Source organism: Rhinoderma darwinii, chromosome 7 (genome assembly GCF_050947455.1).
Source record: "Rhinoderma darwinii isolate aRhiDar2 chromosome 7, aRhiDar2.hap1, whole genome shotgun sequence".
NCBI classification, from domain to species: Eukaryota; Metazoa; Chordata; class Amphibia; order Anura; family Rhinodermatidae; genus Rhinoderma; species Rhinoderma darwinii.
The window spans coordinates 89,739,917-89,812,005 of NC_134693.1; the positions used below are offsets into that span (position 1 = coordinate 89,739,917).

The 72,089-nt window shown below is 42.3% G+C and overlaps 2 protein-coding genes across 2 annotated transcripts; both read right to left on the reverse strand.

Annotated features, from left to right (window-relative positions):
- Positions 1–30,707: 30,707 nt before the first annotated feature.
- Positions 30,708–40,085, reverse strand: MIEF1 (mitochondrial elongation factor 1). Its single transcript, XM_075833656.1, has 4 exons — positions 39,942–40,085; positions 39,400–39,580; positions 37,716–37,969; positions 30,708–33,696 (listed from the first exon to the last, which is right to left on the reverse strand). The coding sequence occupies exons 1-4, from the start codon at positions 40,083–40,085 to the stop codon at positions 32,884–32,886; spliced, it is 1,392 nt and encodes a 463-aa protein (XP_075689771.1). The 3' UTR covers positions 30,708–32,883.
- Positions 40,086–40,417: 332 nt separating this feature from the next.
- Positions 40,418–49,533, reverse strand: MIURF (mitochondrial elongation factor 1 upstream open reading frame). Its single transcript, XM_075833657.1, has 2 exons — positions 49,463–49,533; positions 40,418–40,666 (listed from the first exon to the last, which is right to left on the reverse strand). Exon 2 carries the CDS (start codon positions 40,628–40,630, stop codon positions 40,418–40,420), a length of 213 nt encoding a protein of 70 aa, XP_075689772.1. The 5' UTR covers positions 40,631–40,666; positions 49,463–49,533.
- Positions 49,534–72,089: the final 22,556 nt, after the last annotated feature.

Genomic DNA, 72,089 nt, shown 5'->3' on the forward strand with positions numbered 1-72,089 from the left:
GAAAAGTCAAAATAAAACAAATGTGGTCGCTGTGTTTTCACAGCGACCACATGTTCAGGGACCATCAGATTGGTCCCTGATACTCTGCCCAGTGCCCAGAGCTGTTGGTAACAGCGTGGGCACAGGGCTGTGTGCACGCGATCGCGTGCACACTGTTTTCTATGCAGAAATGCATGTGATCGCTGTGATTGGTTGTCACAGCGATCACATGTTCAGGGGCCAAAAGATTGACCCCTGACATTCTGCCCAGTGCCCATGGCTGTTAGCAACAGCCAGGGCACAGAGCTGTGTGCACGCGATCGCGCGTGCACAGTCTCTGAAGTGCCGCCGTAAATAGTCTATACGGCGGACTTTAGAGACCCTGACCGCTGGCCGTATATTTACGGCCAGCGGTCGGGAACCTGTTAAAAAAAAATATTAGTATTTTAAAAATTATACCTTACCAAACATTCTCCGCTGCTTCCCAATCTTCCTCCTGTAGCACCATCACAACCTCTGTCCATGCTTGCTCCTTAAGGGTATGTTCACACGATGAGAGGCATTTACGTGTGAAAAGACAGACTGTTAACAGCTGCTTCGTTTCACACGTAAATGCTCCTCCTCGCATTTTGCGAGCCGTCTGAGACGCTCGTATATCTTGAGCTGCTCTTCATTGAGTTCAATGAACAACAGCTCAAATTACGTGGCAAAGAAGTGCCCTGCACTTCTTTGCCGAGGCAGTCCATTTACGCGTCGTCGTTTGACAGCTGTCAAACGACGACGCGTAAATTACAGGTCGTCTGCACAGTACGTCGGCAAACCCATTCAAATGAATGGGCAGATGTTTGCCGACGTATTGTAGCCCTATTTTCAGGCGTAAAACGAGGCATAATACGCCTCGTTTACGTCTGAAAATAGGTCGTGTGAACCCAGCCTTAGGATCGTGTCCTTTTAGTCCTCCCTTCGCTTGTCCCATATGGCTGGGTGGTCTTGGACACTTACCTGTACTCTCGTCAAAAACCTGGTTCCTACTGTCTGAATAATCTGACATCTGGCTTTGGCCTGTACCTTGGGGAATCCCCCGACGTCGCTTAACGCTTCCACAATTATGGAACGAGTACAGATGCACATCCGTAGCCATCTGTAATTTTTCACGCGCCCATAGAATTCTATGGGGAGTCCGTGCCGCAATTGGGGACAAAAATAGGACATGTTCTATATTTTGCAGATCATTTCTACAGCATGGACACATATACGTAAATATATGGAAAGGTGTCCGTGACCAATAGAAATGAATGGATCCGCAATTACGGATCCAAACGACGGTCGTGTTCATAGTGCCTAAAGGCCTGCTGTAGTTAAAGGGAGGAGACTCAACATTTGGTAATGTCCATGGGTTCCAGACTTCAGACAGTCACGGACTACAAATGATTTGTTTTTAAGTATTAAAAATAATCCTTATATTTAAAATGGTTTGTTTTTCCAATTACTTTTTAAGGCTTCGTTGCTATGGATCCCATCAAAATGACGGAACCATTGCACAATGGAGACAACCTAAGGTTTCAGTTTGTGTCAGTCAGGGCTCCGTTCTGACGGCAAGCTCCATCAGAACGGAGCCCTGACGCAGATGTGAACGAAGCCTACGCCTGAGGAACTATATAAAAAATGGCTGCAATTCCTAAATGGTTAATGCAATATTTTTGTTAAACCCTTTAGGCCAAGTTCACACAGAGTTTTTTGCAGGCAGAAAATTCTGCCTCAAAATTCCGTTTAAAATTTTGAGGCAGATTTTCATCTACCTGCACGCCGATTGCCGCGTTTTTTGCTCACGCCCATTGAGTGCCACAGGCAAAAACGCCGCAAAATATGCTTTCTCTGCCTCCCATTGATATCAATGGGAGGTCAGAGGCGTAAACGCCCGAAGATAGGGCATGTCGCTTCTTTTTACCGCGAGCGGTAAAAAAACGCATCCGTCTCCCATTGAAATCAATGGGAGCCATTTTCAGGCTGTTTTTTAGCGCGTCAGAAAGTCTCCACTTCAACCACATCTTCATTGCTTTGTTTCAAAACCACTGTGGTGATGTAGAATTGCACACAGCACATATCTGCATATTTATTGCAAAACAGGAAAAAGTAGGTGAATGTTTCTTAACCCCTTCAGGACCCAGCCTGTTTTGGCTTTCAGGACCCAGCCAATTTTTTAAAATCTGACATGTGTTACTTTATGTGGTAATAACGTTGGAATGCTTTTACCTATCCAAGCGATTCTGAGATTGTTTTCTCGTGACATGTTGTACTTTATGTTAGTGAAAAAATTTTGTCGATAATTTTGGTATTTATTTCTGAAAAACACCACAATTTAGAAAAAATTTGCATTTTTCTAAATTTAAACGTATCTGCTTGTAAAACAGATAGTAATACTACACAAAATAGTTACTAGTTAACATTTGCCATATGTCTACTTTATGTTTGCATCGTTTTTTGAACGTCCTTTTATTTTTCTAGGACGTTATAAGGCTTAGAACTTTAGCAGCAATTTCTCATATTTTCAAGAAAATTTCAAAAGGCTATTTTTTCAGGGACCAGTTCAGTCCTGAGGTGGCTTTGAGGGCATTATATATTAGAAAATCCCCAGAAGTCACCCCATTTTGAAAACTGCACCCCTCAAGGTATTCGAATCAGCATTCACAAAGTGTTTTAACCCTTTAGGCGTTTCACAGGAATTAAAGCAAAGTAGAGGTGAAATGTACACATTTTATTTTTTTTGCTGAAATTCATTTCTAATACATTTTTTTTTGTAACACAGAAGGTTTTACCAGAGAAATGCAACTCAATATTTATTGCCCAGATTCTGAAGTTTTTAGAAATATCCCACATGTGGCACTAGTGTGATAATGGACTGAAGCACTGGCCTCAGAAGCAAAGGAGCACCCAGTGGATTTTGGGCCTCCTTTTTTTTAGAATATATTTTAGGCACCTTGTTAGGTTTGAAGAGGTCTTGTGGTGCCAAAACAGTGGAAACACCCCAAAAGTGACCCCATTTTGGAAACTACACACCTCAAGGAATTTATCTAGTTAGCATTTTGACCGCACAGGTTTTTCGCTAAATTGATCAGAATTAGTCTGTAAAAATGAAAATCTACTTTTTTCTGAAAAAACATAGACATTTTTAATATTTACAAGAGATAATAAAGAAAATGCACCCCAACATATGTAAAGCAATGTCTCCCGATTACGGCAATATCCCATATGTGGTAATAAACTGCTGATTGGACCCACAGCAAGGCTCAGAAGGGAAGGAGCGCCATTTGGATTTTGCTGGATTGGCTTTCGGTTCCATGTCGCGTTTGCAACACCTTGGAAGGACCAAAACAGGGGAAACCTTCCAAAAGTGACCCCATTTTGGAAACTACACCTATCAAGAAATTTATCTAGGGGTATAGTTAGCATTTTGACCACACAGGTTTTTTTTGCAGAATTTAGTGGAATTAGGCAGTGAAAATGAAAATCAACTTTTTTTCAGAAAAAGCATAGAAATTGTAAATTTTTACAAGGAATAAAGGAAAAAAGAACCACAAGATTTGTAAAGCATTTTCTCCTGATTACGGCAATACCCCATATGTGGTAATAAACTGCTGATTGGACCCATGGCAGCGCTCAGAAGGGAAGTAGCGCCATTTGGATTTTGGAGAACAGATTTTGCTGGATTGTTTTTCGGTGCCATGCCGCCTTTGCAACGCCCTGGAGGGACCAAAACAGTGGAAGCCCCCCAAGTTACCCCATTTTGGAAAGACCCCTCAAGGAATTTTTCTAGGGGTATAATGAGCATTTAGACTCCACGGGTCTTTTGCAGAATTTATTAGAATTAGGCGGAGAAAATTAATATCACAATTTTTTTCCACTAAAATGTTGAATTTTCTCATTTTCCCCTTAGGATAAAGGAGAAATAAACAACCAATTTTTGTAAAGCTATTTCTCCCGGGCACGGAAATACCCCACATGTGGTCATACATTTTTTTCATTAGAAATGAATTAACCCTTTCAGGACTGATCCATTTTTTGCTTTCTTATATTCGTTTTCACTCCCCGCCTTCCAAGAGCCATAACTTTTTTCTTTTTCCGTCAGTAGAGTGATGTGAGAGCTTATTTCTTGCGGGAGGAATTGTAGTTTCTATTGATACCATTTAAGGTGCCATAAAAAGTACTGGGAAACTGGAAAAAAACAGGAAACTATAGGAGGTTTTCGTTTTTACAGCTTTCGCCGTGCGGTAAAAACGAAAACGACAGCGATTTTGGCGGTTTAAATTATTTAAGTTTTTTACGGTGTTCACCGTGCGAGTTAAATAATGGTATATTGTAATAGTTCGGCCTTTTACGGACGTAGCGGTATCAATTCTGTTTATTTTTTTACATTACTTTTGAAGAAAAATGGGAAAAGGTTTTTTTTTTTTTTACTTTAAACTTTTTTCTTTCTCACTGCTAATAACTTTAATTCTTCTACACATTTTATTAGTCCCCTTAGGGGACTTGTACCAGCGATCATTGGATCCGCGGGTACAATATGCTGCAATACTAATGTATTGCAGTATATTGTTATTTTTACAGACTCCTGTAACAGCGCCATCGCTGTTCCTGTCCGTTAGTCCCGGGTGTCAGCTGTAATACACAGCTGACACCTGCAGCGTATGGAGCGGGCTCAGCACGTGAGCCCGCTCCATACATCATCCCCGCACCATGATGTGCTATTAAGTCATAGTGCTCAAAGGGGTTAATGCACAGCGGATGGTGTGAATATTGCAATTTTCCACTGATATACCATTTTAGTGCATAATATGTCGTGCCCAGTTTGTGCCCCTGAAGACAAATACCTCAAAGCGTTAAGCGATGCCATATATGTGGGCACAAACTGCTGTTTGGGCACGCTGCAGGGCTGAGAAGGGAGGGACGCCATTTTGCTTTTGGTAGTTTTTCTGTTTGGGGTTTTGCTGATATTTCAGTTTATAATGTGGGGGCATATGTAATCTGTGCGGAGAACATCAGGGTATATGTAATCTGTGCGGAGAACATCAGGGCATAATAAGAGGGTATAAAAATGTGGTAAATAAATAATCATAGATATGTGGCCAGTGTCGCACTGATAAATGGTGTCGGATCTTATCCGCTTTTAGAAAACACTGAACATTTTGCATCGCCATATTCCTGGGAGCCAGTGCACTATAAATGACCATTATATTTTATTCTGCGGGTCGGTACGATTACGGCGATACCATATGTATATAGGGTTTTGTTTATGTTTTGCAGCGTTTGCGCAATAAAATCACTTTTTTATAAAATAATTTTTTTCTGTGTCACCATATTCTGAGAGTCGTAACTTTTTTATTTTTCAGTCAAAAAAGCTGTGTAAGAGCTTGTTTTTTGCGGGACAGTTTGTAGTTTCTATCTGTATTATTTTCAGGCACATTCGACTTTTTGATCACTTTTTATTCTCTATTTTGGGAGGGGTGGTGACCAAAAAAATAGCGATTCTGGTGTAGTTTTTTATTGATTTTTTTTGGGGTGTTCATCGTGCGGGAAAAATAACATTATAGTTTTATAGTTGGGGTCGTTACGAACGCGGTGATACCAGATATGTGAACTTTTTTTTTAACGTGTTCATTTTTTTCCTATAATGAAAGACTTATTATAGGAAAAAAATGCAGTGTTTGTTTATATAACTTATAACTTATTTTTACACTTTTTTTAAAACTTTATTATCTTTTTTTAACTTTTTTCACTTGTCCCACTAGGGGACACTTAGACTTGCAGCTTTGATCGCTGCTAAAGTACATTACACTACACACGTAGTGTAATGTACTCTGTCATTGTGACGTGACAGTCACACTGACAGGAAGCCACGGAGGACCGGCTGGAGGCTGCTCCTCCGAGGCTTCCATACATGGCAACCCGGAGGTCATTGTCTGACCTCCGATTGCCGTGACAAGCATCGGTAGCCCCCACGATCACTTCATAGGGGCTGCCGATGTGCTTCAAACCACTTAAATGCGGCGACGGCAATCCGTCGCCGCATTTATGGGGTTAATGGCCGAAATCAGCGGCGATGGTCCGCTGACCTGCAAGGCTGGAGAGTCAGCTGTCGGGGACAGCTGACCTCCCGGTTCCCGGACACTGTCCGTTAGGACAGTGTGCGCCGGGAACTACTCCGCAATAGTACGTCTGGATGCGGGAACTAACCCCTCTGCAGGACGTACTATTGCGGAGCAGCGCGTGAAGAGGTTAAAGAGGATCTGTCACTAGTTTATTAATGCCCTATTTCCTAACAAATCTAATAGGTGATATGATGCTGTAACGTCTATGGCCACGGCCCGTCGATCGGTCGTTAACCCCGACTGCCGTGGCCATGGACAGCTTACCTGCCTGCAGCGTCGTCCCCCAGTCAGGCGCCGGCACTCTCTTCCGGATTCCGAGTGTCTCCGGCAGGTGCGCGCGCCCGCGCGTGCACGGCCTTAAAGGGCCAGTGCGCGCGTTTTTGTAAAAACTGTAATCTGGCCCAGGATGCCCTGGGCTATAAAAAGGGCTCTGCCCTCTTGCCCTTTGCCAGAGCGTTGTTAGTTTTCCCGTTGTTCGTCTTGCTCATGGTCTCCCAGTGTCTTCCAGCATCCCAGTGTACCTTGCTCCTGTATTCCGTATCCCGTATCCTTTTTCTGTGCTACCTAGTGCTATTGCCGTGCTGTGCTACCTGCCGTGCTGTGCTACAGTCTACGCTACCCTGCTACGCCTCACCGAACGACTTCCCACCGCCTGGTTCTGGACGTGTCCGCATCGCCACTGCCTACGATTGCCTCAGGTACTCTCGCTGAACCATTGAACTGTGTACCTTCCGGTTTGGCCAGCTACCATCCCCGCTACGCGGTACGGCCCAGTGGGTCCACACCCCGCATCGTGACATCCACACCCCGCAGCGTGACAGTACGCTCTGGCCATGGACCCCGCTGGCCAATTCAAGGGCTTGTCACCCTCCCAAGCCATGCAGGCGGATCTGCTGAATCTCCGAGCTAGGCAGGACCAGCTCCTCGTGGCCGTGGACTCTATGGCGCAGCAGCTAGGGACGCTTGTTGCCTCCATTCCTGCTTCTGTGCAAGTTCCTCAAGCCGACCCTCCTGTTGCTCCTCCTGGCAGTTCCTGTACGGACCCTCGGTTCTCGCTGCCATTGCCCTCTCGGTTCGATGGAGACGCCAGTGCTTGTCGGGGGTTCCTGAACCAATGCCACATTCATTTTACCCTGCACTCTCGGGCATTTCCGTCAGATGGAGCCAAGAACGCATTTATCATCTCCCTCCTGACCGGCAAGGCCCTGGCATGGGCTAACCCTATCTGGGAACATCAGGGACCCGAGACTTCCAGGAGTTCGCACGAATTTTCCGAACCGTTTTTGAGGAACCAGGACGAGTCTCATCAGCCGCCACCGCCATCTTCAACCTTCGCCAAGAGGACAACTCCGTGGGCGAGTACACTATTCAGTTCCGGACTCTGGCAGGAGAGCTATCCTGGAACAATGAGGCATTTGTGGCATCCTATTGGCATGGTCTGTCGCCCGAGATCAAGGACGAACTGGCTGCTCGAGACCTGCCTCCCGCGTTGGACGACTTGATTCTGCTTGCCACTCGGGTTGACATAAGGCTGAGGGAGAGATCCCATGAAGTTCGTCAGGAGCGCCGGCGTCCTAGACTGGCGCCCAACTTTCAGCAACCCCTCTTGCCTGCTTCTATCGCTTTGCCTGAGGTTCCGATGCAAGTTGACAGACTAAAATTATTGGTCCAGGAGAAACAGCGCAGGCGCACCTCAGGACTGTGCTTATACTGCGGCCTCGCTGGCCACGTCGTGCGTCTGTGTCCTCACAAGCCAAAAAACCCCAGCGCCTAGGCTTGGTTGGAGAGACAACCCTGGGCGTCAACACATTAAAGCAAGAACTCTCTTCCAAACTATTTATTCCTGTAACCATTATTGCTGGCGAGAGGTCTCATCAGGTCTCCGCATATCTGGACTCCGGCTCTGCAGCCAACTTCATCTGCCAGGATCTTGTGGATCTCCTACAGTTGCCCACTATCCCGCTTGAAAGGCCGTTGATCGTTGCCTCGGGGGATGGACTGCCATTACCAGACCCAGTTGTGTCCATAACCAAGTAGTTGAAACTCCAAGTGGGAGCCCTTCATGCTGAGATCATCTCTCTGTTTGTCCTGTCCAAGGCCGTCAACCCTGTGCTGTTGGAGTTGCCTTGGCTTCGTCTGCACGCCCCCGTCCTGGATTGGAACTCTGGAGAGGTTCTCCAGTGGGGCCCGAAGTGTCTTGACCGCTGTCTGAGTCACATCCAGTCGCCACAGCCTGCTCCTCTTCAGTCGTTGGCAGGTTTGCCCCTCTGTTTCTCTATGTTCGGCGATGTCTTCAATAAAAAGGAGTGCCGAGACCTTGCCGCCACACCGGGCATATGACTGCCCAATCGACCTGGTTCCAGAATCGTCTCCTCCTCGTGGTAGAGTGTATCCTCTCTCCTTGCCAGAGACCCAGTCCATGTCGGCTTACATCAAGGAGAACCTGGAGAGGGGTTTCATTCGTAAATCTTCATCCCCGGCCAGAGCAGGGTTCTTCTTTGTTAAAATGAAAGATGGATCATTATGACCTTGTATCGACTACCGAGGCCTAAACCAGATCACGGTGAAGAACAGGTACCCTCTGCCTTTAATTTCGGAACTGTATGATCACATACGGGGGGCAAAATTTTTTTCTAAACTGGACCTGCGGGGGGCCTATAATCTGATCCGGATTCGTCGAGGTGACGAGTGGAAGACTGCCTTTAATACTCGTGATGGGCATTACGAATACTTAGTCATGCCCTTCGGCCTGTGTAACGCTCCCGCAGTATTCCAAGAATTTGTCAATTACATTTTTCGTGATCTCCTGTATGTTTGTGTTGTGGTGTATCTCGATGAAATTCAGATTTTTTCCCCAGACCCAGTAACTCATCGAAGTCATGTCCGCCAGGTGTTGCTCCGTCTAAGAGAGAATCGACTTTACGCCAAATTGGAGAAGTGTGTGTTCGAGAAGAAGTCTCTATCCTTCCTGGGCTATATTATTTCAGATCAGGGTCTCAAGATGGATCCCCAGAAGGTAAAGGCCGTCCTGGAGTGGCCACGCCCCCAAGGCTTAAGGGCCATCCAACGCTTTCTAGGATTCGCCAACTTCTACCGACTCTTCATCCCCAACTTCTCATCTTTGACAGCACCTATCTCCACCCTCACTAAGAAAGGTATGAATATGCATCTAGAATATGCAGTTCAGTTCTGGGCTCCAGTTCATAGAAAGGATGCCCTGGAGTTGGAAAAAATACAAAGAAGAGCAACGAAGCTAATAAGGGGCATGGAGAATTTAAGTTATGAGGAAAGATTGAAAGAATTAAACCTATTTAGCCTTGAAAAAAGACGACTAAGGGGGGACATGATTAACTTATATAAATATATTAATGGCACATACAAAAAATATGGTGAAATCCTGTTCCTTGTAAAACCCCCTCAAAAAACAAGGGGGCACTCCCTCCGTCTGGAGAAAAAAAGGTTCAAGCTGCAGAGGCGACAAGCCTTCTTTACTGTGAGAACTGTGAATTTATGGAATAGCCTACCGCAGGAGCTGGTCACAGCAGGGACAGTAGATGGCTTTAAAAAAGGGTTAGATAATTTCCTAGAACAAAAAAATATTAGCTCCTATGTGTAGAAATTTTTCCTTCCCTTTTCCCTTCCCTTGGTTGAACTTGATGGACATGTGTCTTTTTTCAGCCGTACTAACTATGTAACTATGTAACTATGTAACTATGAATGCCAAGTTGTGGACCCCGGAGGCTGAAGCCGCATTTTAATCCTTAAAGAAAGCCTTCACATCTGCCTCCATTCTGCACCATCCGGACGTGTCCTTACAGTTTTCGTTAGAGGTGGACGCCTCCTCGGTGGGTGCTGGTGCACTGTTGTTCCAGAAAAGACCGAAAGGCAAGGCCGTGGTATGTGGTTACTATTCCAAGCTGTTTTCTCCCGCAGAGCGTAACTACTCGATTGGGGACCGGGAGTTACTGGCCATCAAACTGGCTCTGCAGGAGTGGAGACACCTACTGGAAGGCGCGGTTCACCCTATCCTGATCTTCACGGATCACAAGAATTTGACCTACATACAGACGGCCCAGCGGTTGAATCCTCGTCAAGCCAGGTGGTCGTTGTTCTCTGCTCGGTTCCGGTTCGAACTCCACTACCGTCCCGCCGACAAGAATGTGAGGGCCGATGCCTTGTCTAGATCTTTCGAAACCGAGGACGCCATGGAATCTCCACAGAATATCATTGACCCATCCTGTATCTTCTCTGTGAATCCCCTGCAAGTCAGAGACATTCCTCCGGGTAGGACTTTTGTGCGTCTGGCTGACCGAGGAAAAATTCTTCGCTGGGGTCACAACTCTAAGCTGGCAGGTCACGTGGGTGCTCGTAAGACCCAAGATTTAATCACCCGTCTGTTCTGGTGGCCCACGCTGCCCAAAGATGTCATGGACTTTGACTCTTCGTGCACAGTCTGTGCAGCAAATAAAGTTGCTCACTCCAGACCTGCGGGCTTGCTCCAACCACTGCCTGTGCCCGTTGCCCCGTGGCAACATGTCGCTATGGACTTCGTCACGGATCTTCCTCCTTCTGCGAGTTGCAGTGTGATCTGGGTGGTGGTGGATCGATTATCCAAGATGGCTCACTTCATCCCGTTGACCGCTCTGCCATCTGCTACGCGGTTGGCTGACCTCTTCATACAGCACATCTTCCGTCTGCACGGATTGCCCCTGCATATTGTCTCGGACAGAGGTGTCCAGTTTACCTCGAAGTTTTGGAGAGCACTCTGCGGGCTCCTTGGTGTGAAATTGGACTTCTCTTCGGCCTATCATCCCCAGTCCAACGGGCAAGTCGAGAGTTAACCAGATTATGGAGAACTACCTACGTCACTTTGTGTCCAGGCGCCATGATGATTGGGTGCAGTTGCTCCCGTGGGCAGAGTTCTCCCATAACAACCACACCAGTGAGTCGACCACATCCAGTCCATTTTTCATCGTCTACGGCCAACATCCTCGTATACCTCTTCCTGTTTCTACAATGTCCCAGGTGCCTGCAGCCGACTCCACCTTCAGGGACTTTCTACAGATATGGCAACAGACCCGATCTTCTATCCTCTTGGCGGTGGACCGCATGAAGAGAAAGGCAGACACAAGAAGACGGGCGCCTCCGCAGTTCCTTCCAGGGACTAAAGTCTGGCTGTCCTCTAGGAATATCCGGCTGAAGGTGCCGTCATGCAAATTTGCCCCGAGGTTCCTTGGTCCCTTTGAAGTCCTGCTACAAATTAACCCGGTATCCTACAAGCTGCGGCTCCCCCCCCACTCTCAGGATTCCTAACTCCTTTCACGTCTCCCTGCTAAAACCGGTGGTCCTGAACCGCTACTCCTAGTCCCACAGTGGTTCCTGCCGGCCCATCTGGGACTTTCGAGGTAAAGGAGATTCTGGCTACCAAGAAGGTGGGAGGAAGGACATTTTATTTGGTGGACTGGAGGGGGTTCGGCCCAGAAGAGAGGTCTTGGGAGCCAGTGGAGAACATCGATGCCCCTGTTCTTGTGAGGAAGTTTCTCTCTCGCTCTGATCCCAAGAAGAGGGGGCGTAAGAGGGGGGATACTGTAACGTCTATGGCCACGGCTTGTCGATCGGTCGTTAACCCCGATGGCCGTGGCCATGGACAGCTTACCTGCCTGCAGCGTCGTCCCCCAGTCAGGCGCCGGCACTCTCTTCCGGATTCCGAGTGTCTCCGGCGGGTGCGCGCGCCCGCACGTGCACGGCCTTAAAGGGCCAGTGCGCGCGTTTTTGTAAAAACTGTAATCTGGCCCAGGATGCCCTGGGCTATAAAAAGAGCTCTGCCCTCTTGCCCTCTTGCCCTTTGCCAGAGCGTTGTTAGTTTTCCCGTTGTTCGTCTTGCTTATGGTCTCCCAGTGTCTTCCAGCCTCCCAGTGTACCTTGCTCCTGTATTCCGTATCCTGTTTCCGTGCTACCTAGTGCTATTGCCGTGCTGTGCTACCTGCCGTGCTGTGCTACAGTCTACTCTACCCTGCTACGCCTCACCGAACGACTTCCCACCGCCTGGTTCTGGACGTGTCCGCCTCGCCACTGCCTACGATTGCCTCAGGTACTCTCGCTCAACCATTGAACTGTGTACCTTCCGGTTTGGCCAGCTGCCATCCCCGCTACGCGGTACGGCCCAGTGGGTCCACACCCCGCATCGTGACATCCACACCCCACAGCGTGACAGATGCTAATAACTACAGTGTAAATTGTGTTTCAAAACGTTTATTATTTGCAGTTATGTGATTTTTTTCTAACTATGCTAATTTGGCTACACTTGCCAAATTGGAGGGAACTCTTTTCTCTCCGATGTAATGTTTTCGGTAGGACGCTGTCCAATCAATGTCATACAGTTCTCTTCTTCTCAGCACAGTGCGATCTCAGCATCAATTGCGAGATCACGCTGTGTTGTGACTTCCGGCCGCAGGTCCTTCAAGACAGCGACTCAGCGCTACTTTAGGAAGACCGTCTCATATATGGACAGTGACGTCAGGGGCACCTCATGGAGAGGAATCCCCGGCCAGTGCGTCCGGATGGGGATTCCACACCTAGAGGGACCCAATGGCGCTACCTACAGGGAGAGGGCGTTTAGTGCTATCTACACAGGGGGGGGGGGCACTTTGGCATCATCTACAGAGGGCATTGTATATGTGGGGGACCTAACTTGTATATGGCCTAATTTTTATATGGGGGTACAAACTGGGGGCCTAACTTCCATATGGGGGCATAAACAGGGCCTAACGTCTATATGGGGGAACGAACTGTAGTTTTCTTCCGTTTTACTGCTGCCTTGAGTCCCCTCCCATAAAGTGACAAAAAACACAAGTTTGGCCCTGGGTAGTCAGCGGGTGCAATATATAGTCAGAGAAGGAATGCCTGCAGGCAAACAAAACCCTATTTCCTGACCACACAAAAGATAATAAGGATAAAGTTAGAGTTTACAACTTTTATTAAGCTACGTGTAGCAAGAACAAACTATACACATAAATTGTAAAAATTTCACTGCCACAGACCGAAGTCAGTTTAACAGCTGGAGAAACCCAGCAGAGTATCTGAGAATTGCGGTGTATGCCGAGTGTCGGCAGACAGTCAGTGCAAGGGCACCAGTGCCTCTATTAGTATGTAGGCAGAGATCCGGCTGAGGCAGGGATTAAAAATCAATACAGCCCCCCCCGACATGTTTCGCTAACTAGTAGCGTCCTCAGGGGTACACGGGGCTAATGGCGGCGCCGCAAGAAAACTGCTCCTCTTATGGGAGTGTGGAATGACGAGAGGTGGGTGTGTGGATGACCGCCAATCAGGCGAAGCTAAACATCGGAAGCAACAGGGGAGAGCGAGCATCCAATAGGAGGCCAGGTAACAAGCAGCCCATAGCAGCACGTAAACTGCGCAGTAATATAGACAAAGTGCCGAGATAGTTTAAAGACGGTACGCCTGCGCAGTAAAGCGGCTGAGGGACTTAGAGTGGGGCCGAACAGGGCGAGAGCATAGCAAGGCACAGAGGATCGGCGCATGCGCTGTGGGAGCAAGAAAGAACTTAGTGCAACGAACAGCTGACAGCCACCATGAATACCTCGTACCAAGCATAGGGCTGAGAATATGTCTCACTTGACTGTGATTTGTATATGCACAGGTCTATGCAGAGATCTAGTGTAATGCCATATAAAAGGCAAAGTGCCCAAGTGTCCCTCACAGTCCAGATATATAAAATATACTCCCTTTAAGAAAGCCAACCGATAGCAGCTGCTCATCCAAACAGCCACCTCAAGAATAATCCTGAAAATTAGTAATGAATAATATAAGATGACAAGGAGTACGATAGCATTAACATCCATCTTCATTTATAAATCATAATAGAATAGAAAAAGAGAAAGAGACGCCAAGCGCATGACATGTATAGTTAGGTCACGTAAGAACAGTGGATCAAAATAGATAAACATATATATAGAAATATATTCATACATTATCATACAGCCCCCTTGTCAGGAGGCCACAATGAAAAGATGGTACCGATAAAGTAGCCAAGAAACCGAGACAATAAAGGCGAATAAAGTACAATACAAATAAATCCATACAGAATCATAAAGGGAAACGCAGAGAAACTCACAGAAATGCACTAAATGTAAAACCCTCGTTAAGTCCCTGAGGGGTCATGGAACCGAGACGGTGAATCCACCGTGCCTCCTCCTGTAGAAGCCTACGGTCCAAATTACCTGCCCTGGGTCCCAACTTAAACTGTGCAATGCCCCAAAATTGGAGCAACTTCGGATTATCAGGGTGATACCTATGCATATGTCTGGCAAGAGTGGTGTCTTCCTTAAGGTTGATGGTACTAAGATGTCTGGACACCCTTCTCCTCAATTCCTGCAGAGTTTTGCCCACATAAAGTTTAGGGCAAGGACATCTAGCCAGATAAACAACTCCACCACTCTGACAGTTGAGAAATTGTTTAATGTCATAGGACCTGCCGTCAAGAGGATTGGTAAAACTCTTAACTCTAGGCATCAGTGGGCAGAAGGAACACCTGCCACAGGGATGAAAACGAGTGACAGGTGATTTCAACCAGGTGGATGGGGCCCGTGAGGGGGTTGATGAAAAATGGCTATGCACTAGAAGATCACGTAGATGTTTTCCCCTACGGTAGGTAATGGCGGGGTTGGCAGGGATTGCCTCTTTTAGGTTAGGGTCAGCAGTAAGAATAGACGTCGTTGACAGTGCAGACCTAGCACCACCATCGGAAAGTAGGTCAGATCTAAGAGACGCCCTAGCCCTGGCATAAGCCCTATGTAACCACTTTTTCGGGTAACCTCTTGCCAAAAATTTTTGGTAGAGACCATCACACTCCCTCTGAAAAGATAGCTCATCAGAGCAGTTGCGTCTGGCCCGCAGGTATTGGCCAATGGGTATCCCTCTTTTAAGGGCAGGGGGATGATGACTGTCCCAATGCAGAAAGCTATTGGTAGCTGTAGCTTTACGAAATATGTCAGTTTGGACACCACCACCAGGGTCCAGAGAGATCTTAAGATCAAGGAAATTGATCATATGATCGTTAATTTCATAAGTAAATCTCATGCCAATGGAATTATTGTTGAGCATAGACATGAAGTCGACAAATGTGTTGACATCCCCATCGCATAGGATGAGAATGTCGTCAATATATCTTCCCCAAAAGGAGATATGTGACGTGAAAAAAAGAAGATCATCTGAAAAAACGATAGTGTCCTCCCACCAACCCAGGAAAAGGTTGGCGTAGGTGGGTGCACAAACGGTGCCCATTGCTGTGCCTTTTATCTGATGATAATATTTTCACCTTTGATGCCAAATATTATGTGTGAGAAGGAAACGTAATAGTGACAAAACAAAATCATTGTGTCGCTGAAATTGGGTACCCTTTGTGCTCAGAAAATATTTAACTGCAGTGAGACCCAAATCGTGTTGAATATTGGTATAAAGCGACTCCACGTCTATGCTCGCCAACATGGTAGTAGAGGTGACCGTGATCTCCTGGATCCTGGTGACGGTGTCCTTGGTGTCCCTAAGATGGGACGACAGAGCAGAAACAAAAGGGGACAGAATCTCATCCACATAGAGGCTAATACCCTGCGTCAGGTTATCATTACCCGAAACTATGGGCCTACCAGGGATAGGGCGTTTGTTCTTATGGACCTTTGGTAAAGCATAAAAAGTTGCCAGAGTGGGTGTAGGGTTGTATAGACGTTTAAATTTGTCCAAGGTAATAAGATTATTACTTTTTGCATTGGTAAGCAGATCGTACAGTTCCGACAAGTAACCAGTGGTGGGGTTGCCTTTTAAGGTGACATAGGTTGTTTTATCATCTAATAGTCTATGGACCATACCTGTGTAATCAGCACAGTCCATGATCACGATATTGCCCCCTTTATCGGAAGGTTTAAGTACTAGATCTGCATTACCACATAGCTCATCCAGTGCCAACTTTTCATCGCTGTTAAGATTTCCAAAGGGCATAGATCTGTCATTTCTAAGTTTCTTAAGGTCATTACAGACCATTTTTACAAAGACATCGATGTGCCCATATTGGGAAAAGGGGGGAGTGAGCCTGGACTTAGGGCGTAATGTAGAAAAAGGACCCACCGCATCAGCGGCTCCGAATTGATTCTCACGAAGGAGACTCTCCAGGTCCCTCATGGTGTTTTGTTCCTCACGGTCATGGCGGATATTATCCTGTGTAGAGCCCCTGAAATGTTTATGTAGGGCCAATTTTCTGGCAAATAAATTGATATCCTTTGCCCATGTGGACTCATCAAAAGGAGGTGCAGGGGTATAGGAGAGTCCCCTCTGTAATAGAGTCAACTGATGAGAGTTCAATACGTGTGAAGATAGGTTGAATATCTGCATGTTATCATTGTTAGTGGCTAGTGCACTAGGGATTATTGTTTGAGACCCCAGTGCAGGTTGAGAGGTCCTAAAAAAGGAGACGTGACAGAGGAGCACATAGCAGTGTTGGTTGCGCCATACCCATCTCCCAGGGTGGTACCCTGAGTAGATAGTGGGGGATTGCCCACCAACGTTGTAGCATTTTGAGCATATGATGAGACAGGCACAGACAAAATAGATGACGAGTTGGAGACAGCAGATGGACATGGTCTATTTCTACTCAAGAAATCCGTAGGGGGCTGTTTGTATGACGTAGGTGTTCTCTTTGAGTAGCCGGGTTTATTGTTCCTGACCTTGCGTTTAGTGCCCAATCTAGGGCTGTCCCCAGTGGGTCTAGAGTGTTCTGTGCCCGAGGTGTCCGACTCAGAGAAGTCGGTATAGACAGTGGTGCGTTTGGGGGCAGGAACAAAACATGTCTTATAGGTTTGCCCTATGTCAAAGTCCCTCCGGTCACGGATATATTTCCGGTGTTTACGTTCTTTAATTTCCCCCTGTAGCTTCTCAATGTTTTTTTGCAATTTCGCCTCCAAAGCGCCAAATTCAGGATGTGATTTAAATATTTGTATATCTCCTATTTCTTTTTCGAGTTGGGCACCAACCTTACTATGGCTCTGTTTTTCAAATTCCAACAAATATTGGAGCATCCGCAGAGAGCTCTCAGTAAGAAGGTCCTCCCAACCCTTTATGAATGTCACGATGGGAATTTGGCGTGATGTTAATTCTCAAACCCCTATAAATAATTTTCTTTTGTATATAAATTTCAAGACTGGCTATTTCCCAGCAGGAGCGTACAAATTTTTGGTAGGTCTTCTGCAAATCCCTAAACGCTGTATGGATATCGAACTGATGTAAAGGAATATTATCAGTAGAAAAGACATATCCCACCTCAGCGGACAAAGTCTCTATATTAGGTTTCTTGGATAAAAAACCGGCCATATTCAATAAATTGAAAAATAACTATAAGAGGTTCAGCAGTGTGAACAGGGTCAGAAAGAGAGGGTAATTAACCCAGCAGTACTATGACAAAAAACACAAGTTTGGCCCTGGGTAGTCAGCGGGTGCAATATATAGTCAGAGAAGGAATGCCTGCAGGCAAACAAAACCCTATATCCATACAGCGTTTAGGGATTTGCAGAAGACCTACCAAAAATTTGTACGCTCCTGATGGGAAATAGCCAGTCTTGAAATTTATATACAAAAGAAAATTATTTATAGGGGTTTGAGAATTAACATCACGCCAAATTCCCATCGTGACAACACTGCATTCATAAAGGGTTGGGAGGACCTTCTTACTGAGAGCTCTCTGCGGATGCTCCAATATTTGTTGGAATTTGAAAAACAGAGCCATAGTAAGGTTGGTGCCCAACTCGAAAAAGAAATAGGAGATATACAAATATTTAAATCACATCCTGAATTTGGCGCTTTGGAGGCGAAATTGCAAAAAAACATTGAGAAGCTACAGGGGGAAATTAAAGAACGTAAACACCGGAAATATATCCGTGACCGGAGGGACTTTGACATAGGGCAAACCTATAAGACATGTTTTGTTCCTGCCCCCAAACGCACCACTGTCTATACCGACTTCTCTGAGTCGGACACCTCGGGCACAGAACACTCTAGACCCACTGGGGACAGCCCTAGATTGGGCACTAAACGCAAGGTCAGGAACAATAAACCCGGCTACTCAAAGAGAACACCTACGTCATACAAACAGCCCCCTACGGATTTCTTGAGTAGAAATAGACCATGTCCACCTGCTGTCTCCAACTCGTCATCTATTTTGTCTGTGCCTGTCTCATCATATGCTCAAAATGCTACAACGTTGGTGGGCAATCCCCCACTATCTACTCAGGGTACCACCCTGGGAGATGGGTATGGCGCAACCAACACTGCTATGTGCTCCTCTGTCACGTCTCCTTTTTTAGGACCTCTCAACCTGCACTGGGGTCTCAAACAATAATCCCTAGTGCACTAGCCACTAACAATGATAACATGCAGATATTCAACCTATCTTCACACGTATTGAACTCTCATCAGTTGACTCTATTACAGAGGGGACTCTCCTATACCCCTGCACCTCCTTTTGATGAGTCCACATGGGCAAAGGATATCAATTTATTTGCCAGAAAATTGGCCCTACATAAACATTTCAGGGGCTCTACACAGGATAATATCCGCCATGACCGTGAGGAACAAAACACCATGAGGGACCTGGAGAGTCTCCTTCGTGAGAATCAATTCGGAGCCGCTGATGCGGTGGGTCCTTTTTCTACATTACGCCCTAAGTCCAGGCTCACTCCCCCTTTTTCCCAATATGGGCACATCGATGTCTTTGTAAAAATGGTCTGTAATGACCTTAAGAAACTTAGAAATGACAGATCTATGCCCTTTGGAAATCTTAACAGCGATGAAAAGTTGGCACTGGATGAGCTATGTGGTAATGCAGATCTAGTACTTAAACCTTCCGATAAAGGGGGCAATATCGTGATCATGGACTGTGCTGATTACACAGGTATGGTCCATAGACTATTAGATGATAAAACAACCTATGTCACCTTAAAAGGCAACCCCACCACTGGTTACTTGTCGGAACTGTACGATCTGCTTACCAATGCAAAAAGTAATAATCTTATTACCTTGGAAAATTTAAACGTCTATACAACCCTACAACCACTCTGGCAACTTTTTATGCTTTACCAAAGGTCCATAAGAACAAACGCCCTATCCCTGGTAGGCCCATAGTTTCGGGTAATGATAACCTGACGCAGGGTATTAGCCTCTATGTGGATGAGATTCTGTCCCCTTTTGTTTCTGCTCTGTCGTCCCATCTTAGGGACACCAAGGACACCGTCACCAGGATCCAGGAGATCACGGTCACCTCTACTACCATGTTGGCGAGCATAGACGTGGAGTCGCTTTATACCAATATTCAACACGATTTGGGTCTCACTGCAGTTAAATATTTTCTGAGCACAAAGGGTACCCAATTTCAGCGACACAATGATTTTGTTTTGTCACTATTACGTTTCCTTCTCACACATAATTTTTTCACCTTTGATGCCAAATATTATCATCAGATAAAAGGCACAGCAATGGGCACCGTTTGTGCACCCACCTACGCCAACCTTTTCCTGGGTTGGTGGGAGGACACGATCGTTTTTTCAGATGATCTTTTTTTCACGTCACATATCTCCTTTTGGGGAAGATATATTGACGACATTCTCATCCTATGGGATGGGGATGTCAACACATTTGTCGACTTCATGTCTATGCTCAACAATAATTCCATTGGCATGAGATTTACTTATGAAATTAACGATCATATGATCAATTTCCTTGATCTTAAGATCTCTCTGGACCCTGGTGGTGGTGTCCAAACTGACATATTTCGTAAAGCTACAGCTACCAATAGCTTTCTGCATTGGGACAGTCATCATCCCCCTGCCCTTAAAAGAGGGATAGCCATTGGCCAATACCTGCGGGCCAGACGCAACTGCTCTGATGAGCGATCTTTTCAGAGGGAGTGTGATGGTCTCTACAAAAAAATTTTGGCAAGAGGTTACCCGAAAAAGTGGTTACATAGGGCTTATGCCAGGGCTAGGGCATCTCTTAGATCTGACCTACTTTCCGATGGTGGTGCTAGGTCTGCACTGTCAACGACTTCTGGTGCCATCCGCTGTATTGGCACGTTCGATGTCTGCTCCTCCCAAGTCGTTGGAGTACTGAAGAAGCATTGGTCTATTCTTACTGCTGACCCGGACCTAAAAGAGGCAATCCCTGCCAACCCCGCCATTACCTACCGTAGGGGAAAAAATCTACGTGATCTTCTAGTGCATAGCCATTTTTCATCAACCCCCTCACGGGCCCCATCCACCTGGTTGAAATCACCGGTTTTCATCCCTGTGGCAGGTGTTCCTTCTGCCCACTGATGCCTAGAGTTAAGAGTTTTACCAATCCTCTTGACGGCAGGTCCTATGACATTAAACAATTTCTCAACTGTCAGAGTGGTGGAGTTGTTTATCTGGCTAGATGTCCTTGCCCTAAACTTTATGTGGGCAAAACTCTGCAGGAATTGAGGAGAAGGGTGTCCAGACATCTTAGTACCATCAACCTTAAGGAAGACACCACTCTTGCCAGACATATGCATAGGTATCACCCTGATAATCCGAAGTTGCTCCAATTTTGGGGCATTGCACAGTTTAAGTTGGGACCCAGGGCAGGTAATTTGGACCGTAGGCTTCTCCTGTAGAAGGAGGCACGGTGGATTCACCGTCTCGGTTCCATGACCCCTCAGGGACTTAACGAGGGTTTTACATTTAGTGCATTTCTGTGAGTTTCTCTGCGTTTCCCTTTATGATTCTGTATGGATTTATTTGTATTGTACTTTATTCGCCTTTATTGTCTCGGTTTCTTGGCTACTTTATCGGTACCATCTTTTCATTGTGGCCTCCTGACAAGGGGGCTGTATCATTATGTATGAATATATTTCTATATATATGTTTATCTATTTTGATCCACTGTTCTTACGTGACCTAACTATACATGTCATGCGCTTGGCGGCTCTTTCTCTTTTTCTATTCTATTATGATTTATAAATGAAGATGGATGTTAATGCTATCGTACTCCTTGTCATCTTATATTATTCATTACTAATTTTCAGGATTATTCTTGAGGTGGCTGTTTGGATGAGCAGCTGCTATCGGTTGCCTTTCTTAAAGGGAGTATATTTTATATATCTGGACTGTGAGGGACACTTGGGCACTTTGCCTTTTATATGGCATTACACTAGATCTCTGCATAGACCTGTGCATATACAAATCACAGTCAAGTGAGACATATTCTCAGCCCTATGCTTGGTACGAGGTATTCATGGTGGCTGTCAGCTGTTCGTTGCACTAAGTTCTTTCTTGCTCCCACAGCGCATGCGCCGATCCTCTGTGCCTTGCTATGCTCTCGCCCTGTTCGGCCCCACTCTAAGTCCCTCAGCCGCTTTACTGCGCAGGCATGCCGTCTTTAAACTATCTCGGCACTTTGTCTATACTACTGCGCAGTTTACGGGCTGCTTGTTACCTGGCCTCCTATTGCATGCTCGCTCTCCCCTGTTGCTTCCGATGTTTAGCTTCGCCTGATTGGCGGTCATCCACACACCCACCTCTCGTCATTCCACACTCCCATAAGAGGAGCAGTTTTCTCGCGGCGCCGCCATTAGCCCCGTGTACCCCTGAGGACGCTACTAGTTAGCGAAACATGTCGGGGGGGCTGTATTGATTTTTAATCCCTGCCTCAGCCGGATCTCTGCCTACATACTAATAGAGGCACTGGTGCCCTTGCACTGACTGTCTGCCGACACTCGGCATACACCGCAATTCTCAGATACTCTGCTGGGTTTCTCCAGCTGTTAAACTGACTTCGGTCTGTGGCAGTGAAATTTTTAAAATTTATGTGTATAGTTTGTTCTTGCTACACGTAGCTTAATAAAAGTTGTAAACTCTAACTTTATCCTTATTATCTTTTGTGTGGTCAGGAAATAGGGTTTTGTTTGCCTGCAGGCATTCCTTCCCTCCCATAAAGTGGCCTACAAAGTTGTGTCGCCCAAGGGCCCACATAAAACTGAAGCCGGCACTGGTTGCGAGTTCCGTCAGGTGATGCTGCCATTTGTCGTGTGATGGAGCAGTCACAGCTTGAATTACATTTTTCTGTTACTAAGACATAACAGAAGTTGTGATCTCAGCCATAGCGGTCCTGTAACTTCTTTATCCTTGTAAAGTATGCGCTACACAAGCAGTATTCATTAAAGTATTTATTGTTTATATCACTTTCTCCAGAAAAGAAAACATGCAAATTGTAGCCTTTCAAAATCGATAAATACTTTAAGATACCTGGTAAAACAAAGGGTAGAAACAATGACCTCCAACACCATGTGGTTTATCATAAGCATTTCCATCACTAAGATGTATAACCATGTTACATATAGTTTAGAGCTGCCTAACTAGTACTATTACATGTAAGCGAATGAAACTTTTTTGGAGCTACATTTGTGTTGCAACAGCAATGGAAGCACAGGTGGAAAAGTTAACATCTCCTGATGGAACTCCAGAATCGTTTGAGAACATAGAAGAGGCACAAGATGGGTTGTTAGGCAGCAAAATGCTGACATCAGTTATGGCCAGAACATAAAGCTCAGAACTTTCACTACAAACTAGAAAGGGTAAGGTCTCATGCACACAACCGTGATTTTCGGGTCGGACGGCCGCAGAGTGTCACCAGCGGGCCGCCCGCAAATCGCGAGCCGTCCGCAAGGCAGGGCCGTGCACATGGCCTCGTGCATTAATTTCTATGAGCCTGGACCGCAAAACACCACCGTAATAAGACATGTCCGTTCTTTTTGGGGTCCAGGCCCCTGGGCCATGCACGGACCGTGGAAACCACAGTTGTGTGCATGGGCCTATTGAAATGAATTGCAGCCGCAAAAATACGTTCGTGTGCATGGGGCCAAAAGGTTTCTCAAACAAACACATTCCTGCATTGACGTGTCGATTACATATTCTGGGTCTCCTTGATGTAAGCAGTAGATCGCATTAACATGCATGTGGTCTTACTTCAATAGTAACTAGAGACATCAATAAGTCATAATACAGTTCGTGAATGCAAATTTTTATTTTAAAATGATCAATTCCGCTTCATGTAGGTCAGTGGTCTCCAACATGTGGCTCTCCAGGTGTGGAAGAACTACAACTCCCAGTATGTTTAAGGACCACTGATGCAGGTGATGGTCTCATTAGTATGGATTACAACAAATGTGATTGGTTTCATTATGACAAATTAATGTAAGAGGTTTCGAACACTAGCTCCTTCACAGGTAAATTACAGGGGATGTCCCACGAAGGACATTTATCTTCTATCCACTATCACTAGAAATAGGGTCGAGTCCGCCTTGCTTCTCACTGCACAACCACATTAAAAAGGAATTTGGGTAGAGCGGTGGTCATGCAGGCACCATGCTGCCCTATTCAAACACCTCACTGCAGTCATGCAGTGAGGCGCAAGGCTGGGGGGCTCAAGACCCCAGTTCTAATGACCGGTGGGTTAATAGCAGTGGGGCCCCCAGCGATCAGAAATGTATCACCTACTTTGTGGATAGCTGATAAACATCCTTTAAGGGACAACTTCTTTAAGCCTAGCTCAACTTTTGAACCTATTTCCTGTCCATGTATCGAAAATCTTTTCAGTTGTTCCTTAGTAGGACTGCAAATGGACAGTAAATTTTGACTAAAAACAGTATGAAGTCTCTTGTCAAGGAGGAACAGAGGACATTTTAAATGCATGTGCTTAAAAGTTCTGTGAAAGCAGAGCTACGTTTTATAAATAGTGACTGACAAATATGTAGGCGATTCCTTTTTCAGCTGTTTAAATAAAAGTCTGTCATCAAAGTCCTTTCAATTAGGCCATGCATAAGATACTGTGGGCGCAATTAAATCCAAAAATTAACTTGTAAAGTGTCAATCAGAACATCACTATTAAAATGGCATGACCTGTCACGTAGCCACAAGAGGACTGTTGTGTCAGAATTTTCCCAATCCTCACACCGGCTATACACAATAAACACGCATGTTTAGACTTACTGAGCGTGCATGTTTGTTTCTACTGGCACTGCTTGTCTCCCAGGGATGTTGAAATAAATAGGCAACTGCACTCATACACAGATTGTTGCCAACTCCTGCCAAAATCAGTAAGATCACTGACAATTATCCAATGTATAGGCCAGCTTTAAACTCCTTTGACGCAGAAGGGGCTTCCAACACAAGAGGAGTGTCACATGATCACTGCTGGCTCCCTGCACACTGACTCCCTTCCATCTGCTTAAAGGAACAGTGTCACCAAACTTTTTTTTTTTATATCAGTTTTATGTTAGGGTTTTATTAAAAACGTTTATATTTATTAGTGTGTTTGTGTGTTACTTTTTTCTATTTTTACACTTTTTCTTCCCTATGGGGGCTGCCATTTTTTTTTCCATTTCTGTATGTGTCGATTAACGACACATACAGACATGGAATACGGCAGCTCCAGTCCCATAGGGAATGCGAACGGGGCCCATTCCATCCACTTTGGTGTACGCCGTGTGTGTGTGGGAACGGCGCATGCGCCGCTACCACACAGTCCAATTTGAAATGCGCGCCGTCCGGCGCCATTTTCCTGTGGACCGGAAGTCGCGGCCGGACAGTAAGATTACTACTTCCGGTCGCGGCTTCCGGACTTGTGCACATGCAGCAGCGGCAGCAGACGGACCCGAGGGAGCGGCGGCGACTGGAGCAGGTAAGTTATTTCTATGTATGTTCGTGTTTCAGTGTGTGTTTACTACTGTATGTAAACCTACTACACAGTGTGTTAGCTCAAAAAATGGCGACACACAGTGTAGGAGGTTAGACCGTTCAAACCCCTCGTTTCTCCCGGCACTAGCCAGAATAAAGGAAGGGGGGATTCTGAGAGCTCACTAGAGCGAGGGATTTTTTTTCCCAATTTTGCAGCAGAAAGCAATGTGGTTGCTTTACCACATGCAATGCTGCAATTTTGGGAATTGCTCCATCTAGTGACCAGTGCTGGGAAATAATTATAAATATTTATAATATTTCCTGACTCGTGAAAAAAATAAAAAAAATTAGAACAATGTTTAATCACCTATGCACTAACTGTTTAACTAAAAAAGAGGCTCTGTCACCAGATTATAAGTGCCCTATCTCCTAAATAATCTGATCGGCGCTGGAATGTAGATAACAGCAGTGGTTTTTATTTTGAAAAACGATAATTTTTGAGCAAGTTATGAGCAATTTTAGATTTATGCTAGTTTCTTAATAGACAACTTGGCATATTTTTACTTTTTACCAACTGGGCGTTGTAAAGAGAAGTGTATGACGCTGACCAGTCTCATACACTTCTCATTGTTCCAGCCCAGCTTCTTCCACTGCATAATCACACTGTGCTGTGGATCATGCTGGGCTGGAACAATGAGAAGTGTATGACGCTGATTGGTCAGCGTCATACACTTCGCTGTACAACACCCAGTTGGTAAAAAGTAAAAACACGCCCAGTTGTCTATTAACCCCTTCCCTCTTTGGCCGCTTTTGACCTTCCTGACAGAGCCTCATTTTTCAAATCTGACATGTTTCACTTTATATGGTAATAACTCCGGAATGCTTTTACCTATCCAAGTGATTCTGAGACTGTTTTCTCGTGACACATTGGACTTTATGTTACTGGCAAAATTTGCCCGATACATTCAGTATTTAATTGTGAAAAACACCAAAATTCAGCGAAAAATTGCAAAAATTTGCATTTTTCTCAATTTAAATGTATCTGCTTGTAAGACAGGCAGTTCTACCACACAAAAATGTTGCTAACTAACATCCCCCATATGTCTACTTTAGATTGGCATCGTTTTTTGAACATCATTTTATTTTTCAAGGACGTTACAAGGCTTAGAACTTTAGCAGCAATTTCTCACATTTTCAAGAAAATTTCAAAATGCTATTTTTACAGGGGCCAGTTCAGTTGTGAAGTGGGTTTGAGGTCCTTAGATATTAGAAACCCCCAATAAGTCACCCCATTTTAAAAAATGCACCCCTCAAAGTATTCAAAACAGCATTTAGAAAGTTTCTTAACCCTTTAGACATTGCGCAGGAATTAAGGCAAAGTAGAGGTGAAATTTACAAAGTTCATTATTTTTTTCCAGAAATTCATTTTGAATCCATTTTTTTGTACCACAGAATGTTTTACCCAAGAAATGCAACTCAATATTTATTGCCCAGGTTCTGCAGTTTTAGGACATATCCCACATGTGGCTCTAGTGCGCTACTGGACTGAAGCACCGGCCTCAGAAGCAAAGGAGCACCTGGTGGATTTTGGGTCTCCTTTTTATTAGAATATATTTTAGGCACCATGTCAGCTTTGAACAGGTCTTGTGGAACTAAAACAGTGGAAACCCCCCAAAAGTGACCCCATTTGGGAAACTACACCCCTCGAGGAATTTATCTAGGGGTGTAGCAAGCATTTTGACCGGCCAGTTTTTTTGCAAAAATGTTTGGAACTAGGCCATGAAAATGAAAATCTAAATTTTTTCAAATAAAATGTAGGTTTAGCTAATTTTTTTTCATTTCCAAAAGAACTAAAGTAGAAAAAGCACCACAACATTTGTAGAGCAATTTCTCCCGAGTAAAACAATACCCCACATGTCGTAATAAACTGTTATTTGGACACACAGCAGGGCTTAGAATGGAAAGAGCGCCATTTGGCTCTTGGAGCTCAAATTTAGCAGGAATGGTTTGCGGAGGCCATGTCGCATTTGCAAAGCCCCCTAGGGGACAAAACAGTCGAAACCCCCAACAAGTGACCCCATTTTGGAAACTATACCCCTTGAGGAAATTATCTAGGGGTATAGTGAGCATTTTGACCCCACAGGTTTTTTGCAGAAATTTTTGCAAGTAGGCTGTGAAAATTAAAATCTACATTTTTTCAAATAAAATGTAGGTTTAGCTTTTCATTTCCACAAGGACTAAAGGAGAAAAAGCACCGTAACATTTGTAAAGAAATTTCTCCCGAGTAAAACAATACCCCACATGTAGTAATAAAAGGCTGTTTGGACACACGGCGAGGCTGAGAAGGGAAAGCGCGCCATTTGGCTTTTGGAACTCAAATTTAGCAGGAATGGTTTGCGGAGGCCAGGTCACATTTACAAAGCCCCTGAGGGGATAAAACAGTGGAAACCCCCAACAAGTGACCCCATTTTGGAAACTACACCCCATGAGGAAATTATCTAGGAGTACAGTGAGCAGTTTGACCCCACAGGTGTTTTACAGAACTTATTGGAAGTAGGCCGTAAAAATGAAAATCTACATTTTTTTAAATAAAATGTAGGTTTAGGTTTTTTTTTTCATTTCCACAAGGACTGAAGGAGAAAAAGCACCGTAAAATTAGTAAAGCAACTTCTCCCGAGTAAAACAATACCCCACATGTGGTCATAAACGGCTGTTTGGACACACGGTAGGGCTCAGAATGGAACTAGCACCATTTGGATTTTGGATAGTGTCTGAGCGCCATGTCACATTTGCTGAGCCCCTGTAGTACTAGTACAGTGGAAACACCCCAAAATTGACTCCATTTGGGAAACTGCACCCCCTGAGGAATCATCTAGGGGTATAGTGAAAATTTTGATCCCAAAGGTTTTTTGCTGAATTAATTAGAATTAAGCCATGAAAATGAAAAATAATTTTTTTTTCCAACAAGATGTCGTTTTAGATCAACATTTTTCATTTTTACAAGGAATAGAGAAGAAAAAGCACCCCAACATTTGTAAAGTAATTTCTCCCGAGTACGGTAACACCCCATATGTGGTTATAATCAGCTGTTGACATATATGGGAGCATTCAGAAGAAAAGGAGCGGTATTTATCTTTTGGAGCGTAGATTTTGCTGGAATGGTTTGCGGACGCCATGTTGCATTTGCAAAACCCCTGATGTACCAAACAAAAGTGACCCCGTTTTAGAAACTACACCCCTAAAGGCATTTATCAAGGGATGTAGTGAGAATTTAGACTCCACAGGTGTTTTTCAGAAATGAATACGCAGTGGATGGTGCAAAGTGAAAATTGCAATTTTTCCACTGATCTGCCCATTCACCACACAAGATGTTGTGCCCCTAGAGAATCTTACCCCATAAATTGTTAAGCGGGTTCTCCCGGGTATGGTAATGCCTTACTTGTGGCCATAAATTGCTGTTTGGGCACACTGTAGGGTTAAGAAGGGAAAGACCGCCATTTTGAGCATGGATTTTGCTTGGTAATAGTTCTGTTTGGGGTTTTGCTGGTATTTCCGTTTATAATGTGGTGGCATATGTAATCTGTGCGGAGAACATCCGGGCATAATAAGAGGGTATAATAATGGGGTAAATAATACAATTATCCATAGATGTGTGTTACGCTGTGAAGCGATCCGTTATGCGCAGGCCGGTGTCACACTGATAAACGGTTTTCTTTCTTATCCCCCTTTTGTAACGCTCTGCACCTTTTGGGGACTTTTTCTCCTTCGTAGTTTGGGAAATATTGCTGGGAAAGTTTTGCGCTGGTATAATACGGGCACCCTCGCTTCCAGCGGATGTGCGATTTCCCTTTCCTAGTTCCTAAATCCTGGGGCCCTGAAACTGAAGGAATGTTCCCCTCCGGCCTGGGCATTGAGATGTTATTTCATCACCGCATTACTAGTGCCATAACTTTTTTATTTTTCAGTTGATTGAGCGGTGTGCGGGCTTGTTTTTTGCGAGACGGGCTGTAGATTTCATTGGTACCATTTTGGAACACATACGACTTTTTGATCACTTTTTATTTCATTTTTTGGTAAAGGAAATTACCAAAAACAAGCAATTCTGGAATCGTTTTTTATTGTTTTTTTTATCGGCATCCACAGTGCGCCCTAAATTACATGTTAGCTTTATTCTGCGGGTCGATACGATTACGGCGATACCAAATTTATATAGTTTTTTTTATGTATTGCGGCTTTTGCACAATAAAATCACTTTTTTTATAAAATCATTTGTTTTCTGTGTCGCCATATTCTAAGACACATAACGTTATTATTTTTGCGTGCACAAAGCGGTGTCGGGGATTATTTTTTGCGGGACGGATTGTCGTTTTTATTGGTACTATTTTGGAGTAAATGTGACTTTTTGATCACTTTTTATAGCATTTTTTGGAAGGAGATGTGACCTAAAAACAAAGATTCTGGCGTTGTTTTTCCTGGTTTTTTTTTACGGCGTTTACCGTGCGGGATAAATTACATAATAGTTTTGTAGTTTGGGTCGTTACGGACGCGGCGATACCAATTATGTATAGTTTTTTTAATTTTTACGGTTTTTCCCATAATAAAAGACTTACTATGGGAAAAAAGTCAGTTTAGCTTTATTTTTATTTGAAATATGTGTGTTTTTATTGTTTTACCACATTTTTATTAACTTTTTTTTACTTTTCTGACTTGTCCCACTAGGGGACATGAGGGCCTGATGCCCCGATCGCTACTCTAATACACTGCACTACATACGTAGTGCAGTGTATTAGCGCTGTCAGTTATTCACTGACAGCAAGCCTATGAGGACACGCCGAAGGCGGGTCCTCATCGGCTCCCGTACAAGGCAGACTCGGACGCCATTTTCTGGCGTCCGATTGCCACAGCAACCCAGCGATTGCATCACTGGGTTGCCGATCGGGTGAAAACCTATCAGATGCTGCGCTCTATTGAGCGCAGCATCTGAGGGGTTAATCTGCCGGATCGGAGAGTAGCTCCGGTCCTGGCAGTTACAGGAGGGTGCCAGCTGTATAATACAGCTGTCACCCCGCGGTGATGGTGCCGGCTCTGCTTCTGAGCCCGCACAATCACTGCGCCGTACATGTACGGCGCTTTGCGGGAAGCACCTCCCGACAGCGCCGTACATGTACGGCGCATGTCGGGAAGGGGTTAAGAAACTAATTAGCATAAATTTAAATTGCTCATAACTTGCTAAAAAATGATCGTTTTTCAAAATAAAAACCACTGCTGTTATCTACATTACAGCGCCAATCAGATTATATAGGAGATAGGACACTTATAATCTGGTGACAGAGCCTCTTTAAATGGGTGGATTCGTCATATGGGCTTGTGGTTAGTTCAGTAGCCCAGTTATACTCTGCTGATGAAAGAAATAAAATACATTTTTCAATATTCCTGATTTTGTTTATCTGCTTCGGCTTAGTTTTTTTTCTATCAGATCTATAGCAGGCACACAAAGTGGATTAACTCTGCGAATGTATAACTTAAAGGAGTTGTACATTTAACCAAACATATTTAATACACAGTGTGAAAGTCATGACTATCCAGCACCACTTACTGAAAAAGTAGCAATCTGATAAGATTATAGGATTACATTATAGTCAATGTATGGCTATCTAGCTGTTCTGTTAACAGGTGAAACACGGCATAGCTTTAGAAGACTTCAAGCTCCAGAAACACTGACCGGGCAGGTAGTCACTGAGGTAATCTGTGAACACATTGTTAAATCAAGTGAAAAAGAACGATGACAATATCCATAACCAGCAGCCATTTCCCTGCTTTGACCAATTGCTCAGGAAACGGTCAAGGATTTTATTCTCCAGTGTGCATTTGAAGACAATAATAAAACAATTGAAAGGAAAAAAATAAATAAATAAGAAAAATCCATGTTAACCGTTTTGCGGCCAGTGTGGCGTGCATGCAGGGACAATGTTCGTGAATGCATGTCATGGCTGTGACACGCATAGAAGTGGGAGTTGGTGAATAACACTGAACAGCTGTTGAGAGCACTTGTATTAATTACCACAGAGAAGTACAATTCCTCTGCCTTAGCATGTGCCTTTCATCAGCCACAGCACATTACACTTCTGTTAAACAAGCGGATATAAAGGGTTTATCTGCTCAAGACAAAAATAAATGTTGCATTTTGCAATGTGATCTGGAAACGCCTACGGCATCATCTAAACAAGGTTAAAAGATTTCATTTTACATTCAAACACAGGAGCCAACAAAGACAAGAACATTACAATACTTAATTGGTGGTAAATTATATGTCATGACTGAGCAAACCTATTGAACCTGGTCATAATGGTGGAACATATAAGATAATGAAAATGTTTACATGGTAGACGACAGAGGCATAAACTATAGGGGTGCAGAGGCTGTAGTCAAACCCGGGTCTTGAAATCTGGGGGGCATAAAATATCCCTCTGCCCCAAATGAGACGAGCAGTACTTGAGTAGGTTGGAGGGGGAGGGGTTTCTGTTGCAGAATTTGCATTGGGGCCCAGTAGCTTCAAGATTCGCTACTGTAGACATACCCAGAAATATTGTACATCGATGAGGAAATGATACTGAACATGGTACTAGAGCTTGAGAAGCTTTACGGGCACCAAGCCAAGTGCTGTTAACTCCTTGAACCAGCAATCCGCTTTCATGCTCGGGACAACCAACCAATGTTCTAAGACAGGAGTGGGATGCTAAAAGAAATTTCATGGACGTTTTCTCTTATTATCATGGTTGAAAGGTGTACAACTTCAAAACCATGTTTATTTTCCCAATACATCTAAAATTAAAAATGACGTAATTTTGAATAAAGAGGTTACCATTTCGTTTCTACAATACCTACGCATTACTATGGTAACTGACTACAAACAAATCCTAAAAAGTCTGATCTGCAGTTATGCTCCCTTCCATTAGTCCCCTACTTCTTCCTAACATACATTTAGTAGGTTAGTAAGTAGGGGACAGATGGCGAAGAAAAAAAAGTAAATAAGTGGTTTCATTTTAGATGCAAAGTAATAAAAAAATGGTAGCAAAGGTGGCTTTAAGTGCACAGAACAAACGGAAAATAATTATAAACCATGGCAACTATTTCTCATCTGACATTTATGGCTAGTTTAGGCCAATTTACACAAAGTACTTGCTCAAATACAGTTATAAGGGTTCATAATGATAACTGCCCAATGGAAAGCAATAGACACCATGGTTAACACAACACTGAGTGCAGTCAGATGTAGCAGCGTCCACATGCGGCCGAACCACGCTCACTTCTGGTGGCCAATGACAGCAAGATTTTGCTGGGTATTTCGTTGCAAAATTGTGCGGCCATTGGCCACTGCTAGTGAGTGGAGTTTCGGCTGTATCCATCTGTCGCTACGTCGGACCGTACCCATTTAACGTGGCATGAAGTTAATCGTCCTGCTTGCTAGGCTTGTGTGCGAACAATAAGTCACTTACTTGCAATCACTATGTAAATGGACCTTTAGGCGAAAGACAGCACTATACACTACTAAAAATGTTACCTGCAGCCAAGGCAGATAAATAACTGTGGACATAAGAAGTTTTATGGTAGCCAGGCAATAAGAACTTTCACGCACATACAGAAAAACACCCCAACATTTCTAGGAGAATTCACTATCTGACTCCTTGAATTTGTCCAGCCTGGTAAGGTATGTTTAAAGTCACAGGACACATTACTGTAAGTGAACAAACAGAAAGGAAGAAAATTGGGATGAACATAGTTGTAATAATAAATAGGCTATGGCATCACTATTAAATCACTCCAAATAATGTTCCATGTTACTGACAAATTATTTGGTTGTTTTTTTAGGAAGGTTCAGAGACCGTCTAAATCCTTTCTGACCATTATGTTTAAAATGGCTAGATAACCATTCAGGCCCTTTAGAAGTTGGTGTTAATCAAACCATGTTAGGTTTCCTTATCATGATGAATTTGCTTGAACAATCCTCATTCTCCTGTCCGAAGAAGCACCTCTGGCTCTGATAAGGAGCTGTAAAGAAAATAACCCATCTCATCCACTTCATCTGTGGTTAGTTCACAAAACAAGTTCACCTTGGGGTCCAAAGCAGAGGGTAAAATCCCAGTTTCTAGATAACCAATGGTTTCTCGAAGCGCTTGTACGAAGCGGTCTGCTAACGCACCCTGTGACCAGTCTTCCTCTTTTTCAGAAACATGAAGGAGTATGTTGGTGAGGTGGGAGGCTGTGAGATGAGACAGAGGTAAATTGTATCGACATATAGCCTTCAGAATTTTCAGGCAGAGACATCGGCAACCCGAATCCTGTTGATCCCTTCCTATTAAAGCAGCGGTTTCCGCTCCACGCTGGCTTAGTCGCCACATATTCCCATAACGCGGTAGTCTGTGAGCTTTGGCAACTGCTGCACGGTCCCCAAGAGCAACTAAAGGCAGGAAGGCTATAAAGAGCTTTTGATCCTCCTCATAATGAATCTCTAAGATGAGGCTTTCGGATGGCACTACTGGCCGAATCACATAGCCCAACATACTACCAATGGCTGGCCAGTTGATTGAACCAGCTACCACTTTCTCAAAGGTGGCTACCACAGCCTTGGGACAAAGGTAACCTCCCACTACACAGCGGTCCCAATAACTGGTCCCACGAGGAAAGTACTCAACATTCTCTCTACGTAGAAGGCAGAATCCAGGCAAATTTAGAATGGTTTCTTCTCCAGGAACACATGACCATAAATTATTTTCCACTATGAGAGGTATCATGAGTTGAATGTGATCCGCTCTAACAACCTAAAAATTAGAAAGAACACAAATATAATAACAGTAAGGCAAGATAAAATAATAATCATTTTACATGACATTTTTCTCTAACACACAGCTTTCACTTTACAATTAAAAGTATGGAAGTAATATGGAGAATATTTCAAATAGGGCTGACCTACAGGTGCTGTCGGATGAAAAACAGAGGTTCTGAAAAAGCAAAAGGGCTGTTGCAATGCCGGTCAACCAGACTTGTTTAAATTTTAGCTGCCAACTCCAAAAGATAGGAGCCAGCAGTGAAGACATCTTCATGTGTATCTACTTCTTATTATCATATCTATTTAAGGTTACAAATTCTGTGATGGTTGATTTTAAAAAAAATCTTTACAGCAGTTGAAGCTTCATTTTTCTGATATGGAGCTCCAAAACCCCTGTAAATACATAGATCTAAGAAGAAAAAAATCTGCCTTCCTGCAGCCTCCAATACTGAAAGCTTAGGAATTTATTGTGTTATTACAGAGTTCAATGTATAGACAGTGCATTAGACTCCCCCTAGTGGCAGCTACAGTCAGAATGTTATCTTTTAAATCTATGTCTATGCTAGGATTGGAGAGTGATTTAGGTAATGGAAACACATTTGTAAACTCCTGAAGGGGCATTTTCTGAATATATTGTTTAGATCAGTTTCGAGGTAGAGCTTACAGGGCAACTAAACTTTCCAAGGTTAGTTACCCTGTAAAATGGATGTTCGGTGGTGGGATTAATGAATAATTTTTTATATATATATATATATATATATATATATATATATATATACACACACACACACACACACACACACACATACATATACACACACACACACACATACATATACATACATACACACACACATACACCTCTAAGTAATACTTACCCATTTTATGTTAGTGTTGGTTGCTTTTTATTTACTTATAACTGGTACAATTGAGAGTCAGAGTGTACAGTAACAGTGATCAAGCAGTTGGTAAAAGCAGGACAAGCACATGTTGCAATAACGCCTCCACAAGCGTAATTTTTAAAAATCACCCTCATGTGTATTTCTACACATTAGACTGAATGCTGAGTTAAGGAGGCAGAGTGGTGCCATGGCAAGATCCTATGGGAGATGTATAATTTAGCCAATAGTGTGTCGAGGATGGAGCAGAGTCGTGCCAGTGGCTGGGGCAGCGGTGTGTTATGTTGATGTAGTCCTCCTGAGCATCGCTCTGGGAGGTCACAGCAGCCTCCACTGCACTGCTTCTCCTCATCATCATCTTCCCCTTTAGACACATCCTGATATAGTGGAGAGCCCCAGGTCCCTACCCCACCTTCCTGGGCTGCCACTGATAGATGACATCCTGGCAATGGCCCGGGGTCTGCAGGTCTACACGAGGAAGCGAATAAACTGCACGGATAGGTAGATAACAGTGACCAGGCACCCTGCTCTGGAACTCGGGTCACATTAAAGAGGCTCAGTCACCACATTATAAGTGTCCTATATTGTACATGATGTGATCGGTGCTGTAATGTAGATTACACCAGTGGTTTTTATTTAGAAAAACCGATCATTTTTGACGGAGTTATGACCTATATTAGCTTTATGCTAATGACTTTCTTAATGCCCAACTGGGCGTGTTTTACTTTTTGACCAAGTGGGCGTTGTGGAGAGAAGTATCACTATGCAGTCACATACTCACGTTACTGAAGTGTCCTGACAGTGAATAGAAATTGCTACCAGCCAGAACGTGATGTCTATTCACAATCCTGACACTTTGGTAACGTTTCTGTTGGATTTACGGCACAGCAAGCTTAATTTCGCGAGATTACGGTGTAAACTGTCATTTACAGCGAGATTACGCTTGTTGTGCTGTAAATCCAACACAAACGTTACCGAAGTGTCAGGATTGTGAATAGACATCACGTCCTGGCTGGTAGCGATGTCTATTCACTGTCAGGATACTTCAGTAACGTTAATGTGTGTGTATGTGGCTGCACATAGTGATCTAGTAAGATCACTATGTGCAGATGGAGAGAAGAGTATGACGCGGATTGGTCAGCGTCATACACCTCTCCACAACGCCCACTTGGTCAAAAAGTAAAACACGCTCAGTTGTCCATTAAGAAAGTCATTAGCATAAAGCTAATATAGGTCATTACTCCGTCAAAAATGATCAGTTTTCTAAATAAAAAACACTGCTGTGATCTACATTACAGCGCCGATCACATTATGTAAGAGTTAGGGCACTTATAATGTGGTGACAGAGACTAAGTATGGGTGGTTTCTCTGGCTTATATACAGTATAAGGGAAGGTCTGTGCCTTATACAGACTATGGGGGTCTAAGCTTTATATACATTATAGAGAAGGGTCTTTGCCTTATAAACAGAGTGGGTGGTCTGTGCTTTACATACAGTATAGGGGGCAGCTGTATTACATAAGTATATACCATACCTAGGTTTATATGTCACTTTTGCCTTGAACTAGTATTTCCCTGTCGTTTTTAACATCACATTTACCTATGTATTATCAAACTGAACTACTGCAAATTACATACGTCTTTTTGGCAAAAAGTACTCCTTAAAAATGTTGTTAGGATTATTTTTACTCTGCTGTAAAAAAAATTAGTGCGACCTCTGGTGACCACAGACCTAATCACAGTGTGGTGGCTACACGCAAAAAAGGAGATGCCTGCATTGATATAACTCAAGTATCGGCACTGCCGGGAACTCTTCTAACCTCTTCAACTCAGGACACAGAAATGGATTTGCTTGAGGGACCATTAGCAATAGAGGTTGCAAACTAGGAAAATTACCTGTGGAAATATTGGCTGCTTTATAGTTCTGCTCCATCAGGGAAAAACTTAGATTAGTAGAATAGAAACAGCGATTTTTACGTATTAAAAGCAGAAAAATAACTATAGTACAATAAATCTGGAAATATGGAAAAAAGTAAAACCGTAAGGGAACGTTCACACGCAAAATGGCCGTAAAATACGGAGCTATTTTCAAGTGAAAATAGCCTCTGCTTTTCAGCCGTTTTTGGAGCTGTTTTTCTATTGACAATGAAAAAACGGCTACAAAAAAGGGCTCAAGAAGTGACATGCACTTAGTTTTACAGGGTGTTTTGTTATGTGCCTTTTTTTTTTTTTTAAAAGGCCGCCTCCCCACGGAACTGCTGTTCCGTACTGAACAAAATGACAGTACGGAACAGCAGTTCTGCCAGGTGGCAGAGACTCCAAGCATCATAAAAGGTCTATGATGCCAGGAGTCCCATTCACCTGTACGGCGGTCGGGTCTGGAAATGTGGCTGACACTGACCGTTTTTCACGGCCCGAACTCGGTCGTGTGAAAGGGGTGTAAGAGTTTTTCTCACCAGAGTTGGTTGTGCTAATGACAGGCACAACAATGAGAGGCTTTTGTTGTCATGGAGTGAAATAGGACCCGATTGGTGGAATAGCTGCCACAGCCTTCAGTTCTCTGGACATAAGAACAAAAACGAACCATTCAAGAGAAGATAAAAAGAAGGAATATATCGGGTACTGCCAGCATCATATAGAAAGATATAAATATGCACATTTATTGTACGTACAACATATTTCAAGGTCGATCTGACCTCTTCGTGTTCCTGAAGAGGTCAGATCGACCTTGAAATGCGTTGTACGTTGAATACATGTATTCATGCTTTTTATCTTCTGTGAACTATTCCGTGATTTCTAGGTAGTCTGAAATCCACTTCCTGTCTCACAACAGGCTCAGACTTCTGCTCTGTACATTCCTTCTGTAGTTCTGCTTGTTTAGATTGACTGCTATGTATAAGCACCAGGCCATTAAAAACCTCAACAGTAAGCCTTTGCATGGAGTACAGATTTCCATTATATTGATGGTAGAATAATTAGAAACTACAATAAACTATACTATAGATTTTAAACAAATGATATACGGTCACATATCTAATAAAGCAAATTAGCCCCAGTAAGTAGGGATGTTTGAGGTGTGCTTTACACAAAATGTGGAACAGTAAGAATTTTACCTGTAAATCATCATACAAGCTTCCACTCAGGTGCATGTCTCTAAGAGACATGTCTGGAAATTTGCAGTGTATGAAGTTGCGTAGTTCAGCACAGATGTCTATTGCAGTCTGCTTGGCAAGGCTCTGATCTGCAGGTGGAATGGCGACATACTTCTTAAAGTAAGTAACGAGTTTCTCCTGAAGTGATAATTTCAAGCGTGTCTTCTTCAAATCAGACGGGGACTTGCAACTTGGGGGTTTGGGTCGAAAATAATCTACAGAAAGTGTTTTTAAAAAAAATAATAATAATTATGGGATTCGATCTGTTCATAAAGCAAGCAAGTCAAAAGAATTTGCGTTGTGCCTTACTGAAGGGTGACTATTAATTTTAAAAACTTTTGACATTCATAGTGACATGCTAGAGGTTTTGATCGGTGGGGTTCGATCACTGAGACTCCCACCAATCGCTAAAACAAAGCATCAGAAACACTAGGGTGAGCGCTGTGCTGCTTAGTTTCAGACCGGCTTTTCTTAGAAAGCCGAGCGAGCTGTGTACGGATTCATAGACTTTATGTTGAGCCTGCACACCGCTCAAAGGAAAGCCAATCAGAAACTAAGCGGCACAGCGCTCACCCAACTGCTTCAGCCACTTCGTTTTAGCGATCGGTGGGGGTCTCAGTGCTCAGACCTCCACCGATCAAAACTTCTGACGTGTCACTATCTCATGTCAAAAGGTTTTGAAAAGTTTAGTTACACTTTAAACAGACTCCCCAATAAGTGTTACTCACATCATTTTTATAAACACAGTAACCTTAGATGAAAACAGTTCTCTAATCCATTCATAACCATGGGGTGTTTTGGGCCCTGATGCTCAGAATAAAATTTGGCCTCATGTAATATAGTGCATATCAAAAAGAGAAGGGTTTTTTTTTTTTTTTTTTGTTCAATTTCTAATTCTACCAACTATACTTTTGTCTTTTTTTTTTTCGGGGCATATTGGGCTTACTTATTTAAAATTGGAGCATATATAATTTTTCATGCTCTGTTATATGGTAGTTTGCTTTATTAGTAATATTTACCACAAAAACTGAGTCACGAGTCCATTTTAGTGTCTCCCTCCCTTATCTAAGGACGCAGCCGCTGCACATAAATGATCGTTATCGAGGTACAGAATTTTTATGTAGGGGAAAAAAAAAAGTAGATAGGGCTGGGGTAGAATAGACATAAATTGGTGGCAGGGGGTAATTATATGTTTTGGATAATGTACATTCTACATGAGTGCCTGAAGCCCATGCAAGGCAGGCAGGATTTAAAACATTTTTTGGGGGAGGGGGGAGTGCTTTTTTTTGTATTTAATATTTTACAATTTACTGGTTGAGCTTTTTGTTCCCTCCTGTCTCCATATAGAGGCCACTGATAACAGCGACCTAATGGTAACAGCCCATTATATCACTGTTACCAGTGATCTACTCTATACCGAGATATGCAAAGAAGATGAATATTTCAGGAACACAACGTCCAACAAGAGCACTGCGTAGGGGGGATTTTAGTGACAAAGAACTGATTATTTTAGTTCGCTGTCGCAGTACAGGATCAGGTGGTCACCATGGAGCAAAGTGATAAAATAAGCACAAATTTATGGGCTAATGGCACAGGGACCCCACCGTTAGCCCCTTTTGTGATCAAAAATATCACGACTCCTCACCCTGTTCAAATCCTGAAGTATCAGTTGGAAGTGTCTGCAGGCTGCGACTCACAGATGTCTTCATATCTTTGTTGAGCAATCGTGTGGAAGAACCCAACCAGCTTGGTTCCTCCCAGCTGCGTTTACCGGACTGACTTGATCGAGATGGACTAACAGGAGCACTAATGGCTCGATCATACATCTAGAGAAATAGAAGATTCACATTAGTTTGTTAGTACCACAAACCTTGCATCCGTTTCCTTACAAAGGGGCAATGCACTAATAAAATTTTAAATTATTTACTTGGAAGTACTTGGTTGGTACTGGGGAGCCAACTTCCACTGCTTATATTGGCGCAAAGCTGTCAACAGGGTACCAAAAAACACCATACATGGATGGCTAAGAGCTTAACTGTGATGAAGCAAATGATCTGAAGCGTTTATCTCAAGATTGACCTTAGTACCACGTTCCTGCTTCACATGAGAACACCACACAAAGTGAAATTGTTCAGCCATTACATATTGGGTAAATTACATTTACATTTTCATCCCGCCGATACATACCCGTTTCACTGCAAGAGTTGCTATGCCTAGAATTGCAAGTCCCCCAACTCCAAGCACCAAGCGAGCATTGGACAGCACAAAATCTATAGCAGTACCAATGCCATTGTCATCTTTCTTCCCTTTCTTCTCCCCTGCCCCTGCCATGTTTCCTGTAAAAAGTGAGGAGATTAAAGAGGATCCTTTGATTATTCTGAGGAAATTTTAAACATTACAGTGTTCATTAAACTTTACACAATTTTGCCTACCTGCTTGTCTTAGGCTATTATCGGATTTTTCTTGTAACAGAGGTTATATAATAATAAACATGCTAAACTAGGTCCAAGAAGCAATTTTCTATTCAACAATAACCTGTTACATGAATGTTTGAACCTGAAGTGCCCCCAACAAAAACAGCAGCGACTGCTCAGTGAACCTTATAACTAGGAAATATACAGAATATTTACCTGAAGATAGGAGTAAAAAGTTGACAGCACGTTTTAAACCAACCCTCCAAGTTTGGTTCCCAGAAAGAACTGTCCTTTCTCCAGGTGTTTCTCTTTGTCTTCTTGCTTTTTAAGGCTCTGATTTTTCCTAAATTCTCTGCGCACATATGAAGTGTAGTAGTCTCGATCGGTGAACTCAAGTTTGCGCCCTTGCCGAAGGAGGGCACAGTACAGAGACAAAACTGCCTCACGAGACCAGCCTGCCATGGCAAGTATGGACAGAGAGGACACGGTTCTGCCAGTCTATGGACAAGAAGAAAAAAAACAAACGTTACAAGTGAAAACACCTCATGAGAAAATTATACAAATAAGAATTTTACAATTTAAATATACCACATGTACAGGGATTTAAACCATGGCTTCTTAAATCTTTTTCTACTGGGACCTTACAAGCAAGAACATGGTCCATACCAAATGTACAAATTGTGTTTTATTTATATTTCATTTTTTCCTAAACTCAGTAGAAGAACAAAATAAGCACAAACGGTGTCAATTATGTTGCGAAATCAGATGGTGCTGCAGTTAGAGAAAGGCCACTGCAGTAGGAAAGATCATCCTATAATCCTACCCCGGCCACACCAATAACTCGGGGGCCTCTCAGTTTAGAGGTTAACTAAATTTTCAAAATACTTCTGACATATCATAGTGACATGTCAGAATATTTGATTGGTAAGGGTCCGAGCACTAAAATCCCCACCGATCACTAAAACAAAGCGGTAGAAGCACTCATGTGAGCGCTGAGCCGCTTAGTTTCTGATAGTCTCTTTCTCGGAAAGTCGATCAGAAACGAAGCAGCAAAGAGCTCATCCGAGCACTTCAGCTGCTTCATTTAAGCGATCGGTGGGGGTTTTACGTTCTCGGACCCTTACCGATCAAAACTTCTGACATGTCAGAAGTTTTTGGAAAGTTTAGTTACCCTTTAAGAAGCAGTGGTCTAAAATATATTAACCCCTTAGTGACCAGCCTATTTTAAACCTCGATGACCAAGCTATTTTTAAAGTTTTTCCATTGACACATTGCAAGACCTTTAACTTTACATAGCTGTATTAGGACTTGTTTTTTTGAGGGACATCTATTTTTTAATAGCACCATTTTGGGGTACATATAATTTATTGATTAACTTTTATTAAAGTGTAGCTAAACGTTTGACAAACTTTTGACATGTCATAGTGATATGTCTGAAGTTTTTATTGGTGGGGGTCCGAGCATTAAAACCCCCCACCAATCGATAGAAAGAAGCAGCTGAAGCGCTCGCGTGAGCGCTCAGTCGCTTCGTGTCTGTTCGGCAATTTCCGGAAAGCCGTTGCATCGGAGTACGGGCTCATAGACTTTCTATTGAGTCCGTACACCGATACATTTATTTCCGGAAAAAGCCGAACAGACACGAAGCGGCTGAGCACTCACACGAGGGCTTCAGCCGCTTCGTTCTAGCAATTGGTGGGGGTCTCAGTGCTCGGATCCCCACCAATCCAAACTTCTGACATGTCACGATGATGTAAAACCATTAGCTACACAGAAATTTTGCCACTTTTTTTTGCGTCTTCAACCCCTCCCTGTCGTAAACAACTTTCAGATTTTAATTTTAGTTTTTTCCTCCCCACATTCCAAAAGCCATAACTTCTTTATTTTTCCGTCTATATAGTCCTGTGAGGGATTGATTTTTGCAGGACGAGTTTTAGTTTTACGTATCACCATTTATTGTGCCATTTAAGGAAACAGGGAAAAATTTGTGGGGTAGAAAGTGTAAAAAAACAGCAATTCAGACATTGTTTTTTGCGCTTCGTTTTTATGGAATTCACTGTGCAATTAAAACAACATGTTAACTTTATTCTGCGGGTCAATACGATTACACCAAATATATATCGTTTTTTCTATATTTTACAAGTAAAAAACTAAGTGTAAAAAAGAAAACGTATTTTGTGTCGCCAAATTCTGAGAGCCCTAACTTTTTTATTTTTCCGTCGATTAAGTGATATGAGGGCTTATTTTTTGAGGGATAGCTGTAGTTTTTAATGATAGAGTTGTGGTTCCTATTGAAAATTGAAAAAAATATTAAATTGTATTAATATATTTAATTTAAAATATTCCTAAAATGTTTATTTCTCAATGTAGGTCAATTATTCAGCAGTGCAAAGGACCCCCTTGTCCTGCACTTAAAGAACAGAATTTGTCTTTTATGCTACTATCATACAACAATATAGTTAGACTTGGTTAATAGCTGAGGTAAGTATAAATCCGATCCCATAGGCATATTGTATGCTCTGTGTGAATCAGTGTTAGCTGTCAATCATTAAACATTGTATCAGTTTTGTATGCACTGACATTTGTAATGTTTTCTATTTGTAAATAGACTTTGTATCAATTCAATTGCTGTGCAACACGTACTTTATCTATTTCTTTTGTGCTTTGCACTGATTGTTATAAACCTGCTATTGCTGTCTGCTTTCTGTAAACCAGCAAACAGCAGCAGATTGCAATTTGTTGCATATATCAGTGTTAGCTGTTGATTCGTATTTTTAGGATAATTTGCAACAGTCAATGTTGGTATTGAATTTTAATTTTTATTATTTATTTTAAAGGTATTGTTGTCTATCATACAATTTTTCAGCAGTCCACATTTTGTTATAACACGCTGGCTTCCTCTGACAGAAGTAGTAACAGTGCGGTAGCTTGTATGAGTGAGCACTATAGAGAATGCTATGATTGTAGTGTGCTCTAATTTAGTTCCCTCCTTGAATTTGTAAGAGGCTATTCACAATGGCACTATGCGGTATTTGAGCTGGTTAGCTTGTGTTATATAGAGCTTGCAACACCGATCCTCTGTATTGGGATCAGCAGCAAATTTAGCCGCTTGTTTCTCTTTTATTATGGACTAATTGCTGTCTGTTTTCTGTGAAAAGCAGCAAACAGCAGCAGATTACAATTATATAACAGGCAGCTGTATGAGGGAATTTTTTTTTGCAGGATGACTTGTAGTTTCTATCTGTGCCATTTTTGAGTGCATTTTGATCACTTTATTTTGAATGCAGGATTCACAGAAAACAGCAATTCTGGCGTTGTTTTTTATTTGATTTTTTACAGCGTTCACCGTGTGGGTTAAATAATGTAATAACTGTATAGTTTGGGTTATTACGGATGCGGCGATAGCAAATATGTGTAACTTTTTATCAGAATAAAGCATTTTGTAAGGGGAAAAAGTGGGTTCTTCCATTTTTTTTTTCACTTATTAAATAACTATTACACTTTTTTTTTTTTTAGTAGTTCCACTAGGGGACTTCACTATGTGATCTGTATTGCAGTGTATTACGGCTAGGTCATGTCAGAGGCATGGCCTTACAGGCATCCACTACAGGCAGAACTGCCATTGAAGACACTGGCACCCTGCGATCTCATCGCAGGGTGCCAGTGGGGTGAGAGAGGAAGCTCCCTCCCTCTCTCCAAAACCATAGATGCAGCGGATAAACAGGCGGAATAAACAGGCGGAATAAAATGGCGGATTTCGATCCGCCCGCTTGAGCAGCGATGCCCCAAGTTCTCCAGCTACCTCTGGTAGCTGAGAATAGGGAGTTTTAACTCCTCCCGCCACTGCAGATTTATTCTGATGCAGCGCCGTGAAAAGGCGTATGCATCAGAATAAAGCCTGTTAGTGGCCGCCGTGAAAAGGCGTATTGGCGGTCACTAACAGGTTAATACTGTATGAGGGGGATTCCATATTTTGCCATTGTCAGGCTGCATTAATTTTTGGTTTTTCCTCCCTGCGTACCCTCAACCCTTTTATTTTTTTTACTCTTTAGACAACGTAGCTATTTGAGGTCTTGCTCTTTTAGTTGTAGATTTGTATGGCATTTTGGGGTACATATGAGTTAAAGTTTACTTTATATGGTGGAATGCATAAAGAAAGCATTTCTGCCATTGTTTTATCATTAGTTATCAATAACTTTATTATATAGGTTGTTACAAGTATCGGGATACCAAATGTGTATGTTTCTACTGTTAAAGCTCCGTTCACATAGGCGTGGTTTATTTCCATTGTTCCACTCTGTCATAGAAGCAGAACAATGAAAATTGCAGCAGTGACCGTACATCGCATGACAAATACCAACGGTGCCCGACAAACCCCATTGAATATAATGGGGCCCGTCGGGTTTTCCTATTTTACGAGACAGAATAGCGCTGCATGCTACACTATTTTGTCTGGCATTTGGACCTCCAGATCTAACGCAGATGTCAACACAGCATAGTTATGTTTATTGCACTTTTTCTTCTGGAACATTTTTGAATCAGCACACGGACGTATAACAAGTTCTTGCAATCTTGTTGTACTGACGAAAACCTGAAATGTTGCAATATCACATTTTTCATCTTAAGAAAATCCCTGGGCTGTCCTATAAGCAACAAATTAGGCCACACCCCTAAATTTAAACCCTTCCGGCATGGGGAAACACGCTAACATGATCATGGTCTGTATAAATATGGCTCACATGCTTCTGGCCACTTTCAGCTCCATAGTGATAAAAATGAACTGCAAAAGACAAAGACTTTGTTCACGTGTTTCAGGCAAATCGTGGTTATTTACCACAAAACCTCCAGAATTCTGCAGTAATAAAGAATGATTTGACCACACGGTGTAAACGTAGCCTGATGAAAGCACACATTGATTCATTTATCTTCAGGTGTTCAACGAAGCAGTCAAAGTGGCTACTTACTTCTGATAAAGGGTCCATTCACATGTTGCGGTAAGAACTGCATTAAAACACGCATGTGATTTTTCAGCAATTTAATGGGTTTTTCAATGCTTTTTTTTTTTTTTTTTTACAGCAACGTCATAAAAAATGCATATCATGGAAAAAACGCATGAAGTTTTAAGATTTCGTTTTTCAAGGCAGTTCTAACCTCGCCTCAATGTAATGAATGGAACCCCCAAAGGACAACAGTAGTTGACCCCTTGCCGCCATAGCCATTTTTATTTTTTCCTCCCCTCCTTCCAAAAGCCATAACTTTTTACTCTTCCAGCGAATGGAGCACGCTAAGGCAGTTCCATAAGCTTCCCCCTACAAACTATAATGTACATTTTACGCCAAATGCCGGTAATAGGTAAAAGGGAATGTGTCGCGAATGGAAAAAAAAAATTCTAAGTAAGTTCCTTATTTTTATTATATTTTTTGCTGTATTTCTTTTTTTTTTTCTTCCACAAGGTGGAAAGTATTAAAAATTAAATAATAATTTGACATGTTTTCGTATGTTGGCCACCAGAGGGGGAACTTCACAGAATTAGAGCAAGGTGAATCAGGCAAAGCAGCCTGACTTACAGCTGCTGTAAATGTGGGAGGGAGACTCACCCCCTCCCTATTTTTGGCTACAAGCCAGGAAAAGGTGTCTTCAAACTGCAAAGCAGCGTCCAGCTCCCATTTTGGGAGTGTTTTTGGCAGAAGCTACAGGACACACCAAAAGGCTAAGGCCTTATTCACACGGACATGTCCGTTTTGCGCAAGCAAAAAACGCGGCATTTTGCACGCGCAAAAGGTCCGTGTGGCATCAGCATATGGTGCGTGGCTGCGTGATTTTCGCGCAGCCGGCATCATTATGACACTCTGGTTTTATGTTTACAAACAGAAAAGTACGTGGTGATTTCTGTTTTCATTCATTTATTTATTTTACTGTAGCACGCATCACGCGCAGCACCCCGTGTGCCGAGCGCGATTTGCACGCACCCATTGACTTCAATGGGTGCATGCTGTGCGAAACACGGCCAAATATACGACAGGTTGGGAGTTTTACGCAGCGCACATACACTGCATGAAATTCACTGACCGTCTAAACGGCCCCATTCATTAAAGTAGGTCCGTGCGACGCGCATGAAAAATCACACGCGTAGCACGGACGTTTAACACGTTCGTGTGAATAAGGCCTTAGAATGATGAAAGTCAAGAGGGCAGCCCCTGTAGTTGACAGGTTCACATGACGTGTATTTGACTCGGTTTTTGAAAAAACACAGAAAAACACGTCAAACGTTTGATTAAGCTTACATTTACATCAATGGGGAAGCGTGCCGTTAGTACATACAACACGATTTTTTCCGAATAGCGTTTTTTTTTTAAAAACGCGTTACGGAAAAAAAGCAGCGTCTTGTCAATTCTTTGGCACGTAAAGCGTGCCGAATGTTCCCATAGCCTATGGGACTCATAATTACGCGCCAAAAAACATGTAAAAAACACGCATAAGGCGTCTAAAAATCCCCTTGAAAGATGTATCAAAAAACACTTGATTAGGCTTCCCATTTACATCAATGGGAAAGCGCGCGGTTAGTACAACACAATTTTTTACGCAAACGCTTTTAAAAAACGTGTTTTGCGGAAAAAAAAGAAAAGTCTTGTCTATTCTTTAGCACGTAAGGAGCGCCAAATGTTCCCATAGTCAATGGGACTCCTAATTATGCAAAATGAGTAAAAAAAAAAGCCTGTATTTTAAAAGGTGCTTCACAAGAATTGCTAGTGTATTTTACACGTCTGTTTTTTTTCTATTTGAGCTGCGTGTAAAGGAATTTTTTTTTTCATTGGCCTGTAGTTTCTATTGCGGTGCAGGGAGAAGACAAAAATTGCTGTAGGTGAGAAGATTTTTATTTTTTACATTACTATTTTTTAACTTTGCAGTTTCTGCTCGACCGTTTGGACTACATCGTAGATACGTTGGGCCTACTTCGATCTACTTTTTTTTTTTTTTAAATAAAGCGGTTAACGAGAGTCGTGCGGGGGAGTTTATATGTGAATAAAAAAAAATATTTTCTTAGGGTATATTCAAACAGTGCGGTTTTGCCATGTTTTCACCACGCAGCCGAAACCACATTGAAAAAAATTGTGGTAAAAAGGCATGTGCTATTCAACGTTGTTTTCGGCCGCGCAGGAAAGACGCGGCAAAACTGCACTGTATGAATACATCCTTTTGCAGGCAGAAAAAAAAAACGTGCCTCAGGAATTTTGAAGCCGATTTTAAACTGCCTGCACTTTTTTTCCGCTGTTTTTGCGGCAGTTTTAGTCTGCGGCCATTGAAGCTAATGCAAGAAACATGGGAAAAAACGCCACGAAAACCGCCTCAGAAAAGATTTCAATGGGAGGTCGGAGGCAGAAGCCGCAAGAAAGGAAACGCCAATTTTTTTTTTCCCCGTGAGTGGGCAAAAGCCACCAGGGGAAAAACACCTCTGCCCCCAATGAAATCAATGCAGGGAGAATTCGGGGGTTTTATGGCGCTGATTCCGACACGATTTACGCTTCAAAATCAGCGCCAGCAAGCTCTGTGTGAACAGTGAGTTATAGCTCTGTTTTTTTTATACATTACCACCTTAGTAATGGCAGTTGTCTGTTTGAGAACGTCCATTATTAAGTAGGGGCTTAGTGTTAGCCAGTAAAAAGGCTGCAACTAACACCCCATTATTACCCTGGTACCCACCGCCACCAGGGGTAACGGGAAGAGCCGGGTACGATCCAGTACCGGATCATCTGTAGTGAGGGGCGAGCACCGGGGCGGCCGCAGGCTGGTATTATTAGGCTGGGAAGGGCCAAAACAGTGGCCCTTCCCAGTGTGGTAATGCTACACTGCGACTGCTTTATTGTAGGTGGCTGGTTACGAAAAATGGGGGGGGGGAGGGGGGAACGCCATGCAGTTTTCGTCAATTTATTATAGCCAGCCATTTTCATAACCAGCCAGATACAATAAAATAGCCGCAGCCTAGCATTAACAGGGTGGGAAGGGCAAGTTTTTGGCACTGCCAGGCCTAATAATTTCTGAGCGTTTTTTCATCTCAGTATGTACGCAGCGTGTGGATGAGATTTGTTCAATCTCATCCACTTTGCTGCTACTGTATTCCGCTCCGCAATTCCAGACAGAAAAAATGCAGCAATTCCGCAATGTGTGGACATGCCCTTACTGTGCAGCGGAAAAAACTCTCAGGGGCACTCAGACCCCCACAGATCACAAAGTGATGGCATATCCTAACAATATGCCACGACTTTCTATGATGGGAAAACTCCTCTAAAATGTTTTTTCCTCCTTCCTACGGTATGGCATATCACTAGGAAACGGCACAAAACAACAATTAGTGGGAATAAAACCTTTAATAAAGCATAGCAGTCCCTTAGTATTTTTTTTTTTCTATTCAAAGTGCAAATCTGAATAGACACTATTCTAGAACTTGTACTCTCCTGTACGGAGACCCCCATAAGGCCATGTTCACGCAGGATTTTATAATATAGGTGTGGATTCACATCCAATGCAAGTGAATAGGATATTTGGGGGGGGGGGGGAATTGGGGAGAAAATCTGGCAGGAATAACATCCGTCGGATTTTAATAATTTAATAGAAAACCAATCGTAGCATTTTTTGGGTATGTAGTTGGAAATCTATACAAGCAGCATAGAGGAAAACATCCCTGAGGAAACCAATAAAAACTGCATCGAAAACAAACATTTCTAAATCGTAATCTTATAAAAGTGCAGATCATACGGATCGCTCATATAGTTCATAAATATAATACTATATATGTGTTTCTGGTAGTTCTTAGGACTGCAGGTGAGATAAAGTAGTGATCACGGGGGCAGGAACTAATCCTGATCTCCTGTCAATGACCCCCCCATTAAACACTACTGCCAGCTTCTCCAACAAGAGAAGGCTGATAACAGGGAATAGTAAACCGTAACACATGGCACAGCAAGTGGATATAAAAAAGTTTCTCTATAGGAAAAAACAAAATCTATGTTTAATTAATAATTCATTCCTTCCCAATCTAACATCACCCTGTCACCAGGTATTTCTAGGTGACACTTGTGTAAATTAACTATCTGTGCCAGGCAGTGACACGATGCCACAATTGTGCGGCTCACACTGCTGGGTCACTTTACGGTATTAACATGTGAACTTGACAGAGGTTAAATAGAAATAATAGTCACGCGAAACCATTGCGCTCAGTTAGGACTCCAGTCCGAGCTCACCCTCCACTGACCCGTCTGTCTTTGGGAAACAGACCTTTAGCAGCTCAATGCACATTACCTCTCAGGGTCGCCGGTAATATGTCGAAACTTCCGGTATCAGGAGGGTGGTAGTACACTTCCGGTGAAATGAACCATAGAGAGGAACACCGCGCGAAGTCAGGCGACGCAAATTGAAGAGCGTCATTAGCCGAGTGCATGATGGGATACATTCACGGACCAGCTGGGCGTTCTGTTCTGTCCCAGTGTTGTCGCTGAATTCCTATTCGTCTGATGACAGCAAGAATCTTAGTTGTGGTCCGCACATCGTACACAACTGTACCACTATATACTGCTATATACTGCCAGAGCTAAGCCTGTCCCAGACTGGAGTAACGTGGCCATAGACCGGCAAGTCTCGTAAAGAGCTACTAACCCCTTCAGGACATGGCCAATCACAGTTTTATTTATTTATTTATTTATTATTCTCCACGCCTTCCAAAAGCCATAACTTTTTTATTTTTTCGTCGCTATAGCCATATGAGGTTTTGTTTTTTGTTGGACAAGTTGTAGTTTTTCATGGCACCATTTATTTTACCGCATAATGTACTGGGAAGCTGAAAAAAAATTATGGGGTTAAAGAGGCTCTGTCACCACATTATAAGTGCCCTATCTCCTACATAAAGATAATGTAGGTGACCGCAATGCTTTTTATTTAAAAAAACAATCTATTTTTACCACGTTATTAGCGATTTTAGCTTTATGCAAATTACTTTCTTAACCAGTTCAGGACCGGGCTATTTTGAGCCTTCAGGACCAGACACCGTTTAGCCTTTTTTAGCACGTGTTCGTTAAATGGCTATAACTTTTTTATTTGTTCGGCTAACGACGTGATTTTGGCGACGTTTTTTCCGCAGACAATGCAGGTTTCTTTTTTTATCGTTTTTATACACACTTTTTTGCTATTTTACAATTTTTATTCATAAAGTTTGAAAATAATAGTAAAAATATAAGCTTTTTATGTTTCAGCTATTTTTTTCGGTAATAACATAGTTTTACCCTAAAATAGACCTTTTATTTGTGATCGTCATTGTCTACCGTAATATATTACATGTCTATATTAGGGTAATTGGGTCAGCGCTAGCGTTACAACAATGATTGGTGGGGGGGGGGACGTTTTTTTTTGGGGTGGGTATTTTATGTGTATTTATTATTAAAAAAAAATTTGGACTTGACTTTACTATTTTTTTTATTACTATGGTCTGTCCCCCAAAGTTCAAAAAAGACCTTTGGGGAACTTTATATATTTTTTTTCTTTCTTTTACACCATGTTTTTCCACTGTAATTGGAGTTGCACAGCAGCCCCAGCTACAGGGGAAATCAGCCCTCTCATAGTGACGATTGTCACTAATAGGGCTGTGCTGGGTCTAGTAAGACCCAGCAGCAGTCTGTCAGTAACGGCACCCGGCGATCATGTGACCAGTCACATGATCACCGGGAGGAATAGAGACCGCGCCGCTGCTGCTCTCTCTATTCCTATACACAGCGTTTGTTGAGCGCTGTGTACAAGTCATCAGAGAAAACAGAAGCAGCGAAAGCTGCTTCTATCCTCTCCTCAGGGTCCCCGGCAGTCACTGACAGCCGGAGACCCGACATTTAGCTGCCCAATCGCACGGGCAGCAAGTTAAAACCCGAGCTGTAAAGAAATCTATGGCTCGGGTTTTAAGGACCCTGACCGCTGGCCGTAAAAACACAGCCAGCGGCCGTAAAAACACTGGGCGTGTTTTTACTTTAGACCAAGTGGTCATTGTACAGAGGAGTGTATGATGCTGACCAATCAGTGACCAATCAGCGTCATGCACTTCTCCCCATTTATTTAGTCCGCGCATAGTGACACTGTTAATCGCTATGTGCTGTCTTAGGCCTTATTCACACGAACGTGTAATACGTCCGTGCTACGCGCGTGATAATCAGGCGTGTCACACTGACCTATGTTTGTTAATGGCGCAGTTCAGACTCAGTGAATTTCAAGCAGCGTATGTGCGCTGTGTAAAACTCACGACGTCCTATATTTGGCCGTGTTTCGCGCAGCACGCACCCGTTGAAGTCAATGGGTGCGTTTAAATCGCGCACGGAAGCACTTCCCGGTGCCTCGCGTGATGCGCGCTACAATAGTAAAATAAATGAATGAAAGCAGAAAAGCACCACGTGCTTTTCTGTTTGTCATAATGATGCCGGCTGCGCGAAAATCACGCAGCCACGCACCATATGCTGATGCCACACGGACCTTTTGCGCGCGCAAAACGGACACGTCCGTGTGAATAAGGCCTTGTACTGACATATTAACGTTACTGAAGTGTTTAGACATTGAATAGACATTCCTTCCAGCCAGGACGGGATGTCTATTCACAATCCCTGCACTTCGTTAACGTTTGGTACTTACAGCACAGCGAGCTTAATCTCGCGAGATCTCGCTGTAAATGACCGGTTACAGCGAGATTAGGCTTGCTCTGCTGTAAGTACCAAACAAACGTTAACGAAGAGTCGGGATTGTGAATAGACATCCCGTCCTGGCTGGAAGGAACATCTAGTCACTGTCTAAACACTTCAGTAACGTTAATATGTCAGTATAAGACCGCACATAGCGAACAACGCAGTGTCACTATGCGCGGAGTAAATAAATGGAGAGAAGTATATGACGCTGATTGGTCAACGTCATACACTCCTCTACAACGCCCACTTGGTCGAAAGTAAAAATACGCCCAGTTGGGCATTAAGAAACTAATTAGCATAAAGCTAAAATCGCTCCTTACGTGGTAAAAATAGATAGTTTTTCTAAATAAAAAGCACTGCTGTCACCTACATTATAACGCCCATCTCTTTATGTAGGAGATAGGGCACTTATAATGTGGTGTCAGTCTCTTTAACCCCTTCAGGACCCAGCCACTTTTGGACCAAATGACACAGCCTCATTTTTTAAATCTGACGTGTGTTACTTACTATATGTGGTAATAATTTGGGAATGCTTTTACCTATCCAAGCGATTCTGAGAATGTTTTCTCGTGACATATTGTACTTTAAGTTATTGAAAAAATTTGGTCGATATATTCAATATTTTTGTGTGAAAAACACCAAAATTTAGAGAAAATTTGCAAAAAATTAGCATTTTCTAAATTCAAATGTATCTGCTTGTAAGACAGATAGTTATACCACACAAAATAGTTACTAGCTAACATTTCCCATATGTCTACTTTAGATTGGCATAATTTTTTTGAACATCCTTTTATTTTTCTAGGACGTTACAAGGCTTATAAGTTTAGCAGCAATTTCTCAAATTTTCAAGAAAATTTCAAAAGCCTATTTTTTAGGGACCAGTTCAGTTCTGATGTGGCTTTGAGGGCCTTATATATTAGGAACCCCCACAAATCACCCCATTTTAAAAACTGCACCCCTTAAAGTATTCAAAACAGCATTTAGAAAGTTTCTTAACCCTTTATGCGTTTCACATGAATTAAAGCAACGTGGAAGGGAAATTTTTTATTTTTTTTGCAGAAATTCCATTTTAATAAATTTTTCCTGTAATACTGAAGGTTTTTACCAGAGAAACACAACTGAATATTTATTGCCCTGATTCTGAAGTTTTTAGAAATATCCCACATGTGGCCCTAGTGTGCTACGGGCCTGAAACAAAGGCCCCAGAAGCAAAGGAGCACCTAGAGGATTTTTTGGCCTTCCTTTTCTTAAATTATATTTCAGGCACCATGTCAGGTTAGAAGAGGTCTTGTGATGCAAAAATAAAGGAAAGACCCAATTTTGGAGACTACACCGCTTAAGGAATTAATCTAGGGGTGTAGTGAGCATTTTGACCCGACAGGAAAAGCACCCCAACATTTGTAAAGCAACTTCTCCAGAGTACGGAAATACCAAACATGTGGTCATAAACTGCTGTTTGGGCAAGCGGCAGGACTCAGAAGGGAAGGCACGTCATTTAGCCTTTGGAGGTCTGATTTTGCTGGATTCATTTCTCTGAACCATGTCGCATTTGTAAAGCTCCTAAGGTACCAGTACAGTGGAAACCGCCCAAAAGTGACTCCATTTAGGAAACTACACCCCTTGAGAAATTCATCTAGGGGTGTAGTAAGCATTTTGACCCCACAGGTGTTTCATAGATTTCATTAGAATTGGGCAGTAAACAAAGACGTAGCTTTAGGTAAAAATGTTTCATTTTCTCATCAAATAAAGGAGAAAAATCACCTTAACATTTGTAAAGCAACTTCTCCAGAGTACGGAAATACTCCATATGTGGTAATAAACTACTGTATGAATACACATCAGGGCTCAGAAGCGAAGGAGCGCCATTTGGCGAGCAGATCTTGCTGGATTGGTTTTTCTGCTCCATGTCGCTTTTGCAAAGCCCCTTAGGTAGCAGTACAGTGGAAACTACCCAAAAGTGACTCCATTTGGTAAACTACATCCATTGAGGAATTAATCTAGGGGTGTAGTGAGCATTTTGACCCGACAGGTGTTTCATAGATTTCATTAGAATTGGGCAGTGAAAATGAAAAATTACATTATTTTCCAATAAGACGCAGCATTAGTTAAACATTTTTCATTTTCTCAACAAATAAAGGAGAAAAAGCACCGTAACTTCTTCAGAGTAGGGAAATACCCCACACGTGGTCATAAACTGCTATTTGGACACACAGCAAGGCTCTAAAGGGAAGGAGCGCCATTTAGTATTTGGATTGGAGATTTTACAAGATTCGTTTTTTGACCCCATGTTGCATTGAGCTATAGTACCAGTACAGTGGTACCCCCCAAAAAATTACCCCGTTTTGGAAACTAGATCCCTCAAAGAATTTATCTTGGGGTGTAGTGAGCATTTTGACCGCACAAGTGTTTTGCAAAAATGAGTAAACAATAGATGTTGCAGATTGAAAATTGCTGTTTTCCACAGATATGCCATTTCAGTGCCCAGCTTGTACCACCGTAGACACACATCCCATAAATTGTTAAGCGGTTTCTCCAGAATACAGTAATACCCCATATGTGGTCATAAATTGCCGTTTGGGCACACTGCCAGGCATAGTTGGACCACCATTTGGCCTTTGAAGCGCAGATTTTGCTTGGTGTTTTAGTGGTATTTTATCCTATAATGTGGGGGCATATGTGAGCTGGGTGGAGTACATCAGGGTATATGTAAGCTGGGCGGAGTACATCAGGGCATATGTAAACTGGGCGGAGTACATCAGGGTATATGTAAGCTGGGCGGAGTACATCAGGGTATATGTAATATGTGTGGAGTACATCAGGGTATATGTAAACTGTGCGGAGTACATCAGGGCATATGTAATCTGTGCGGAGTACATCAGGGTATATGTAATCTGTGCGGAGTACATCATGGTATATGTAATATGTGCGGAGTACATCAGGATATATGTAAGCTGTGAGGAGTACATCACGGTATATGTAAGCTGTGCGGAGTACATCAGGGCATATGTAATCTGTGCGGAGTACATCAGGGTATATGTAATCTGTGCGGAGTACATCAGGATATATGTAAACTGTGAGGAGTACATCAGGGTATATGTAATATGTGCGGGTACATCAGGATATATGTAAACTGTGAGGAGTACATCAGGGTATATGTAATATGTGCGGGTACATCAGCGTATATGTAATATGTGAGGAGTACATCAGGGTATATGTAAACTGGGCGGAGTGCATCAGGGTATATGTAAGCTGGGCAGAGTACATCAGGGTATATGTAAACTGGGTGGAGTGCATCAGCTCATAATAGGATGATGTAATAATGGGGAGAATGAATAATCCATGAATTGGTGTGGTACCAATCCTTTATGCACAGGCCGGGTTATTGGGTATTATACAAAATATCTGCACTCCAGTATTGCCTAATCTTTGACTTCTTCACTAGCCCTATAAGCCGCACAAGGCCCTAAAGTTTCCTCATCTCCGCTGCATCTACGGGGTCCAGCAAATGACGATGTGGGGTATTTAGTGAAATTCTACTGGACCTAAAAAATTAGTGTGGGCCGTCATTTTGCATCATTGCGTTTTGAGAGTCATAACGTGTTATTTTTCCGGTGACGGAGCTGTGTGAGGGTGCATTTTTTGTCGAACGAGCTGTAATTTTTATTGGTTCCATTTTGGGGTACATGCGATTTTCTAGCACGTTTTTTTTTTTTTTTTTTTACAATCTTCACCGTGCAGTATAAACAACATGTTCACTTTATTCTGTGGGGCGATACGATTATAGCGACACCAAATTTATATTGTTTTTTTTATGTTTCACTACGTTCCCACAATAAAAATACTCTTTTCTAAAAAAAATCATGTTTTAGTGTCGCCATTTTCTGAGAGCCATAACTTTTTTATTTTTTAGTTGATATCGCTGCGGGACGGCTTGTTTTATGCGTGACGAACTGTAGTTTCTATTGGTACCATTTTGCGTTACTTGAAACTTTTTGTTCACTTTTTATTACATTTTTGTTGAGACAAGATGACCAAAAAATAAAATGCTGTCATTGTTTTTTACGGTGTTCACTGTGCGGTAAAAATAATATGACATTTTTATAGATTAGGCCGTTCCGAACGCGGCGATACCTATTATGTATAGTTTTTTTTTCATGTTTTCATTTTTTTTTAATAATAAAGGAGTTGATCAGGGAAACAGGGCAAGTGTTGTTTTTATTATTTACTTATTATTTATTAACTTTTATTTATTTATTTTTCTTTAACTTTTTTTTTTACTTTTTTCACTTTTTCTTTTACACTGACCTGGGGACTTGAAGATCTGGTCTTCTGATCCCCGGTAAGATGCACTGCACTACTTATGTAGTGCAGTGTATCGTAACTGTCATTCTTCATTTGACAGTTAGCGTATTAGGTCCTGCCTCGGGCAGGACCTAATAGGCTACCGTACCTTGGCAACCAGGAAGCCTAGTAACGGCTTCCTGGTTGCCATAGCAACAATCGCCACCCGCGATCCATCGCGGGGGAGGGCCCGGGGGGTTACAGAGGGAGCTCCCTCCCTCTGTAAACCACTTCAATGTGGCGGACGTCATTGACAGCCGCATTGAAGGGGTTAAATGGCTGCGATCGGCGGTAACAGCCATTGCAGCGGCATGTCAGCTGTGTATAACAGATGACAGGCGCTGAAGATAAAGCACGCACAGCTCCTGTGCTCGCTTTATCTCCAGGGCGTGACTGTACGCCCGAGTGCGGGAAAGCACTTGGAATTTGGACGTACAGTACGCCCAATCGCGGGAATGGGTTAAATGGGCGAAAACCAGCGATTAAAAACGACATGTTCTTATTCTATGGGTTGATGCAATTACGGTGATACCAAATTTATGGTGTTTTTTTATGTTTTACCTCTTTTAGAAATAAAAAAATACTTGTTGAAAAAATATATATATAGTTTTGTGTCGCCATATTCTGAGAGCCATAACTACTTTTTTTTCCATTGATTGAGGGCTTATTTTTTGCGGGGCAAGCTGTAGTTTTTAATTAGACCATTTTGGGGTATATGCAACATTTTGATCACTTTTTATTCCATTCTTTTTTCAGAGCTGTGGTTACCAAAAAACAGCAATTTGCATGTTTTATATATATATATATATATATATATATATATATATATTATTTGTTTTTTGCAGCGTTCACTGAGCGAGTTAATCAACGCTATATTGTGATAGTTTGGACTTTCACGGACGTGGCAATACTAGTGTTGACTTTTTCATTTTTTTTAACATTGCTTTAGGGAAAAATGGGAAAAGGTTTTTTTTTGGTTTTTTTTCTAACTTTGTGTGTGTATATAATGTTTTTGGTACATTAAAAAAAATACATTTTAATAGTCCCCCCTCGGGGACTTGAACCAGCGATCATTGGATCGCTTGCATGATATACTGCAACACTAATATTTTGCAGTATATCGCTATACTGATAGTCTCCTTTGAAGCCCTGCCGGAAGACCTTCATTAGGCTGCCATGACGACCATCGGCACCCCACGATCGTGTCATGGGGGAGCCGATGGCATGTCGGCGGGGGCCGCCAACCTGATTCTAACGACATAAATGATGCGGTCGTGATTGACCACGGCATTTAAAGGGTTAAACGGTCGGAATCAAAGTACATTTACGTGGCATGTTGTTAAGGGGATTGTGTCGTGAATTAAATTTTAGTTTTTAGTAAGTTACTTAATTTTATTATATTTTTCTTTAGGCTTTTTTGGTGTATTTTTTTTCTTCCACAAGGTTGGAAGTATTAAAAATTAAATAATAATTTTACATGCTTTCCTATGTTGGAATGCAAAACTAAAAACAAATGGGTATGTATACGGCAAAAAAAAATAGTCATGATAAATAACACAAAAAATATTTATTCCAATTAGATTTACCACATTACAGTACAAATTTAAAACCATTTAAAGAGGGTCTGTCACCACATTATAAGTGCCCTATCTCGTACATAATGTGATCGGCGCTGTAATGTAGATCACAGCAGTGGTTTTTATTTAGAAAAACTATCAATTTTGATGGAGTTATGACCTATTTTAGCTTTATGCTAATGACTTTCTTAATGGACAACTAGGCGTGTTTTTACTTTTTGACCAGGTGGGCATTGTGGAGAGAAGTGTATGACGCTGACCAATCAGCGTCATACACTTCTCTCCATTCATTTACACAGCACATCGTGATCTTGCGAGATCACGATGTGCTGTCACTTACTCACACATTCAAGACACTTCAGTAACGTTAGAGTGAATAGACATCGCTTCCAGTCAGGACGCAATGTCTATTCACAATCCCGATACTTCGGTAACGTTTGTGTGTGACTTACAGCACAGCAAGCGTAATCTCGCGAGATCACGCTTGCTGTCATTAAGTCACACAAACGTTACCGAAGTGTCGGGATTGTGAATAGACATTGCGTCCTGGCTGGAAGCGATGTGTGAGTAAGTGATAGCACATCATGATCTCGCAAGATCACTATGTGCTGAGTACATGAATGGAGAGAAGTGTATGACGCTGTTAGTCAGCGTCATACACTTCTCTTTATAACGCCCACTTGGTCAAAAAGTATTGTGTTGAAGAATCTGCTCTTGTAATTTGAGTGGCAGCATTTTGTCTGTTCTTGATGGTCATAACAGTGAGGGATCAGAGAAGTAAGACAGTCTGTCCGAAACTAGAAAGAAGGTTGTCCGAGGATACCCTACTGCTAGAATGTCTGGAGCAACAACTTTTGATATTGTAGCGGTAAGACAGTTTAATCCGAAACTAGTAAGATAGACTGGTCTGAGATATCTGTCAACAGACTAGGCCGATCTGTTTGGAGGTGGGGGATTTACCGGAGGAGAAAGTGAGACAAAAATGCGGGACAGCCTTGGGGCATGGGTCCTGGCCATCATTATAGTAAAAAAGAGCAAAAGAAGCTGAGGCTGTAATTGTAAAGAATGTTAAAAAGTAATGGGAGTTGGACCTTGTGACATTGTAAGAACGTGAAGGCAAAATAAGGGTATGTTCACACGGCAGCGTCCGTAACGGCTGAAATTACGGGGCTGTTTTCAGGAGAATACAGCCCGTCATTTCAGCCGTAACGGCATGTGCAGGTGCTTGAACGCCGCGTCCATTACGGACGTAATTGGCGCTGCTTTTCATTGGAGTCAATGAATAACGGCTCCAATTACGTCCCAAGAAGTGACAGGACACTTCTTTGGCGCGGGTGTCTATTTACGCGCCTTTTTTTGACAGCGACGCGTAAATATATGCCTCGTGTGAACAGACAAACGTCAGCCCATTGCTTTCAATGGGCAGATATTTGTCAACACATTCAAGCCGTAATTTCGGACGTAATTCCAGGCGTAAAACACCCGAATTACGTCCGTAATTTGGCCGTGTGAACATACCCTTACACTGTAAATTTTGATACATTGCAGTGCCTAATGTGGGTCAGTACAGGGGTAGTGTAAAGTGAACGGGTGTGATGTGTGAGAGATGTGTGTGATGTAAAATGTGTGAAGTCTGATGTGGCCACAAAATAGTATTTATTCTTAGATCTATACTACCGTTCAAAAGTTTGGGGTCACCCAGACATTTTTTTGTATATATATATATATATATACACATATACATACACACACATACACGTGTGTATATATATATATATATATAAATATATATTTATATATATATATATACACACACACATATATACACATATATACACACACATATACACTACCGTTCTAAAGTTTGGGGTCACCCAGACAATTTTGTTTTTTCCATGAAAATTCACACTTATATTTATCAAATGAGTTGCAAAATGACTAGAAAATATAGTCAAGACATTGACAAGGTTAGAAATAGTGATTTTTATTTGAAATAATAATTTTCTCTTTCAAACTTTGCTTTCGTCAAAGAATGCTCCATTTGCAGCAATTACAGCATTGCAGACCTTTGGCATTCTAGCTGCTAATTTGCTGATGTAATCGGGAGAAATTTCACCCCATGCTTCCAGAAGCCCCTCCCACAAGTTGGATTGGCTTGATGGGCACTTCTTGCGTACCATACGGTCAAGCTGCTCCCACAACAGCTCTATGGGGTTGAGATCTGGTGACTGCGCTGGCCACTCCATTACAGATAGAATACCAGCTGCCTGCTTCTTCCCTAAATAGTTCTTGCATAATTTGGAGGTGTGCTTTGGGTCATTGTCCTGTTGTAGGATGAAATTGGCTCCAATCAAGCGCTGTCCACATGGTATGGTATGGCATGGCATTGCAAAATGGAGTGATCGCCTTCCTTATAGTACGGCGCAGGCCGCTCATTGCAGCAAACCTTCACCGTACTATTGCGGAGAAGGAATAAACTGTCACTATGTGAAATCACATAGTGATACAACAGCGGCGGCAGCTGTCATTGACAGCTAACCGTCTCTGTTACCGGCCTGGGACCAATTAGCAGTCCCCCATGCCGGCGATTGCTGTGATTGGTCAGTCTTCAGAGACTGACCAATCACAGCCGTCTGTGACGTCGTCTACAGGAGAAAGCTCCTGTCACTTTCTCTGATCTACTTATTTCTGTGAGATCCGTGAGGAGATCAGAGAAAGCTGTGTAAAAAAACAAAAACACTATTTTTATTAACCCCTTCCCGAAAATTGGCGTATAGTAACGCCCTGATATGAAGCGGGCACAGGAGCTGTGCTCACTCCATCTTCATCGGGTGCCGTCTGTAATATACAGCCGACATCCCACTGCAACAACAGTGATCACTGTTCTCTCCGATCGCTGTAGTTTAACCCCTTAAATGCCGCTGTCAATAGCGACAGCAGCATTTAAGTGACTGATACAGAGGGAGGGGGCTCCCATTGCCGCCGCCCCCCCCCCCCACAAAAAATCGCGGGGTTCTGATGGTTGCAATGGCAACCAGGAAGCCTAGCAACGGCTTCCTGGTTGCCAGGTACGGGAGCCTATTAGGTCCTGCCCAAGGCAGGATGTAATAGGCTCAACTGTCAGTTGTAATGTGACAGTTACAATACACTGCACTGCAAGTACATACAGAAGTAGTGCAGTGTATTGTACAGGGGATCAGAAGATAAGATCTTCCAGTCTCCTAGTAAGTGTAAAATAAAAAGTGAAAAAAAAAGTTTTAGATAAATAAATAAATAAAAGTTTTACGTAATAAAACCAATAATCACCCTGTTTCCCTGATCAAGTCCTTTATAATTAGAAAAAAAAGAAAACAAAAACTAGACATGATAGGTATCGCCATGTTCGGCCTGACCTAAAAAAATATCATATTATTTATCCCGCACGGTGAACACCATAAAAAATACAATACAAAACAATGGCAGAATTTCCTTTTTTTGTCACGTTGTTTCCAAAAAAATTGAATAAAAAGTGATCAAAAAGTCACGCGTACCCAAACATAGTACCAATAAAAACGACAGTGTGTCACGCAAAAAACAAGCCCTCACAAAGCTCCGTCGACAAAAAAATAAAAAAGTTATGGCTCTCAGGACATGGTGACACGAAAACATTTTATTTAGAAAAAAGTGTTTTTATTTTGTAAAAGTAGTAAAACATATAAAAACTATATAAATTTGGTATTGCCATAATCGTATCGAACCGCAGAATAAAGTAAACATGTTGTTTATACTACACAGAGAACGCCGTTAAAAAATTATAAAAAAAACAGTCAAAGAATTTCTGTTTTTTGGTCTCCTCACCTCACAAAAAATGGAATAAAAACTGATCAAATTATCGCATGTACCCCAAAATGATACTAATAAAAACGACCGCTCATACCATGAAAATCAAGCACTCACACAGCTTGTCAACGGAAAAATAAAAAGTTATGACTCTTGGAACGCAATAATGCAAAACGACTGCCCAAACTAATTTATATGTGCAGCAGTTCCTCACCTAAAACCCGACGTCATCATTTGCAGCCCCCACTGGTAGACCCTGTAAATGCAGCGGAAACTATGAAATTTTGGGGTCTGTGCTACATATGGGGCTAGTGAAGAAGTTAAAGATTAGGCAATGCTGGAGTGCGGATGTTTTGTACAACACCACAGACACCCTTTAGAAGTGCGATTCCTGCACCCAATAATCCGGCCTGTGCATAAAGGATTGGTTCAAAGCGTATGTCACTATCCATGGATAATTAATTTTATTATTCATTCTCCCCATTATTACATCATCCTATTATATGACCTGTTGCACTCCGCCCATCTTACATATACCCTGATGTACCCGCACAGCTTACATATATCCTGATGTACTCCGGCCAGCTTACATATACCCTGATGTACTCCGGCCAGCTTACATATACCCTGATGTACTCCGCGCAGCTTACATATACCCTGATGTACTCCGCGCAGCTTACATATACCCTGATGTACTCCGCCCAGCTTACATATACCCTGATGTACCCGCACAGTTTACATATATCCTGATGTACTCCGCCCAGCTTATATATACCCTGATGTACTCCGCGCAGCTTACATATACCCTGATGTACTCCGCGCAGCTTACATATACCCTGATGTACTCCGCGCAGCTTACATATACCCTGATGTACTCCGCGCAGCTTACATATACCCTGATGTACTCCGCACAGCTTACATATACCCTGATACACTCTGCCCAGCTTACATATACCCTGATGTACTCCGCCCAGCTTACATATACCCTGATGTACTCCGCCCAGCTTACATATGCCCCCACATTATAAACTGAAACACCAGTAAAACACTAAACAAAACTACTACCAAGCAAAATCTGCGCTCCAAAAGCCAAATGGTGCTCCTTCTGGGCCTGGCAGTGTGCCCAAGCAGCAGTTTATGACCACATATGGGGTATTACCGTACTCTGGAGAACCGCTTAACAATTTATGGGGCGTATGTCTCCAGTGGTACAAGCTGGGCCCAACACATTGGGCACTGAATAGTGCATATCTGTGGAAAATGGCAATTTTCAATCTGCAACATCCACTGTGCACTAATTTCTGCAAAACCTTTGGGGGTCAAAGTGCTCACTACACTTCTAGATGAATTCCTTGAGGGGTGTAGTTTCCTAAATGGGGTCACTTCTCGGGAGTTTTCACTGTACTGGTACCTCAGTGCAATACAACATGGCGTCAAAAACAAATTTTGTCAAATCTCCACTCCAAAAACGAAATTGCACTTTTTCCGTTTAGACCCTTGCCGTATGTCCAAATAGCCGTTTACAACCACATATGGGGTATTTTCCTACTGTGTAACACATTTTGGGGTGTCTTTTCTCCTGTATTCCTTGTGGTAATGAAAAATTATGAGATAAATCTACAGGTTATTGGAAAAAAATTAATTTTCATTTTCACTGACCAATTCTAATAAAATATATAAAACACCTGAGGGCTCAAAATGCTCACTACACCTCTAATTTAATTCTTTCCGGGGTATAGTCTCCAAATTGGGATCACACCTGGGAAATTTCTACTATACTGGTACTTCAGGGGCTCTGCAAATGCGACATGGCCCCCAGAAACCCATTCAGCAAAATCTGAGCTGCAAAATCTAAATGGTGCTCCGTCCCTTCTGAGCCCTTCCGTGGGTCCAAACAGCAGTTTATTACCACATATGGGGTATTACCGTAATCAGGAGAAATTGCTTTACAAATGTTGAGGTGCTTTTTCTCCTTTATTCCTTATAAAAATTAGAAAATTCAGTTTTTTTTCCAAAAAAAAGTCTCTTTTCATCTTCACAGACTAATTCCAATAAATTCAGCAAAAAACCTGTGGGGTCAAAATGCTAACTATACCACTAGAAAAATTCCTTGAGGAGTATAGTTTCCAAAATGGGGTCACTTTTGGGGGGTTTCCACTGTTTAGGTCCCTCCAGGGCGTTGCAAACGTGACACGGCACCGAAAACCATTCCAGTAAAATCAGAGCTCCTAAATCCAAATGGCGCTCCTTCCCTTCTGAGCCCTGCTGTGGGTCCAAACAGCAGTTTATTACCACATATGGGGTATTTCCGTAATCTGGAGAAATTGCTTTATGTTGGGGTGCATTTTCTCCCTTATTTCTTGCAAAAATTAGAAATTTTTAAGTTTTTCCAGAAAAAAAGTAGATTTTCATTTTCACAGACTAACTCCAATAAATATAGCAAAATACCTGTGGTGTCAAAATGCTAACTATACCCCTAGATAAATTCACTGAGGGGTGTAGTTTAAACATTGGGGTCACTTTTGGGGGTTTCCACTGTTTTGGCACCACAAGACCTCTTCAAACCTGACATGGTGCCTAAAATATATTCTGAAAAAAGGAGGCCCCAAAATCCTCTAGATGCTCCTTTGCTTCTGAGGCCTGTGTTTCAGTCCATTAGCACACTAGGGTCACATGTGGGATATTTCTAAAAACTGCAGAACCTGGGCAATAAATATTGAGTTGCGTTTCTCAGGTAAAACCTTCTGAGGTACAGAAAAAAATGTATTACATATGAATTTTGTAAAAAAAAAATGAAAGTTGCAGTTTTCAAAATGGGGTGTTTTATGGGGGTTTCTAATATATAGGGCCCTCAAAACCACTTCAGAACTGAACTCGTCCCTGAAAAAGTAGCTTTTTGAAATTGTCTTAAAAATGTGAGAAATTGCTGCTAAAGTTCTAGTAACCTTGTAACGTCCTAGAAAAATAAAAGGATGTTCAAAAAATGATGCAAACATAAAGTAGACATATGGGAAATGTTAATTAGTAACTATTTTGTGTGGTATTACTATCTATTTTACAAGCAGATACATTTAAAATTGGAAAAATCGTAATTTCTTAACATTTTCTCAAAATTTTCGTGGTTTTCACAAATAAGCAGTGAATTTATCGACCAAATTTTTTCACTAACATAAAGTACAATATGTCACGAGAAAACAGTCTCAGAATCAATTGGATAGGTAAAAGCATTCCAGAGTTATTACCACATAAAGTGACACATGTCAGATTTGAAAAAATGGGTCTGGTACTCAAGGCCAAAATGAGCTGGGTACTCAAGGGGTTAAGAAAGTCATTAGCATAAATCTAAAATAGGTTATAACTCCGTCAAAATTGATTGTTTTTCGAAATAAAAACCACTGCTGTAATCTACATTACAGCGACTATCACATTATGTAGAAGATATACTTATAATGTGACAGAGCCTCTTTAACATAGCTTGCACATTCCTCACAGAACCACCAAAACACCTCAACATACATAGCTAGCAACAACCATGACTAAATCTAATGGACGTATAATATCAGACCACTTAGATACATGAAGCGTAGTATCCAGAGAGGGGAAAAGGGGACTGAAAGACCCACGCGTATCGCCACTGTAAAGGATCTGCCAGGCACAGCTTCGGGGTTAACTTCCTTAGGTAATCAGTCTTCACCTGAGTCTATGTCTCTGAGACTGACTCCAGCTTCCACCACTCAGGCTGGCAGGCTTAGGAGTGGGAGAGCCTATCGCAGCCTGGCCAGACTCAGCTAGCTCCCGCCCTCTGTCTATTTATACCTGCCTTTCCTTTTCCTCCTTGCTTGTGACTCTTTCCGTGTGGTTTCCTGGCCCAGCTACAGCTCCTAACAATTTGATCCTGCTCCATTCTGACCCTGGCTTTCTGACTACTCTTCTGCTATGCGTTTGGTACCTCGTGCTCTCCTAGTTTGACTTGGCTCGTTCACCACTCTGTTGCTCACGGTTCGCCGTGGGCAACCGCCCCTTTCCCTTTGCTTTATATTCCCTTGTATGTTTTGTCTCGTGCACTTACTGAGCATAGGGACCGCCGCCCAGTTGTACCCCGTCGCCTAGGGCGGGTCGTTGCAAGTAGGCAGGGACAGAGTGGCGGGTAGATTAGGGCTCACTTGTCCGTTTCCCTATCATTACAGCCACTATGATTTTATACATCCATTATATTTATTCATGGTGGTTACTAACTACGTATGTTGAGGGGTTTTGGTGGTTCTGCGGGGGCACTGTTTGGCCACTTATCAGGGTGGCAATCCCCAAGAGTTCATGTTTAGCATGTGTATGCTATGTTAAATGGTTGAGACCCTGGCTCAGCAAATGCAGGGTCTCTCACTACAGGTCCAGGCCCTGGCTCAGAAGGTCAACCAGCCTGAGGCTACCTTGGTGGTTCCCCTCACCTCAACTCCTGAACCCCACCTCAAGTTGCCCGACCGGTTCTCAGGGGACCGGAGGGCTTTTCTCTCCTTTCGGGAGAGTTGCAGGCTTTACTTTCGCTTAAAGCCCCACTCCTCAGGTTCTGAGAGCCAGCGAGTGGGTATAATTATGTCCCGGCTCCAGGATGGTCCCCAAGAATGGGCCTTCTCCTTGGCTCCTGACGCCCCTGAACTTTCCTCCGTTGATCTTTTCTTTTCTGCTCTCGGACTCATTTATGACGAGACTGACAAGACTGCCTTTGCCGAGAGTCAGCTGGTGACCCTACGTCAGGGTAAGAGACCTGTTGAGGAGTATTGTTCTGACTTTAGGAAGTGGTGCGTAGCTTCTTGGTGGAATGACCCTGCCTTAAGGTGCCAGTTTAGGTTGGGTCTGTCGAATGCCCTGAAAAGAAAATAATAGAAAAAGACGGCGCCACCTTGTGTAGATCAGTAGGTTGGGGTGAGGAAACAAATGACAAGAAATGTGCTCACCAGAAAAAGGAGATTTCAAGGCGTATAATATCCACAGTGCTGCTGCCAGATCCGAGTCGGTGTCCAGATGGGACCGCTTAGGTAGAGACAAATGCAGGTAGAAAAATGGATCTTTTCAAAGGCGCTGCTGTGTGGTGAGAATAATGTGGAACGAAGTCCCGGGGTATTGGTAATAAGTTCAATTTATTAAGAGTGGCTACGCGTTTCGACGACGAACAATCGTCTTCCTCAGGCCATGTACATATCAGAAAGAACATATCTTATATAACATGTGGGTACAAATTAACATAATTGGAAAAAACCGCCAAATCTGACGGGGTCAAGGTGCGATCTTGACGTCACTCCCGGCTTTTTTACTCCACAGTGTTCCCATCGTGGGGCTATAAATGCATAATATATTTTGACAAACAAGTTAAATGTTTATTCATAAAGATGAGGTACAGTTAAAGAATGAAAGAAATAAATAAAAAATGAATGAAAGAAAGAAAGAAAGGAAGTAAAGAATGTAACTGGGTTTAGAGTTTTGGAGTGAATGAAGCCGGGACGCGGCCTCGTTACCAGGACAACCAACCAGAGATCATAGCGAAGGAGCGAGTTGATAGAACTGTGCTTGACGTAGGTAAGATATTGAACCCATTAAAAGTTGTTTAAAAAGATATGTATTACTTAGATAAGAGAATGCACATGAATGCCGTATCAGGTATAGGCATTGCATATATGGCTGTGCTGATAAAACATTAGGTATAGGCATTGCATATATGGCTGTGCTGATAAAACATTAGGTAGCTAAATTTAGCGTGGATAGCAACCTGGTTCGGTCCTGATTTAAGTTAGGGTATGCAGCATATTTTAAAACTTGAATGTAAATTAGTATGAGTGAGTTTGGAGTATATGAAGCCGGGAAGCGGCCTCGTTGCCAGGACAACCAAGCGGAGATCATAGTAAGGGAACAGATTGATAGCACTATGCTTACCATGGGTAAGTTATTGAACCCATTAAGAGGCATGTATTATTTAGATAAATAGGAGAATGCACCAGAATGCCGTGTCAGGCATAGGCATTCATATATGGCTGCGCTGATAAAACATTAGGTAGCTAAATTTTAGCGTGGTTAGCAACCTGGGTCGGTTCTGATTTAAATTAGAGTATGCAGCATATTTTTAAAAAAAGGGGATGTAAATTGATATAAATAGATTTCGGAGTGTATGAAGCCGGGACGCGGCCTTGTTACCAGGACAACCGAGCGGGGATCATAGTAAAGAAGCAAATTGATAGTGCTATGCTTATCGTGGGTAAGATATTGGACCTATTAAAAGCTGCTTAAAAAACATGTATTATTTAAATAAGAGAATGCACATAGATGCCGTATCAGGCATAGGCATTCTTATATGGCTGCGCTTGATGAAACATTAGGTAACTAAGTTTTAGCGTGGTTAGCAACCTAGTTCGGTCCTGAACGTAATTAGAGTGTGCAGCTTATTAAAAACTGGAATGTAAAATAATAGGAACTTATTTTTACCCTACTGTACATGGAAAGAATATAATTGCCGTTATATAACTCGGTCAGTAGTGCGGAACCATAACACAGTAGGATCCGAGGCAGGGTAGGCAACACATACTGCCGGTAAGTTAGTAAAAGAGACTCGAGTAAGGTTAAAAAAATAAATATATATATATATATATATATATGCGCTAGAGTTCCGCTGTTTTAAAAGGAAAATATTAGTGGACTATATATAAAAAGATGCCTGAATAAATAAATTGGGTAGACAGATTACAAATGTTTAATGATATGTGGTATTTTAGGAGATCATTCAGCCTCAAATATTTTCTAAAAAGTTTGGGGTGTAGGTTAGTCCAGTGATGATTCGGAGATGTCATTCAATCCTCTTGGATGTAAGGTCTGTAATTTAAAAATCCAAAAATTTTCCCTCTGTTTAAGTTTATTAAATCTGTTGGGAACGTCGTGATGTATCTCTTCAATGGGTGTAACTGTAATTTGGTTGAATTGGCATTTATGTATGTGAGCGAAATGACGAGATACACTATGTTTCAAAAAGCCTGTGTTCACATTGAATCTATGTTTGTTTATTCTGGATCTGAGTTGTTGTGTCGTTCTTCCTACATATTGGAGTTGGCATGTACATTCCAATAGATAAATCACATATGTACTGCTGCAGCTTAGGGGTGATTTGATTGGAAAAGACTCTTTTGTAACTGTCGATGTGTATGAGAATTTTTTATTATTAATACTATTACAGCATAGACATCGTAGGTGGCCACATTTGTAGGAGCCATTGGGTCTAGAAAGGAACGTTGATGCTATTGTTTTGGGTTTACGAATTCTGCTGGGGGCCAGAATATTTTTAAGAGTTAATGATCGTCGAAAGGTGATGCTTGGATGAACGGGTATCGCATCTTTAAGGTAAGGGTCACTTTTTATGATGTGCCAATGTTTGTGCAATATTGACCTGATTGTTTTATTCCCTTGGTTAAACGTTGTGATGAAATTGGTATTATATTTATTTACTACTGGTTTTCTCTGTACGGGGATTAAGCAGGAGTCCTGGGATAATAGTGAAGCTTTTAGTCTTGCATCTTTGATAAGTTGTGGAGGGAAGTGCTTTTCTCTAAATCTCCCCTCTAAAATATTGCACTCTGTTTTAAAATTTTCATTGGTACTACAATTTTTACGTACTCTTCTAAATTGGCCGAAGGGTACATTGGTTAACCACGGGCGATAGTGGGCACTTTTGAAGTCAATATAGCTGTTTACATCGACGGATTTGAAATGAGTTTTTGTGATAAAATGTTCGGTCAAGATGTCATAGCTGATGGTTAAGTCCAGAAAATCAATTGAGGTTTCAGAAAAAGTGTGCGTGAAAGAGATATCATAACTGTTAGTGTTTAAAAATTTAATAAAACTAGAGGCTTCATTTTCAGATCCTGTCCATACGAAAAACAGGTCGTCGATATAACGCCTATATAAAAGAATGTTTTTTTTGAAAGGATGTTCACCTAAGATATATTCCTCTTCGAAGGACCCCATGTACAGATTTGCGTAGGCTGGTGCGAATCTGGTACCCATCGCACAGCCTCTGATTTGATTATAAAAAATGTTATTAAAAGTGAATGTGTTATGGTGAAGAATAAAGTCAATGCAATTGGTTAGGAAGGAAACTTGGTTATCAGGGATTAAAACATTGGATGATAGGAATGATTTGGTTACCTGCATGCCTTTATTATGTGGGATATTGCTGTACAAAGAAGTTACATCTGCTGTTAAAAAATGTATATTGGATATGGTTACGTCAGTTTTGAGATTGAAAAGATCACTGATAAGTTGAGTAGAGTCTTTGAGATAAGATGGTAACATAAGTACAAATGGTTGAAGGTGTAAGTCTACAAAGTGAGAGAGATTACTGGTTAATGAGCCGATTCCTGAAATAATAGGACGTCCGGGGGGGTCTGTGAGTGTTTTGTGGATTTTGGGGAGATGATAGATAAAAGGTATGTTGGGGAATGGAACATGTAAAAAACTTTTTTCTTTTTTCGTGAGTAGGCCCTCCTGGAATGCTTTCTCAATCATAGATGTGTATTTATATATATAAGCGGAAAGGGGATTGGACACTAATTTGCAATAAAAAGTGTTGTCATTTAAAATCCTACTGGTTTCCTCGAGGTAATTGGCTCTGTTCTGGATCACTATTCCTCCCCCTTTGTCGGCAGGACGGATGACTATGTCTTCGTTATTTTGCAGGGATTTAATAGCCCTTCTTTCATGTGAGGTTAAATTGTCTTGACAAAGATGGGGAGTCTCTAAAGTCCTGAAATCATTACTCACTAATGTGGAAAAAGTTTCGATGAGGGGACCTTGGTGATGGATAGGGTAAAACTCAGATTTGGGGTAAACTTCCACTGGAATGGCTTTTAAAATTGGAGGAGGTGTCTGTGGATCCTCTAGTGTAATGGATGATATAATGGGTTTCTGTAAAGCAAAGTGTCTGATGAGGGTAAGCTTTCTAATAAAACGGTTGAGGTCCATAAATAGATCAAAATCATTAGATAAAGATGTAGGGCAAAAGGACAGTCCTTTGTTGAGCAGATTTGTCTCATAGGTGTTTAGTGTGTATGATGACAGATTGAATATTTTTATTGTTTTATTCGGTTTTTCTTTGAGTTCAGTCTCGGACATTGGTTTATTGCGTTTCCTGCCTCCTCTCCGTCCTCTGTATCTGTATTTAATTTTCTTTTTATGGAGATTTTCTGTATTTTCGGAAAAAAACGAGTAATGGTTTGTGCTTTGGGGCTCATTATATATGGTAGGAGAATATCGTTGCTGGTAACTGTGGGGGTTAATGGGGGTCTGGTGAGTTCTGAAGGAAGGCCCAAAAAAGAAGTCGCTGCATAGGTGATGTCAAGTGAGGATGTTGCTAAATCGGTACTGGAGGGGTGGTCTATGATAGGTAAGGATGTGGAAAAGCACTTAAGAGGGCTTGTATGTGTGTCAGAAGGGGACTGGGGGGTGCTGTGCACTGATAGTTGAAGTAGGGAAATCAAACTATCTTCCATGGAATCATTGTGTGAAGAGGAGGGGGAGTCATGAACAGTCAGGACTTCCATCGGTTCAGGTATTGAAAAAAACTTGGAAAGGTGATAATCCAAATCAGAGGCCCTAAAGGCATTCAAGGGAATTTCGGTAATAAGTCCTTTGCTGGGTAAGGGACCAGGTTGTGTGGAATTGCAAACCTGATCTAAGTGTTGGGGAAGGGATTTAGTTGTCATTAATGGAATGAGTGTGGGATGTTTCTCAGCAAGAATATTGTTAGGTACTCTTGACGAGGGGCTGTCGTTAATTGATCTCTGATGGAGTCTTAGACTATTCTTGAAGGACCTACTGAAGGTGTTCCCCTCGGCAATGGGTGCCCGAGGCTTGGAGGGGGCCCTGAACCTTGAGGAAATATCCAAGGGTGTTAAAGTGGTTCTATGTGGGGTATTGTATTTGGATGCGACATTGTCTGTTTTAGATGTGTGTGATAAGGATGATTTCCAATCACCTAAATCGTTTAGGGTATAATCCTCACGGTCCCTTTTGAGTTTCTTGACCTTTTTTAGAATAATGTCTTTTTCATATATATTTATTCTATTACTGGTAGAAGTTTCAAGTTTCAGAAAATCACGATGTTCAGTGAATTTAAGAAGTTTCTCTTTGATTAGCGTAATTTCCAATTTATATGATTCACTCAGTGTATTGCGCTTTTTGAGGAGTCTTTCCAAGAGACCTAGATGGCATTGGTCTAAAAAAATCTTCCAGTCATTACTGAAAGACAAATCTGTGGGGTAAGGATTGTTAATAGAGAACCTTAAACCCCTTGGGGCAATATTTTCATTAATATAAATTTGTAAAAAACGGCAGTCTATGCTCTGCAGAGCTTCCTTTTTAAGAGTATCCTCCAGTGACAGATACAGATCAGTCATTAGTTTGGTCAGTTCGGGGGTAATATCGTTACTCACTATCTGGAGTGCC

Coding starts and splice junctions, on each gene's coding strand:
- MIEF1 (XM_075833656.1), bottom strand. CDS start 40,085: ATGGCAGGGGCAGGGGAGAAGAAAGGGAAGAAAGATGACAATGGCATT. Junction 37,970..39,399: donor TACTTCAGGATTTGAACAGG/GTGAGGAGTCGT, acceptor CACTTTCTGTAG/ATTATTTTCGACCCAAACCC. Junction 33,697..37,715: donor GCTTGTATGATGATTTACAG/GTAAAATTCTTA, acceptor TCTAATTTTTAG/GTTGTTAGAGCGGATCACAT.
- MIURF (XM_075833657.1), bottom strand. CDS start 40,630: ATGGCAGGCTGGTCTCGTGAGGCAGTTTTGTCTCTGTACTGTGCCCTC.